The following is a 72089-nucleotide window of genomic DNA, read 5'->3' as shown; positions in this document are numbered from 1 at the left end:
TATATAGAACAAAAACTCAAGTCCTCGTCCTAAAGCTTGACATTCAGAAGCCTTCGACACCATAAACTAGAGGTACTACTCAAGATGTTGCAAGCGCTCTGGCTTGACTTCACTAGTGTGCATGGATTTCAACCTTGTTTCGAATGGCAATGTCAAGGGCACTCCTAAATGGAAGGCTAGGTGATAGCTCCTCACACCTCTCTCTCTCACATAATGGCAAAATTAAGGACTTCCCTATATGCTAATGATGTGGAGATCTTCATTAACCCAAGCCAATGGGCCCAATAATGAACAATTGATATCCTTGAGCTATTTGGCAACGTCACTTGTCACAAACATAGAGAAAATCTCCATCCATCTGATTAGGCGTTACAACATTTCATTGACATGAGAAATGCAGTCTTAGGGGTGTTGGGGGGGGATGTAGCCTTTTGAATACCCCTTTCCCCTACGCCGCTCATAGGAACAAGCCAGGAGTATCCTTTCACTCAGGCAAAAGGATAGATGACAAACAAAGGCGAATTGAATGCGCTAGGAAGGCGAGCGATGAATGGACCGCATCTCAATGTCAAGTGCTGTGCATCCTTTCAATTATTATAACCCTCTTGTCAATAGGTGCATCAAACTTGGTTGCGGATAAGCTCCAGGATTTTGTCAAGGTGAAAGGCGAATGGTTGGAGGGTAACCAGAAGGCAAAAGCGATGCCAGATGAGGAGCAAAGGAGGATTCGGCCAAGACTAGTCCCCTCCTCGTTTTGAACCTGAGAGGGGAATGGGGGGACTAGTCGCATGCAAGGACGGTGGCATCTGAGGAGGGTGGTACACGCCATCGGACCAAGTCTCCCTGGTTAGATAGGAATATGCCACAAATCTACAGCAGTTGTAGGGGCATTTTAGTTTAGAAAAAGCCTACGTGCATGCATAAATAGAGCCCCAAGAGGGCATTGTAAAGGGGAGAAGAAGGAATGAAATGAACAGTTCTAGAATTCACTTCGCATATCTACTTTCGCGTTCCCTTCATTTCTTCCATCCCGTGGGTTTTCAAACAACCATAGTTCAAAGGTTAAGGCCTAGAAGAACAGGGGGTGTTTGGCAGAGCTCCTCTAAAGCGGATCCAGCTCCTCTATTTTTCAGTGAAAAATGACTCCTACAAAACATTTGGTAGGGCTCCTATGGAGGAGCAGAAGCCAACAAGGAAATAGGCACTTACTTTTCCTAGGAGCCTCCAAGTCCTTCTCGTGCTGTTACTTAGGCCCCAACTACATACACATTTTCTACATAAAGTACACATGCAACCACTAATTGAAAAGATTGGTTCGCGCCTATTAAGATCGAAAGGCAGGCTTTTAAAGCATGCCAGAAGGGCTCAACATAGTCACATTGGTACTTTCCTCCATTCATGACATATCATCTCACAAACATCCCATTGGCTCCTTGGGCGAGGAAACAAATTGGCAAGACCTGTTGCTGCTTCTTTTTGGAAAGGTGAGGAAAACTCAAAGGGCGAGGACTATTTGATAAATTGGCCGGTGATATGCAAAGCAAAAGAATTGGGTTACCTTGGCATTCTTGACTTAGACTAATTTGGGAGAGCCCTCTGAGTTCATTTGCTATTGCAAGAATATAAAAGAAAAAAAGAAAACCAGCCTTGGATTGGCCTGGAAATGCTTTGTGTAGGGGATAAAAACATATCAGATTGTAGCGGATAATGCTCTCTCTCATATCTTATTTTGGTTTTCTTTGTTGGATTCAGAGTGGAGTGGATAATACACAGATGGAGATGCATAGATTTTTTCGGATGTCGAAAATGGTGAGGAGATAGAGTGGAATAATTAGATCAGAGACAGATTTAAATAGTCGAGTAATATGTGCATATGTAAAGAATTTTATGCTTCACAAGCATTAATTTAGTAAAGAGGCAATAGCAAGCAGTAGACAATAATGTTGCATTTGAGTCCATGTTGTGGCTATCACATTGACACAATTAACACTTAATAGGATACCCACTCTCAAATGATAAATTATTAGAAAATAAGTAATAACCACTAACAAGTTCACAATTTAAACATTCAGAACATACAACAATCACATCACCAACTAAGAGTTATGATCTAACAAGTTTTTTTAAATCCTGAATTCCTCCTCTAGTTTTTAGTCTAGCGTGAGAAACCATTAATATCCTATTTTAAATATTGAATAATTCACATAGAATTTAGGATTTACGGATAATCCGTATCTAGCAGATTTTGCCGATTCCATATCCTATCATGCATCCACACACAATCAGATTTGGATTAGCCTAGATTGTGATAATAGGTTCGCTTGCTATTCTATGTGTCTACCAGTATATCCATTGGTAATGGCATGGAGACAAAATTTTAGTGGCTCCAAACATATTTGACTCCTTACACTTTTGGTTCAAAAAATCCACCACCATCGAACTTTAGAACCGGCGATGCATTGTCGATAGTGATAGACATGGGCTTCCACTGCTGGAACTAGAACTAGCAGTGATGGGCCTTTAAAAAGCAAAAAATAGAGAAAAAGATGAGTGCCCACTAGGCCGCTGCTCTAGCTCCAGATCTAAGGTTGTTGCCTGCTGTCGCACCCACGCTGGATTTTAGGGGTGAGAGTGCAAAAGAGGAGATGAAGCATTGAATCCACCACTTGTGACCCCACGTCAAGGTCCGTGGTCGGTTGAAAGCTCTAGTTTGGTTTTGGTAAATTGATGAAACCCTAAGTGCTAACCTAGTTTATCAAAATGATTATGAGATAGGTAGCACTACTCCAAGTGGTGAAGCAAATGAAGATCACGACATGATGATGGTGTTGCCATGGTGATGATCAAGTGCTTGGACTTGGAAAAGAAGTAAAAGAAAAACAAAAGGCTCAAGGCAAAGGTATAAGTGGTAGGAGCCTTTTTGTTTCAGCGATCAAGACACTTAGTGAGTGTGATCACATTTAGGTTCGATAGCCGTACTATTAAGAGGAGTGAAACTCGTATCGAAATGCGGTTATCAAAGTGCACTAGATGCTCTAACTCATTGCATTTGCATTTAGGATCTAGTGGAGTGCTAACACCCTTGAAAATGTTTGTGAAAATATGCTAACACATGTGCACAAGGTGATACACTTGGTGGTTGGCACATTTGAGAAAGGATGAAGAAGATAGAGTTGAAAAGGAGTTAGTCGCGCTGATCACAGAGTGACCGGACGCGTCCGATATGGTGACTGGATGTGTCTAGAATTAATGACCAAACTCTGGCTCAGTGGAGTGACCAGACGCTGAGAAGTTACTATTCAGCGTCCGGTCAATGTGAGTTAGCTCGATTCAGGTTTGTAGAGAAGCGACTAGTCACGTCCGATCGCCACACCAGACACGTCCGATGTGAACTAGCAACTCTTAGGTTTTAGTGCTATAATTGATCAGACTCTGGGAGCGTCCAGTCCCATGTGACTAGACACATCTGGTCAGCCCAGAGCGGCTCTGGGAGCTCTCTGGACTCGACCAGACACTGCCCATCCTATGTCTGGTCGTCCACACCGGACGCGTCCGGTTGCAATTGAGTGTTGTACTCATGGTAGCAATGGCTACTTTGTTTGAATGGGACACGTGGCGAACTGGCAGCGACTGGACGCAGGCGACCAAACACGTCCAGTGCACATGACCGGTGCGTCCGGTCATCCCGTAGCCAGCCTAATAATTGAGCCAATGGCTCTATTCGTGGGGGCTCTCTATTTAACCACCATGGCCGGTTCAAGCTCTCTCTCTTAGCCATTTGCATTGACATAGCAACCTTGTGAGCTTAGCCAAAGCCCTCCCACTCATCTCCATCATTATTTCATCATCTTGTGAGATTGGGAGTGAATCCAAGTGCATTGCTTAAGTGTTTGCATCTAGAGGAACTTGGTGTTCGTGTTTCGTTGTGGGATTCTCTTGTTACTCTTGGTGGTTGCCACCACCTAGATGGCTTTGAGTAGCGAGGATCGTTGAGCGGAGGTTGGTGATTGTCTCCAGCTCCGATCATGGTGATTGTGTGGGGTTCTTGACCTTTCCCTGGCAGAGAGCCAAAAGGTACTCTAGTAAATTGCTCGTGGCTTGTGTGATCCTCATCTTGTGTTGGTTGTGCGGCACCCTATTGAGGGTTTGGCTTGTGATGCCAATTACCGCGTGAACCACCAAGTGAGTGAATCGCCACAACAAGGACTAGCTTGTCGACAAGCAAGTGAACCTCGATAAAAGTCATTGTGTCATCATTTGATTCCGAGGTGATTGGTCTTCATTGGTATTCAATCTTGTGATTGATTGGTTCATTCCTCGACTCGGTGGTATAACTATCTTGCTCTCTCTCTTTACATTACCGCAAACTAGTTGTCAAGCTCTTTAGTGTAGCTAGTCGTGAGAGCTTGTTAGTTTGGTTAGTGTGGCTCTTTAGTTAGCCTTTGAGAGCACACTAACTTAGTGTAGTGACATAGCCATTGTGTGGATAGAGACTATATAAACTAGAATTGTGGTAGGTGCTTGCATTTTTAGTAGGCTTGCGCAACACTTGCTTTGCCTCATATTTGTCTAACTGGTTTGTTAGGTATTGTTGTAGAAAGTTTTAATAGGCTATTCACCCCCCTCTAGCCATTAGGACCTTTCAAGTGATATCAGAGCCAAGGTCACCGTGATTTGAGGCTTAACAACCTTCGGTGTAAAAATAGCTCAAATCAACAACACCTAGAAGCCACCCCAATTTGATGGCTCAAACTATCCCTATTGGAAGGCTAAGATGACAACTTATATCAAGTCAATCAATAGGAAGGTTTGGAAGGTGGTGGAGACCAAGATTGAGATTGATGATGAAGAGTCTCCCACCGCTGCCAAAGAGATGCTACTCCAAAATAATGACATTGCTCTTAGTGCCATCCATGATGCTTTGGATGAGAGAACATTTGAGCAAATCAAGAACATTGAGAGAGCTCATGAGGCATGGAAGAAGTTTGAGGAATCATTTGAGGGCACTCAAGCCATGAAGGGTGCAAAGGCATACATTCTTAAGGAGAAGTTTGCAAGCTTCAAGATGAAGGAGGATGAGAGTGTGCTGAAGATGTTTCATAGGCTTCAAGTGCTTGTCAATGATCTCAAAGCACTCGGAGAAGAGGTGAAGGACAAGGACTTCTCCCACAAGTTCTTAAGATGCTTACCTTCGAGATTTGGCACATTGGTCACTATTCTAGTAAGGAGCGGTTTGGACACTATGACACCAAACCAAGTGTTGGGAGATATAATGACCGATGACACATATAGAGATGATATTGAGAAGGAAGAAAAGAAGGAGAAGAAAGATGAGAAGAAGGATGACAAGGAGAAGAGTGTGGCATTCAAGGCCACATCATCGAAGGGCAAGGCAAAGCAAGATACATCAAGTGAAGATGATGGTTCTTGGGATGATAATGATGATGAGAAGATGGCTCTCTTTATCAAGAGATTTGGCAAGTTTATGATGAAGAAGGGCTACCATGCTAGAAGAAAGAAATCTTCATCCAAGAACAAGGAAGAGTCAAGAAGGTGCTTTAATTGTGGAAGCAATGATCATCTTGTTGCTCAATGCCCATATAATAGCGATAATAGTGATGACAATAAGAAGAACAAGAAGAAGGACAAGAAGGAAAAGAAAAAGGACAAAATGACTTTCAAGAAGAAGGGTGGTTCATATATGGTCACTTGGGATTGTGATGCTTCCTCAAGTGATGATGATAGTGATGATGACAAGACCACCAAGAAGAAGGCACTTAAACGTTTTGCTATCAATGAGAAGCCTTCTCTCTTCAACACTCCATCATGCTTTATGGCTAAGGCCACTAAGGTACAAACTTATGATGATGGAAGTGATGAGGAACATGATAATGAAAATGATAGTGAAAGTAATGATGATGAACCCACTAAAGATGAATTATTTGACATGCTAGAAGATGCTAAAGAACACTTTGACATTAAGAGAAGGGAATGCAAGAGCTTGAATAAGGAAGTAAAAGCCCTTAAGCAAGCCCTTGATGAGCTCAAAGCAACTCATGAGAGGCTAGAGGAAGCCCATGAGAAGCTTGGCAAGGCTCACAAGAAGTTTGAAAAAGCTCATTCTTCTTTGCTAAATGGACAAAATAAGAATAAGCATGTTGAGACTTGTAATGTCGGCTTAACTTGTGACCTAATTGATGAATCATTATCTATGCCTATCATTGTTGCTCCCGCTAACCTTTCTTGTAGCACTTCTACTTCCACCTCATCTAGTAGTGATGGTTTCACTTGTGAAGCCTCACTAATGGTTGAGAATCAGACCCTCAAGAAGGAGGTCAATAAGCTCACTCACACCTTGGCTAAGGCCTATGATGGTGAGGACCACTTGCTTATGTGCTTGGGTAGCTAAAGAGCTTCTCTCTACTAGCTAAAGAGGTTCTCTCTACAAAGAGGGATTGGGCTATATCCCCAAGAAAGGCAAGGCGGCATTTGCTCCTCACAAGACTAGTTTTGTGAAGAACAATAGTTGGTTTTGCACTAGTTGCAAGCAAGTTTGTCATAAAGAGCATGAGTGCAACAACAAGAGCAAAAATGCTAATGTATCCTCCATTAAGCTTGATTCTTTCTGTATGCTTACCAAGGGTGCAAATGGTGTAAAGGCTAAGTTCATTGGTAAACCATGGATGGGCACTAAGAAGAAAGCCATTTGGGTGCCAAAGGGCTTGGTCACTAACCTTCAAGGATCCAAGCAAGTTTGGGTACCTAAAAAGAATTGATCTTCTTTTGTAGGTCAATTACAAAGCTAGAGGAAGGCATTGGGTCTTGATAGTGGGTGCACTCAACACATGACTAGTGATGCAAGAATGGTCAACTCAATCAACACCAATGGCAATGATGATTATAAAAGTATCACATTTGGTGACAATGGCAAAGGCAAGGTCAAAGGGCTTGGTAAGATTGCAATATCCATTGACATGAGCATATCCAATGTGTTGCTAGTAGAGAGCTTGAACTTTAATTTGCTATTCGTGGCTCAATTGTGTGATCTTGGATTCAAATGCATATTTAGGGTAGATGATGTAGAGATCATCAGTGTAGATGGCTCTAACTTGATCTTCAAGGGCTTTAGATATGAGAATCTATACTTGGTTGATTTCAATGCTAGTGAAGCTCAACTATCTACATGTATGTTCACTAAGTCTAGCATGGGTTGGTTATGGCATAGAAGGCTTGGTCATGTTGGAATGAAACAATTGAATAGATTAGTTAAGCATGATTTGGTTAAAGGCTTGAAAGATATTGTGTTTGAGAAGTATAAGCTTTGTAGCTCTTGTCAAGCCGGAAAACAAGTTGGAAACACCCATCCTAAGAAAAGCATGATGAGCACTAGTAAAGCATTTGAGTTATTGCATATGGATTTGTTTGGGCCAACACAATACACTAGCATGGGTGGCAACAAATATGGCTTTGTGATAGTGGATGATTGCACTAGATACACTTGGGTATTCTTTTTTGTGGACAAAAGTGATGTGTTTGCAACATTCAAATCATTTGTCAAGGGCATTCACAATGAGTTTGAAACAACCATCAAGAGAGTTAGAAGTGACAATGGTAGTGAGTTCAAGAACACTAGAATTGATAAGTTGTGTGATGAATTTGGAATTAGACATCAATTCTCGGCCAAGTACACTCCATAATCAAATGGCCTTGTTAAGAGAAAGAATAGAACACTCATTGATATGGCAAGGTCTATGCTTTGTGAATACAATGTGTGTCAATCTTTTGGGGCCGAAGCTATCAACACGGCTTGCTATTGTAGCAACCACCTCTGTTGTCACCCATTGAAAGAGAAGACACCGTATGAGCTCTTGAATGGTAGAAAGCCCAATATTGCATATTTTCGGGTCTTTGGTTGCAAATGCTATATCTTGAAGAAAGGCACTAGATTGAGCAAGTTTGACAAGAAATGTGATAAAGGATTTCTACTTAGATACTCAACTACTAGCAAAGCATATAGAGTTTGGAATTTGGATAGTGATACTCTTGAGTAAGTTCATGATATTGAATTTTATGAAACCAAGGGTTCTCAAGTAGAGAATGAGAACTTGGAAGATGTTAGAGGCATTTAACTTTCAAATGCCATGAAGAACATGGATGTTGGTGAATTAAGGCCTAGGCAAGTGAATGATGATGAAGATGATCAAGTGCAAGTGCTCTCTAACTCAAATGTGCAAGATGATACAAATTAAGCTAATACAAGTGACTCTCATGATAATGAACAAAATCAAGTGGCTAGTACATTATCTCAACCCAATGATCAAGCAAGTGCAAGTAATCAAGTTCCAATCCTCCAACCAACAAATATTGCAAGGGATCATCCATTAGACACTCATTGGTGATATTTCAAGAGGTGTGCAAACTAGATCAAGATTGGCTTCATTTTGTGAGCATTTCTCATTTGTGTCATCCATTGAATCAAAGAAGATAGATGAAGCATTGAAGGATGTTGATTGGGTGAATGCTATGCATGAAGAATTGAATAACTTCATAAGAAATCAAGTATGGGAATTAGTAGAGAGACTAAAGGGACACAATGTGATTGGAACCAAATGAGTTTTTAGAAACAAGCAAGATCAAGATGGGATATTAGTAAGGAACAAAGCAAGACTGGTAGCACAAGGATATACACAAGTTGAAGGTCTTGATTTTGGAGAAACATATGCCCTGGTTGCTAGATTGGAAGCAATTAGAATCTTACTAGCTTATGCTTGTGCCCATAACATCAAGCTCTATCAAATGGATGTTAAGAGTGCATTTCTCAATGGTTACATCAATGAAGAAGTATATGTTGAGCAACCTCCCAGTTTTGAAGATGACAAGAAGCCCAACCATGTGTACAAGTTGAAGAAGGCATTGTATGGCTTGAAGCATGCATCTAGAGCACGGTATGAGAGATTGAGGGACTTCCTACTCTCTAAAGGATTCATGATGGGCAAGGTTGACACCACTCTTTTCATCAAGAAGATTGGAAAAGATTTATTTGTGTTGCAAATCTATATTGATGACATCATATTTGGATCAACCAATGAAGATTTTTGTGAAGAGTTTGGAAAGATGATGGCTAATGAGTTTGAGATGTCCATGATTGGAGAGTTAAGTTACTTCCTTGGTCTTCAAATTAAGCAATTGAAGAATGGTACATTTGTGAGTCAAGGCAAGTATATCAAGGACATGATCAAGAAGTTTGGCATGAGTGATAGCAAAGCCATTAGTACACCAATGGGAACAAATGGCAACTTGGATAGTGATGCAAGTGGCAATATGGTGGATCAAAAATTATATCGGTCTATGATTGGAAGCATACTCTATGTGACTGCATCAAGGCTGGATGTCATGTTTAGTATATGCATGTGTGCAAGATTTCAAGCCTCACCTAGAGAAAGTCATTTGAAGGCCACAAAGAGAATATTGAGGTACTTGAAGCATACAGAAAATATTGGTTTGTGGTATCCCAAAGGAGCAAAATTTGAGCTAGTTGGTTACTTCAACTCGGATTATGCGAGATGCAAGGTTGAAAGGAAGAGCACCTTAGGCACATGTCAATTGTTGGGAAGATCACTTGTTTCATAGTCATCAAAGAAGCAAAATAGTGTTGCATTATCAACCGTCGAAGCCAAATACATATCCGCCTATAGTTGTTGTGCACAAATACTTTGGATGAAGGCCACCTTGAATGACTTTGGAATCAAGTTTAAGAAAGTGCCACTGCTATGTGACAATGAGAGTGCAATCAAGTTGACCAACAATCTGGTTCAACATGCAAGAACAAAGAACATTGATGTCCGCCACCATTTCAGAAGAGATCACCAACAAAAAGGGAACATTTGCATTGAGAGTGTAGGCACCGAAGATCAACTTGCCGATATATTCACCAAGCCATTGGATGAGAAAAGGTTTTGCAAGCTAAGAAATGAATTGAACATATTGGATTTCTCAAATATGTGTTGATGCACCCCCACTCATATGACATGCCTCTCCTTCGTGCAATCCAAGGTAAAAGTTGATTGGCATGGCATACATCCTTGCTAAGGACATGTTTAGTGCATCTAGTCATCCCTCACAATAAATAGGTTCATTCATGAAAATCAAATTATTTTGATGGTTGTATGGTACCACTATTGCTTCTATACTTGATTTGGTCTAGTGGTAGCATATGACATGTTTGTGGGCTTGTAAACCTGTGTTTGATCTAGAAAATGAGCTCTAAGTGTTTAACTCAATATGGTATAAGATAACCCTTATTTGGAGGAGTGAAGAAGCTTGTCCTTGGATCAAACCGAGTTAAATATCTTTGTCAAATGATCTAGATTGGATCAAATTTGGGAGAATGATCCTCACCCCATTGATTGACATTGATAATCTCAACCTATCTACATTTTTAACCTTTGTGGTCATTGATGACAAAGGGGGAGAAAAACAAAGATATAAGTGTTAAGGGGATAAATAGTGTACTAAGATAGTGAAAAGACAACAAGGGGCAAAATTTGACATAGGGGGAGAGATATTGGCAAAGGAAAGGGATCAATTAAAAATTCGAGCACACAAGTAGGGGGAACAAGCTCATGAACTTGTATGGTGCATTTGAATGTGCATTTCATATGTTTGCTTGCATGGCACAAGTTTTTAAATATGCATGCTTGTGTGGTGTATGCTAGTTGCAGGTTTAAATGATGAAATGAAAAAGTAGCATGCATAGGTTAAGTAACTAGACTCGTGCTCACATTATGAAAACTAGACCCTTACTTCTAATGTTGATCTCATGGGGTATTCTAGTTTTTGTGTATGTCTATTTACTAATGGTGCTAAGGATGGTATATTGGTGCACTCCGATTGGTATCATGCTTCAAAGGTCCATCTTTTATACCTTAGCATCATTTGGTAGACATTGTCTCCTATATTTCCTATCTAAGCATATTTGCAAGCTACAATCCAAACTCTTAGCACATATGTAGGGGGAGCAATTGTTACCATACGGGGTTCATGAAATTTGTCCATATCCTTTTACACATGGTAAATATGCTTGGGCAAGCAACATGGATTCAATTAAATTTCAATTCATATCTTTATGTAAGGGTTGTCATCAATTACCAAAAAGGGGGAGATTGAAAGCTCTAGTTTGGTTTTGGTGAATTGATGAAACCCTAAGTGCTAACCTAGTTTATCAAAGTGATAATAAGATAGGTAGCACTACTCCAAGTGGTGAAGCAAATGAAGATCATGACATGATGATGGTGTTGCCATGGTGATGATCAAGTGCTTGGACTTGGAAAATAAGTAAAAGAAAAACAAAAGGCTCAAGGCAAAGGTATAAGTGGTAGGAGCCTTTTTGTTTCGGTGATCAAGACACTTAGCGAGTGTGATCACATTTAGGTTCGATAGCCATACTATTAAGAAGGGTGAAACTCATATCGAAATATGGTTATCAAAGTGCCACTAGATGCTCTAACTCATTGCATTTGCATTTAGGATCTAGTGGAGTGCTAACACCCTTGATTGTTTGTGAAAATATGCTAACACATGTGCACAAGGTGATACACTTGGTGGTTGGCATATTTGAGCAAGGGTGAAGAAGCTAGAGTTGAAAAGGAGTTAGTCACGCTGATCACAGAGTGACCGAACATGTTCGGTATGATGACCGGACGCGTTCGAAATTAATGACTGAACTCTGGCTCAGTGGAGCGACTGAACGCTAAGAAGTTATTATTCAGCATCTGATCAATGTGAGTTAGCTCGGTTCAGGTTTGTAGAGAAGCGACCGGATGCATCCGGTCGCCACACCAGACGCATCCGGTGTGAACCAGCAACACTCGGGTTTCAGTGCTATAATTGATCGGACTCTGGGAGCGTCCAGTCCCATGTGACCGGACATGTCCGGTTGGCCCAGAGCGGCTCTGGGAGCTCTCTAGACTCAACCAGACACTAAGTCTCCTATGTCTAGTTCGGTGTGACCGGACGCATCTGGTCGGCCCAGAGCAGCTCGGGGAGCTCTCTGGACTCAACCGGACGCTGCCCGTCCTGCGTCCGGTCGTTCACACCAGACGCGTCCGGTCGTAGTTGAGTGTTGTACTCATGGCAGCAACGACTACTTCATTTGAATGGGACACGTGGCGAACTAGCAGCGACCGAACATAGGCGATCGAACGCGTCCGGTGCACATGACCGGTGCGTCTAAGCATCCCGCAGTCAGCCCAATAATTGAGCCAATGGCTATATTTATGGGGGCTCTCTATTTAAGCCCCATGGCTAGTTCAAGCTCACTCTCTTGGCCATTTGCATTGACATAGCAACCTTGTACGTTTAGCCAAAGCCCTCCCACTCATCTCCATCATTGTTTCATCATCTTGTGAGATTGGGGGTGAATCCAACTGCATTGCTTGAGTGTTTGTATCTAGAGGCACTTGGTGTTCGTGTTTTGCTGCGGGATTCTCTTATTACTCTTAGTGGTTGCCGCCATCTAGATGGCTTGGAGAAGTGAGGATCATCGAGCGGAGGTTGGTGATTGTCTCCGGCTCTGATTGTGGTGATTGTGAGGGGTTCTTGACCTTTCCACGGCAGAGAGCCAAAAGGTACTCTAGTAAATTGCTTGTGGCTTGTGTGATCCTTATCTTGTGTTGGTTGTGCGGTACCCTATTGAGGATTTGGCTTGTGATGCCAAGTAGCGCGTGAACCGCCAAGTGAGTGAATCGCCACAATGAGGACTAGCTTGCCGGCAAGCAAGTGAGCCTCGATAAAAATCATTGTGTCATCATTTGATTTCGAGGTGATTGGTCTTCATTGGTATTCCATCTTGTGATTGATTGGTTCATTCATCGACTCGGCGGTATAACTATCTTGCTCTATCTCTTTACATTACCGCAAACCAGTTGTCAAGCTCTTTAGTGTAGCTAGTCGTGAGAGCTTGTTAGTTTGGTTAGTGTGGCTCTTTAGTTAGCCTTTGAGAGCACACTAACTTAGTGTATTGACATAGCCATTGTGTGGATAGAGACTATATAAACCAGAATTGTATTAGGTGGCTTGCATTTTTAGTAGGCTATCGTAACACTCGCTTTGCCTCATATTTATCTAACCAGTTTGTTAAGTGTTGTTATAGAAAGTTTTAATTGGCTATTCACCCCCTCTAGCCATTAGGACCTTTTACCGGTGCCACTGTCCGCGCTAGTGCCAAGGCCAGATTTGCCACCTCAACCTGCGCCCTGTGCTGACAAGCATCCCCACCTCTAGGGCTAGGGCTTGATCCACACCCATGCGACACCATGCTTGTTGCTGCCACCCGCGCGAGTGCTGGATCCACCCGCACCGAGGAATGCCTGTGCGGAGGCTGGGGCCAAGGCCAGGGAGCACCGCTTGCGCTGGATGAAGGGTGGGGAGTAGAGCAGAGGCAGGAGGGTGAGAAGTTAAGTCCAGGAGGGAGGGTGAGTGGGAAGGATAAGGCTAGGCGCTAGATAGTTAACCATATTTTATAAAATTTCTAGGTCCTGTAAACAATGAGTACGGTAATGATACCTATTATTGCCGGGTTGCACTGCCAACCGGAAGTAGTATTATTTTTTCCTTACGAACCGACAACGATACCCTTATTATTGTCGGTTTAAAAGTTATGAGAATGATGAACTTGCAAGGATTATGAGTTCTGTAGCAGTGTTTATCTCCAGAATCTAGTAAAAAGAAAAAATAAAACATAGAATGCTCCAATATGAAATCACGATGACAACCCCTATCGAGGAATTCGTATCACTCTGGTTCCAGCTTCAATGGCCGGAGATGAAGACACAATGGCTTTGAAATGGATGGCAAAGATTGAATACTCTGCCCGGTCAGTATATCGCCCCCAATTCTGGAGATCCTTCAAACGCTACAGTATCAATTCGTGGAGAAGTGAGTGACTAAATTTATCCCTAAAAACTAACCACAAGACTTTATTTACTCTATCTATTTGTTTCAAATTGTATGTCGTTTTGATTTTTAAGTACATAGTTTTGTTACGCTCCTAGATCGATATACGTTATGTTTATATATATATAGGCAATTTTTGCTGTGGGATATCGCGAAAACAACAAATTGGCTGCAACACACCGCCAACACTTGTTTTTGCTGAGTACCATTATGAAATCGTGAATGTTTGCCAGTGGACACCGCCTCCATTAAAATAAAGAAAAACAGCAATCGGGAGAGAGAAAGCATAGTAAAGAGACATTTTTACCCCTGTCGGCCTGAGTCCTATCATTTAGGTGGTCCGGTTGGACCAGCTTGGCTCATCCCCGATCGTCATCTTCCTTCCCCCGTTCTCGTTCTTGTCAGTCTCTCTCCCCATCCTCATTCCCATCTCGACGAACCCTAGCTTCGAGCCATGGCATCGAGCTCGCATTCCACACCATTCAGCGCGCCACACCCAGCTTCGCCGTCGCTTGACCCCTACAGAGACCAAGCTGGATTCTTGCCCTTGGTTCCTTGCCACAAGTGCGGAACCGTTTTCATCGGGCGCGTGTCATAGAAGCCTGGCAGCAAGGGGAAGAGGTTTTACAAGTGTCCACTGCTTGAGCATGTAAGTGGTCGTTGACTTCTAACTTGGTTTTGAGGAGATGAGCATTTTTTTGATTTTTCATCTCTTGTTTGCCAGACCGACTTTGCGTGTGGAGTGTACTACTTTGAGGAATAGTATATCAATTACTTGGTCGCCAAAGGCATTCTTCCTCGTGCTTGTAGTCAGGTTCGAGTTCAGGGTGCCATGGGACTCGAGGTGATGAGGGAAGGCAATGACAAGGAGAAGGCCTGCCAAGGATTTGATGGCTGCCAAGATCTATTGGAGACTGTAGTGATTCATCTCCAAGGTTCAGAGGCACTACTGAAGTCAGTACTTGAGAGCAACAAGAAATTGTTGACCAACATGAATAAAATTGGAGAGCGGCTGCTTGTAGTTGGTGGTGTAATGGTTTTCATTTTGGTGTTAGTTCTATTAGTGTTGTTGGTCAAGTGAAGCAGAACAATAGGTTGTCATGTATCCTGGTTATCATGTATCCAGTTAGTGTTGTTGGTCATGGTCATGAACATGTATCCAGTTAGTGTTGTTGGTCATGAACATGTATCCAGCTTATCTGTACCTTGTTTGAAATCAATGATGCATCTTAACTATGTTGCAAGAAAATGGTCTGCCAAATTGTATCTGAGTTCATGAATGATGGGGCAAGAAAATGGTGTGCCAAATTGTTGCAAAAACATGCATCCAGGTTTAATTTGATCACTTCACACAACAAAGTCTGCCAACTGAGTTCATGATTGAGATTGCATAACTGAGTAGCCTTGGTGGTCCACTACATAACAGGTTCACCACAAAATAGATCCATTACATAAGACATGCATCACAGGTCTAGGATGAGCTTCTTGTTGCATCACATCCTCTTGCCGGCCTTGCTTGCCTCCTTTTCCCCAGCCTGCATTTCTTCTCTAGTAGCCTTGGTGGTCACCACCTTTTTCTTCTTCTTCTTTTGATGCTGCACTTCTACTATTGGGGAGGAAGTTTCACCACCTAGCTCCAATGCCCTCTTGCGGCTGTAGTCATACCCAACATTAGAAAGATAAATAACAGTATGTTGTCATAGATAACAGGCATCAAGTCTTTACACTTACCTCCTAGTGTTTGCTGCAGGGCTGTTTGTTAGAGGTGGTGGTGCAATGTTTGGTGGGCTGTTTGTTAGAGCAGGACAGACAGTTGTTTCTTGAGCTCCTTCAATCTATGATTGCTAGGTAGAGACAGTTGTTGTGGTAGTGCTTTTCTTTTTCTTTGCTCTCTTGGGCTTTGGTGGTGCTGGTGGTGGTGCATCAGAGTCATAAACAGTTTCATTACAGGTCTTCATCATGTGACCAAACCCTCCACACCTCTTGCACTGGCGCTAGCTTTTTTGCTTGCCACCTTCTTTAGAACCTTTTATCCTTCTTGATCTGGGCCGACCTGCAGCTCTCTTCAACCTTAGAGGCCAAAGTTTGAAACCCAAGTCCACATTAGGCCACTGGTTCCTATCTGTCATGGGACTTATCACATGTTCATATGCTTTCTTGAACTTATCAACCGAATAATAGTCATCTATGTAGTCTTCCACACTTCTGTTGCGCATGGAGTGGATGAAGTAGAGAGCATGAGTACATGGCAATCTAGTAATCTGCCACCTTTGACAGTTGCATGATCTATTATCAAGGTCGACAGTATGCCTCTAGGTTTTCAGTTCCTTTGTAGTGCGTTGAATCTCAGTAGCGTTGTTGGGCCCCCTATGTATGGCATACTGTAAATTCCTACTCATGGCATGCAGCTCTTTGGTGACATGAGGCAAGATCTTGTCTCTCAGCTTAAGTGACAGTGACCTCCTAAGGTCTTATTTCTCCATGATCATTTGCCTGATCCTATCCAACAGAGGAATTAAAGCCAAGGACTTCTCATTCCTAATCCAACTGTTGAAGGTCTCTGCTATGTTGTTAGTAACATAGTCACATTTGCTTGCATGAGAGAACTTCCATCTACTCCATATGTGCTTGTGGTTGTCCTCTATCCAGTTCATTGCCCTTGGTGAAGCTTGCTTCATGATGTTGTAATGGTGATCAAAGTGCCTCTGGTTGTAAGCTCTGCTTGCTGGCCATAAATGTTTCTTGAACACTACTCCTCTATATCTCTTGTTAAAATTCTTCACTAGATGTCTCATGCACTCTCTATGCTCTACTCCATTTGGGAAAACATATGTAACTGCCTTATCTATTCCTTTGCCTGCATCTGTGCATATGACCAGGCCTGGAGGAGTCCCAATTGCCACTTTAAGTTTCTCAAAAAACCATTTCCAATTTTTAGCAGTTTTAGACTCAAAGACACCATATGCCACTAAAAAAAGCCAGTTGTGTCCATCCACAGCTGAAGCAGAAGCTAACTGCCCTCTCCACCTCCTAGTCAAAACTGTTGAGTCAACACCTAAGAAGGGTCTGCATCCATTCAAAAAACCATCAACACAGCTCTTAAATGCAACAAACATCCTTGTGAACCTCCTCTTATTACTAGCTAGTGTCCACTCAATGTCCATAATGCTACCAGGATTTGTCCTGTCCACCTCAGCCTTGAATCTAAAAACATCTTCAAAGCTGTCATCCCATTTTCCTTGAATTTGCTCTAGAGCCATTTGTAGTCCATCCCAGACAACATAGTATGAAAGTTGGATGTTGTACTTGTTCTGCAAATCCTTCCTCAGTTTACCAGCTTGAATTGTTGGTTCATCCTTCAGGATGGTAATGGCCCTGTCCCTCACCCAGGCATTGGTAGCCATGCAGTTCTTCTCCAATTGGGATGTGATGGCACAAGTATGTTTTCCCAACTTCTTTATCTGACAAATAAAAGGAAGGCCAAGCATCAAACACATGTTGGGAAAAATAAGAACCAAAATGTAAGGAAATTTGAAAAAGAAATAAACTGACCTACCAAGTCTTGCCATCTTGCAATTGAGAAGCATGTATCCTCCACTTGCACCTCTTCTTCTTGCTCTTGAATCCTTTGCAGTGCCCTCTATACCTTTTGGATTCACTGTAAGGAGCTGCAATTTCAAACTCTTTTAGCACAGCATATTATCTAATAGCCCTCTTAAAGGTGTCCCCATCCTCAAATGTGACACCACATTCTATAGTTGGGTTTTCTAAGTTAGTAACATGCTCATTGATCTCACAACCAGCATCATCATCAACATACAAATCATCATGAACAAGAGAGTCAGAGTCAGTATCCCCCTCTGATGCTTGTTGATCTTGTTGTTTTGGCATATAATGGCCCTCATCATTGACCCCAACATACTCCTCAACATCTTCTTCCCATGAAACATCATCATCAACATGCTTCTTCTTGCTTCTTCCTTGAGCAGGTGTGGATTTCTCAGCTGAGTCATCAGAGTTAGAAGAGTGAACACTGTCATCATCAATTTCTCCCCCACTAAGTGACTCCACATTGGCCTCACCTCCACCAGGCCCAACAGTTTCAACAATCTGATTGTTCTGCCTATCATCATGACCAAGCAGAGGGGGCAGCAATGGGAGAGCAATAGATGCACTGGCCTCATTATCCAAAGACACACTCTGACTATATGCAATAGGAATCATGTCATAAAAATTCACAAACAAAGGTAGCCGCCTTAGGTGCCAATAATTGTTAGTAGCATCCATCAAAGCTGCATTTGAGGTCAGATTGGTATAGCATTGGGTGTTCTTGTCGAAATATGTCAAATTGAAGCCCTGATTCTTCCCAATAGACACTTTGGCAGCTACATCCTTACTTAAATCAATCAGATTCAGAGTGTCCCTATCAACAATGAGCTAAAAATCTGCTGCATTGTGAGCCACATTTCTACCGTCGTCGCAAGCCTCATAGTAACATGGGACACGCACTGCTATGCATAATGCAGAACTACTATCCATCCTAAAACATGGACAAGAACAAGAAATCATGAAAACCCTAGCTTTGGATGCGCAAATTGACCCCCAAGTTCCACTGCAACCCTATTAACCAACCCCAGATCGAAAAGTGGAAGAGGATAAGAGTGCATACCCCTTAGGAACCCATGACAGATTCACTCCCTTGGACGGTGAATCTATGCTCGGGCGGAGCCGCTTCGATTTCGCCGGCGAAGCCATCTTCATGCATCCATGGCACGCCGACTGTGGGGAAGAGACGGCGGTGTGGGCGGCAAGAGACGGCGGCGTGGTTGGCTGGAGACGGCGGCGCTGCAGGAGACTGGAGACGGCGACGTGGGTGGCTGGAGACGGCGGCGCTGCAGGAGTCTGGAGATGCCGGCGCTGCGGGAGACTGGAGACGCCGCCGGCTAGGGTTGGATAGAGCACAGGGTCTGGTTCGATGTGGTTCGGCTCGACCAACAGGGTCTGGTTCGACCAAGGGCCAACGCTGGTCATTTTGGAATGTTTCTCTCTCCCGATCGCTGTTTTTCTTATTTTAATGGAGGCGGTGTCCACTGGCAAACATTCGCGATTTCATAATGGTACTCAGCAAAAGCAAGTATTGGCGGTGTGTTGCAGCCAATTTGTTGTTTTCGCGATGTCCCACAGCAAAAATTGCCATATATATACTAAAAGCTATGTATCTAGAAAAACTAAAACGTCTTATAATTTAAAATAGAGGGAGTACATCATTTTATAAAGATCATGTGGAATTTGGGAAAGAGTGAAACATTAATTCTTTTTAGAACGAGCACCAAATCTTGCGGCAGTAGCGGAAAAGATTAATACGGAGTGCTTAGTGCAATATAGACGGGCTTTCCAATGACAAGTTTAAATTTTGGAACGTTTTGCAAAAATTTGTGGCGGGTTTTGTGCTTTGGCACAAGAGTGTGGATGGCGCTATTTGAGACAGCAGTGTTGTTGGTGTTTATCCTGCCTTTTTGTTCAAAAAAATGGGTACAATTACATGCGTGAACCTTTAGTTCATGCAGCCCAGCTAACAATGAGAAACTAACAACTAACACACACCTTTGCTATTAAAAATACGAGCGGGTTTGGAATCACGAAAGCAGAATAGCGTAACATGGTATAACACTGGTTGTACAATGGTCTTACACCGTGACGCAGTATAGACTTCAATTGTGTGAATACATGGACTGATGCAGTGGCAACTAATAAATGATGATCCTTTCTTTATCCGTATGTTCATTGTCATCATTGGTGGCCATATTAGTTGGGTGTGCATGTCGTGGGGGCTACAATGACTTTATCACTTGAACATACATATTTGCTCAAAATTTATTGCAATGATAGACAACAAACTGAATAATAATGTAAATTAATAAATTTTGTCTCAGGATGAAAAACAAATTTGTACACATGCATATACGTACCATAAGTGCAAAACAACGGGAAAGTTGCCCCACGTACATTCCAGCCCACATGATTTTTGTTGCTTAGACGCGCATTTAATTGTTCTCACCATCGTCGTCGCATGAGCTGTCACTTAGCACCAATATCACAAGAACGCAGTTTCACAAGTGTTGTTTTTTTTTGGTCATGCCACAAGTACTAGCTATAACGTCGAAAGTGATCTGTCTCGTGTGTCTTCATTTTGTGGTGTGAAACCAAACACCTCACTTGCAACAGTGGCAGCTGCGTCTGCAGTCCGACCAGGCAGTACGTGTCAGCTGACCGCTGGCTCTTGCGATGCAGGTTGTTCTTTTTCTTTCAGAGAAAACGATGGTTCTGGCCACTTTGTGCATTCAAATATGCATTGACAAGTTTCTGGCAACTGTTTTATGATACAAACATCTGAGCTTTCGGCAATGTCACACGTCTCCTCAACCGCTCAACGATGAATTAAATCCTTCTCTCAAGTCGAATGAGATGGATAAGTTTCGTGCAAAATTTGGTCCTTGATTATGGACCCATCGACTAAAACTAATTATAGCTGCTGGCCTCAAGCGAAGTAGGTTATGAAAAATGATTCGATTGGTTGGCTGAGTGAACAATTGCTTAGTCTTGGATATGCGATTACATATTACTCCTAGTACAAAAGTGACATTATAAAGACCGAAATGGTTGTTTAAAACACAACTTTGACAAACAATGATTTCTAATAAATTGTATCTATAAAGTCTGACAGGATTATGTTATTGATTGTGATTCTGTATACACTACTATACATAAACAATTAAGAATTATATAACAGTTGAGACTACCCACTACCGGACTCCTTGAGTTTGCCGAATGCCCGAAACACTCGGCAAAAGACATAAAACACTCGGCAAATGGTTCGCCGAGTGTAACACTCGGCGAACAGCACTCGCCAAAAACAATGACGGCAAAGCCAACTTTGCCGAGTGTCTTTTATCGGGCACTCGGCAAAGGCTTTGCCGAGTGCCCGACACTCAGCAAAGTTGAAACCGAAAAAAACCCGAAAAAAATGGGAATTTTTACCCAAAAAAATAGATTTTTTTTTATCGATGGAGGCCCCCACCGGCCAGCGCCCATCCATCTCCGATATTTCTCGCGTGAATTTCATGGCTACGTGGTCGACGAGATTCAAACCCGAGACCTCTCGCTGTGCACGTACCTCCTTTACCACTACACCACACTCTCACTTGTGTCTAGATCCTGTTTTAGTTCCCAATATATTATACTAAACCGAGTGTAAATTGCATGTTTGAGGCCCTAAACGAATTCAAATAAAAAAGTTATAAACTACAAAGTTTCATAACTTTTCGAGATCTACACTTTTAGTTTAGGAAGTTTTTCCATCCGAGGTCGTTTACAAAATTTGAATTTTAAAATTTTGAAATTCAAACACAGTTTTGCATGACAAGATGTTTTCAAATAAAAAAGTTGTCAACTACAATGTTTCATAACTTTTCGAGATCTACAGAGTTTATTTTGGTTGTTTTTTCATCCGAGGTCGTTTGAAAAGTTCGAATTTTAAAATTTTGAAATTCAAATACAGTTTTGCATGACAAGATGTTTTCAAATCAAAAAGTTGTCAACTACAATGTTTCATAACCTTTCGAGATCTACAGAGTTTATTTTGGTTGTTTTTTCATCCGAGGTCGTTTGAAAAGTTCGAATTTTAAAATTTTGAAATTCAAACGCAGTTTTGCATGACAAGATGTTTTCAAATCAAAAAATTGCCAATTACAAAGTTTCATAACTTTTCGAGATCTACAGAGTTTATTTTGGTTGTTTGGTCATCTGTTCATCCAACATGGTCGTTCTAACATTGTTCACAAATCTTATATATCTCTCTTGTAGTTTCATAAACTACAAGAGAGATATGTTAGATTTGTGAACAAATTTATTTTCACTTTGTCGTATGAAGAAAAGACCAAAACAAATATTGTACATCTTGATGAGTTATACAACTTTGTAGTTGAAAACTTTTTTATTTGAATTAATTTACTGCTTCAAAATGTGCTTTGAAATTTTCTTTGCCGAGTGTAAAAAAAAAACTCGTCTTTGCCGAGTGCCCGAAAAACAACATTCGGCAAACCACCTGGCACTCGGCAAAGAGCCGGTCTCCGGTAGTGACCTATACAATACTAAAATGATCAGTCACAATGTACAAAATAATCGTAATTATTCGTTGAAACTCATGTTTATATCTTTCATTTCAGTAGAGGGAGTGCAACACGCTTGAGCAAATCATCACAGCAGTTATTTGTGATATATTTGGTCCAATTTTAAAAATGTGAAGTTTTACAATGCGTGGAACTAATATGAGCCCTCCGTGTCGTTAGATCTGATGGTTTAAAAATAGGAGGAACCAAGTGAAAAGAACTTAAGATGTGGACCGGAACTAAAAGTACCTGGACTCCAAACTGGTTTCTAATTAATTTTGAAGGGTATAACAGTATTTTTACATCTTTATTAGGAGCTGCTTCTCATCTCAGGAGCTTCTCATTTGTTATCCGTGTGTTCTCACTCAGATAGAGAGCAGCAGAGTTCTCGGCCCCTTCACACCCAGCCACCGTCCCCACCTCCACTCTTTCTTCCTCGGAGCCGGCGGACTGCGCCTAGCTGCCCTTGCCGTGCAGACCTTGCTCCGGCAGGTAGCCACTGCCGACGCTCCTCTGCCCTTGGAAAGCCTCAGTGAGCGTTCCCCGCACCCCTACGACCTCCCCATCTCCCAGAAATCCGGCCATACGCTGCAATTCGCACCGCTGCCGCCAACTCCGGCGAACATGAGGTCCCGGGCATGGCCGTGCCAAGCGCGAAGCGCGTCCTCCCGCATGAACGTGCACTGTTTTGCTCAGTCCATGGTAATGTCACCGTGTCGTCATGTGTACGCAATATACGTCTGTTTTCCATTAAAAAATATAGATCGAAATACAACATAAATACACATGTACCCTGAAGAAGCGTCAAGCTTCTCAGTTCTCAGCAAAGGACACGGGAACTTGCAGGAGCACGAAGCACCCCTCCCGCCTCCAAGCGTCGCGACAAGGAGAAGGGGCACCACAGCTGGCGCAGCAGCAGCCTGGGACGCGCCGGCGCGGCCGCACATAGCCGCGCGGAGCCAGAGCGACGGGCTCACGGGCAGACAGCAGGACGAGGCGAGTGGGGCGGAGGCCGAGAGTGCGACGACAGAGCCACAGAGGCCGCATGGGATGCTGGATGTGGGCTTCGACTGTGCCGTCGGGAGTCGGATCTCTCACGTTTGAAGCCGCCGCTCGCATCGGGTTCACGGCGGGGCGAGGTAGGACGCGGGGAGGGGCTGTTGGAGTTATTATGTGTGGTAGAAATACTAAGCTACCCTTAATTACTTTTTAGGCTCCAGATAATTTTCAAGGGACAAGCACCATAACAAAGCTCTTTAAAAATAACAAACAAGTCATGCATGTTAACGTTTTGCATGTGTGGAGGTACTTGAGGTACCGAATATTCATTTTTCTCATTATTGACCGATTTGGTACTATGTTGCCCTTTCTCCTCAAAACTAGTTATTAGGACAACACACACGCTCTCTGTCTATATATAATGAGAAATTTGTTTCAGTAACCCCAAGATCTTATATTTATTATGTTTCTTTCTAGGTTTTTGTTGAATACTAAAAACTAACTCTTGCAATGGAAGAGAACTGTTCAGAAACTACACCAAGATTCATTTGAATTTTCTTCTTCTTTTGTAAAATGTTCAAGATAGAATTTAAAAATTACTATTTATATTTATAATACTAGAATACTCATACACTTTGTTTAAAGCTAGATTACAATGATCTAACTGGCACAATGCAATAAGAGTAGTGATCAAATTAAGACGATGTAAACTGCTAAAGAAGAGACAGAATAGAGGTTCCTCTAATATGCTAAACGGTAAATTTCTATAGATTACTTTGATTAGCTTTGCAGTGAAAATGTACATGGGGAGATCCAATTAATATGTGTACGGAGCTAGAAAATCTAAGCTAATTCCCATTATGGAGATTTCTTTTTCAAGTGGCACACAAAACAACAACTATATTTTTTGGATAAAAGAGGAAGTTATTAACTTTCAAGAACATTACATCGAGATGATACAAAGCCCTCAAAAATGCCTTCGGGTCTATGCTTGAATAAAGCACACAACCATAATAAAAAACAGAATACCACGCACACTATTGTGACCATCAATACAAATAGTAGATTGACACCCATGTGTTCGGGGAAAAATAACACCATTAATTACCACCATGTTCGCTTGATCGTATTAGCCATGCTTATCAGCCATGATACAGTGTTTTTCTCTCACAACAAAACAACATCAGTCGGTTTATAAACCACAGAAACGATTAAGCGAACAGGGTGTAGGAAGCCACCACAACCAAGAATATGCAGCTTCTGTAGAATACTCCATGTATTGAACCAATATATAACCATGTAGCTAACTTGCAAAGGAGAATAATTATTTTCTTTTCCAAAAACAATATCGTTTTTGGAAGCTTAATTGACCAGCAAATGGCAGCTCCTCCTAGTAGAAGTGGCTTCAAGTTTTTATTTCCACCTAGTTGCCAAACATGTAATACACTTACAAGTTTAGGAAGACCAGAAAACATTTGAGTAATGGACCAAACTGTGCAAGCGAATCGACAATGAAAGAACAAGCGTTGCATTGTATGTCTCATCTCTGTGACAAAAGCAACAAGTTTTGCTACCTTGCCAGCTCCACTATGCTAAAATAATACTCCCTTCATTCCAGATTGTAAGATGTTTTGAATTTTCTAGATGTATTGATTTTACTATGTATCTAGCTAGACATAAGTGTATATATCTAGATATGTAGTAAAACCTATGTATTTAAAAATGTCAAAGCGTCTTATAATTTGGAATGGCGGGAGTACTGATTTTTAAGAATACTGATTTTTAAGCAACCCATGATCATGGACAGGTTAGAAATAATAAGAAGGGTTGCAACTCATTAGGTGAAAACGCCTTTAACAGTTGGAGTTTTCAGAAATTGCTAAGAGGAGTGCCTTAGCTCTTCATCTTCTGAGTTGATCTACCCAGTATTCATTCAAATACAAGTAAAAGGATACATATATAATCGAGTTTATCACCTCATATCCCTATCCATGAAATTAAGCCTGCAGTGCGCGGCCAAAAGGGACAGCCGTGGTCACAATGTAATGTAAGACCACCATCAGGACTGATATATTCAGATCCCAAGTGCTTGCATTAACTCACCAGCGCGTATCGCAGCCATTTGCCACCTCCACGGTTCGAACATGGACGCGATGACCCTGCCCCTCACACCTCCTTCATCCATTGTCGAGTCGGATCCAACAGTGATGTCGTCGGTGCACTTGAGAAGCTGATCAATGTAGGCCTGCAGGTCGTGCACGCAAGCTATGTCACCAGCCTCGAAGAAGTCGAGGGCAACCTCGACGCCGACGTGCACATAACAGGTCTTGCTCCATGGCAATTCATACCGTCCACTACGGAAACAGGGCATTTGCCGAGTACAACTTTCTTTACCGAGTGCTAAAAGTCGGGCACTCGGAAAAGAGCTATTTTGTTGAGTGTCGCACTCGGCAACGATATACACTCGGCAAAAAAGACTTTGCTTAGTGTCAGGCACTCGGCAAAGCCAGACACTCGGCAAAGGCTCTTTTTGCCGAGTGTCAGGCACTCGGCAAACTCTGGCGCTCGGCAAAAAACGGCGTCAGGTAACGGCCACCGCCTGCCGTCCAGGTTTGCCGAGTGCCAGAGGGTAGGCACTCAGCAAAAAAACTTCTTTGCTGAGTGCCAGACCCTGACACTCGGCAAAGGACTAGGGCTGCCGGTTTGCCGAGTGCCAGATCGGGGCACTCGGCAAAGGTGTTTTTTTAAGATCGGGCACTCGGCAAAGGTGTTTTTTTTTAAATCTAAACCCTAAACCGCACTGCATCTTTTTTTTAAATAAAAAATACCACTTTGCTGAGTGCTGGGCAGAGAGGCACTCGACAAACATTTTAAAAAAAATTGGCACGCTCTTTGCCGAGTGTCTCGGCAAAGGGAACTCTTTGCCGAGTGCCTGACAGCTGGCACTCGGCAAAGAGCATGTTTGCCGAGTGTCAAAAGATGACACTCGGCAAACCAATTTTTTTTGTATTTTGACCTCCAAACTTTTTCTGTAGTCCTCTTACAGTACTTGGTACTCCATTTCAAAATTTGGTACATTTCCCGAACTGTTTTCTATATTTAGTTAATTTATTTCATTTAATTGAATTTTTTCAGAAAATGCAAATTTGAACTGCACGTGCATCGAATAATAGAATTTAATGATTCAAAAAATGATATTCATGGTATTGAGTGTAGTGTGAGGCTGTATCCAGCAACGGACCCGAAATTTCGAATATCTTGTTCACGAAACATGACCACGAACTTGCGAACGAATTGTTTTTAAATTCTATAAAATGCAAACGAAGTCCGAAAATCATGAAACTTGTCGAGATGTCATGATATCATATGTGGAGGATGTGATAAAAATTTGAGAAGGTTTGGTGCACGTTATCATATACGATGCTTACAAACCAGGACATCTCCATATGCGATATCACTCTAACAACAACCTTCAATTTTAGATTTTGGTGAAGGTTTCCCCTTTTCTATGGTTCCCAGAAACTACAGATGAATTCTCAATCTTTGTTAGTGTTAATGGTTAGAGTAGAACACCCATGACATATGACATGGTGATGCCGTGGTTTGGATTTCTTTTCCATCGGTCTTTTGGTTTGTTTGATGAGGCTTGAAGCAGCTCTGCTTCAGTTGCATACTGTGCCATTTCTGAAAACGTCTTCTCTAGAAGATGAAATAGTTTGCCTGCTCTTGCTTTCATTGCTCGCCATGCTATTTTCATATGATCTTAGTTCCCTACAGATGTGCTCCATCCTAGCAGCAGCCACTCCAACATTCCAAGGAGCAGGACACGGACAGCTCATCTCAGTTGTATAGTGCTGCTGCATATAGTTGTCTAGGTGATTTATTTACATTTTTTCTCATGGAAACACTTTTGTGGAGGGGGATTTAGAATTCAGTAGAGGAGAAAGAGGATTAAAAACATTGTAATTTCAGGTCGCCAGAGGAGATGAGCTGCTGCACTTCGACAATTAAGTAAGCTGGTAGCAGTGCATCGGTAGCTTATCTGCTCATGGAGTTGCATCTTTGATTTGCTCACACAGGCAAGGGCAAAGTGCTAGCATTTTTTCATTCATGTTACAGAATACTCCAAGCAGCAGTTTAGTATGCTTTTGTGAAATGTCCTATTATGATGCAGTGGATCCATCTTTTAATAATTTCTGCTTTCATGCTTTTAGTAATTATTTATTCAATACTTGCTAGCTTCTTAGGTTAGCTTTTTGTGCATGGTTGAAATGGGATAAAACAAAGGGCAGACTTTTCACATTTTATTTATGACCTCTGTTTTAGTTCTACTCAGTCTGTGTATACGACTTAGTGCTTGATTGTTTCATTAGTGTCATGGTATGTCAGCCCATTTATTTAATTCAAGCTAACTGGACACTATTATATATAAAGTTAATTTTCAATCAAGCAAAACAATAACAGTGATTTTTCCTCCTAAATGTTAGGAAAAATAAATTATCATACATGTTAATTTTATATCTTATTTAATGTAAAGAACATTTTGGACTATTTTTGTTCGTATATATGTGTCATGCTCTAGACCATCCTATCTGAACCATAGCACTTTACTTGTTCTCAAGCTCCAAGTTCAAATAACATTACAAATATGCACTTTAGTCAAATTGTTACTATTCATTTATACTTGATTCTTATTTGTGAATTATCCTATGCTTTATTTTTATTTTGCTATTGGTGCTATATTTTATTTAGATTGTGCTATCATGGCAGTGGATAATTGGACCATAAATCTGGAATACGATGGGAAAGCTGAAGGACATAAACATGTGCAAAGGGAAAATGGATAGAGATGAGATATGCTTTTTCGACTTGATTGATCTGATCGAGGGTTCTGGGTACACATCAGTCGACTATCTATACTACAAGAGAAAAGATAGGTTGGTTGTAATACAACAAGATTCTAATGTGATGGAAATGCTCAACGAGTGTGAGAGCGAAAAGATGGTTAATTTGTTTGTGATGAGGTAGAGACTGGCCACTTTAGCGCCTACCAAGTCCAACAAAGAGCCATCCAAATCTAAACCAAAAAAATAAAGGTATTAGAATGAACATATAATTCACTTTTCTATGTATATTTGATTATTCAAGGACAACTATTCCAAGTCATGTTAGTTATCAATGATTTATTTTCATCCAAGATTAGCATATCCAACCCCACCGTGGTATGTGACTTAATAAATACAATCTTGATAGTCTAATACAAATATCTAGTTGTTTAATAAAAAGATTACATATTGTTTATTATATTTACTATAAACACGTGTTCATGTCCCCAACATTTGTTTAGCAGGAAGAGGATGTACAAAGAAAAAGAAAGGATTAAATGTAATGCATACTGAAGCACTATATGCTAACGAGGTTGAGCAGCATGATGATGAGAACCAGAACACATCAGGTACAAATGTAGTTAGATCAATCTCATTCATATAGATTGCATCTTAACCAATTACTATCACTATCATTCTGTTTTTAATAGGTGATGGCGATGAAGTATCTAGTAAACGAAAGGGGACTATTTTAACACATGTTTGGGATCTACTTGGAGGAGATCAGATAGTAGTAAGATGTAATATGCTTGGACAACCCATTGGAAAAGAAGGTGGCCTTTTAGGACAATTTTTGAGAACCATAGCAAGAAATGGTGGTTATTGTCCTGTTGGTGCCAAAGATTGGAGAGAAGTTAAGAAAAACAATGCAGAAACCATAATTCAATTCATCCAGGTTAGCTAAATTTTACACGACATAATGTTTTTATAAGATTAAGTATATTATGCTTGTTATCATGTCATGAAGTCAAATTCATTCCTTAGTGACTTTCTTATTTTAGACAAAGTTCTTATATCCTCATTCATGTGAGAAATGGATATTGAAATCAATTGGAAGAGATTGGAGAAAATACAAGGCAACATTAAAAAAGTCACTATTTAATCCAAAGAAGAAAAAGTCTGTTTTGAACAAGCGTTGTGCAGATGATATCGATGAAGATCAATGGAAGGCCCTAGTAAAATATTGGAAGTCCAGCGAAGGACAAGTAAGGCACCATTATTGACGCTATTTGGCTTTTTTACTATCACTATCTATACCATTATTGATTTTTATATGTATAATGATTCATTATCTATTAATTTACTTTTCTTGTAGATCCTAAGTGAGAAGAACAAAATAAGTTGTCAAATGAAGAAGACAACACACATAGCTGGTACAAATAGTTATGCTCGTTGGTCTGAGGACATGGTGAGTCATCTTCTATTTAAAATATATATATATGATTCTTCTTACTTTTCCTTTACTGCTATTTTTTAGAGGCAAACTAATCCTGAAAAAAAACAGCCACATAGAGCAAAGGTTTACCTCGCAACTCACAGGAAAAGGGGAAAAGGGATAAATGAAACAGTGGTATGCTACATGCACATGAGAATTTTTGCAAATATAAAATTATTTCTGTTTTCTAATGTGCGGATTTCTTGCTTGTAGGTTGAACTAGAAAATCTTCTAGACACACAACCAGAGTTAGCACAAAATAGTGAGGGAGGAGTTGCATGGGATGGTGATGCATTACATCGGATGTTGGGAGAAGAGAAAGCTGGACAAGTGCACGGCATGGGATTGCTTCTAGTTCCTAAACAAGTTTATGGTCGAAGAACACACCATTTTAAGGACATTAATATAGTTTTACTAGATGGCTCATCATCTGATGTAGAGACTCACATGTTGGAAGAAATAAGGCAACTCAAAGAGCATTCTAGAATGCAAGACAAAGTTATTAAAGAACTAAAAAACAATCAAAGGCACCATGAGAACCAAGAAGCAACAATGGTAACAATGTACATTTTAATTTGTAACTTCGTATTGAAATGTGTTACTCAAACTTTATTTATTTTCTAGGGAAATTGTGCTAGGAGTGATCATAACAATTCTCAGAATCAAGCGGTGCTTTCTAAAAGAAAGGTATTTGCTATATTTTCTATGTTTTCACCTAATTTAGTCTTTTGGCTTTAATATTGTTTCAAATTTTTAGAGAGTTCACTGTGTTGCACCCAACCAGAATGATGGATTCCTTGAACACAGGGATGAATTGGTAAAGTCACTTTCTTGTGAATTTAATACTATTTTATTCACAAAGGATTTTTTTTATATTAACTCATGCTACTGTCTTTTTTCTCTTTACTAGAATAAAGAAACATGTGGGCCTGAATATAGTGATGATGACAGTCTACTTTTATCCACCACAAGTAAAACGACAAAGAAACAAAAGGTATCTATGAACCACACTTTGCAATATTTATAGAGGAATTTTTGTCTTAATATTTCATACTTCATTTTATATGTGTAAGGGTCATCATGGAGGGCCTAGAGAGACTACGACCATTGCACACCAGGAGGTGGCTCATGACAAGGTTAGATGCAACAAGCTTCAAGCACCTAAACAACTTCCTGTAATGAAGGTAGATGAACATAATACACTTGTTCTAATTGCATGATCTTGATGTACAACTAAGGGTTGTTGGTCACTAAGAGATTATGTCAAATTAATGTAGGTTGGGTCCATAGTGCTACTAATGACTTCAAAATATCCTAATAAGGCTAATGTGGCCTATGCAACTCTCTTGAGCATTGATCCAAAAGTCATTGTTGGTGGAGTTAAGATAGGAAGTCAATTCTACAAAGTGCGTATCGATCATGCTATAGCAAAAGATGAGCCATTAGTGAGGCCCAACCCTAGGTGCAACAATATTGGTGATGCTCAAGCCAAAGGAGTCTCAATTGCTTGGCCTTCAATGTTTGTATGTTCAAACTAGCTTTCTTAGCTTACATCATTGTACATATGTGGCCTAATTTATAATCTTACAACTTACATTTTCTTTGCAGGTTCAAATGATTAATGGTTGAATTCCTACATCGATGTGTACAAAGAATAATGGAAGAATAAGAAATGGACTTTATGAATCCTAGCTAGTTCTTGAATTTTTCTTTCTAGTATAGACTATGTGTGTTTGCTCTCTAGAGTCATATCGTTATGTACAAATACTATGATTTAATCTGAACAAGCACTATGATTGAAATCATCCTACTATATGTGGATCTTGTTATGATTATTGAAATTTGTGGTTTATGTGATTTTGCAATGTGTCATATTTGTGTGATTCTATAATAATCCGTGTGCCACATATATAGGCGAAACAAATATTTGTTTCCTAATCTGAATATGTTACAATAGATATAAACAAGTGTTACAAACCATGTGTTCCTTTGTTCCATACTGTGCTCTACGATAATGTAGAAGTGTTACTAGAACTAAAAAAAAATGTTACAACAGATAATTACTATAACACTAGGTAAATATTCCCATAGATAAATAAATGTGTTACAAACTATGTATTACACCATAATGTGAAGTGTTACTAGAGAAAAAAAAAGTGTTACAACAAAAATTATTGTAACACTAGACAAATGTTCCTATAGACAAGTAGATGTGTTACAATAAATCAGTCTATAGTAACATGGCCAATTAGAACACAAAAAAATATGTTACTAAGAGAGCTAGTAACACTTTTTTCAACCTACACTAACACAAGTTGGTGTTACTATATCCTTGTGCTGTTGTAGTGGGCCGAGATGAGTGCACGTTGTATTTTTTTATTTGTTGTTCACTTAGTGATGGACTTGTGATATACTTATGATGCACTTGTGGACTTTGATGGACTTGTGGATTTATTTGGATGGACTTGAGCACTTATTATTATATATGTGATATATATTGTGATGGATGTGATATGTGTAGATGGATGTGTGGATGGATGAGATATATATGTGATGAATGAGATATATATGTGATATATGTTTGTATGAATTTATTTGTCAATGTAAAAAAATAAAAAATTGCCGTTTTGGGTCACTTTGCCGAGTGTTGCACTCGGTAAAGGACCCCGTTGCCGAGTACCATAGTCACAACACTCGGCAAAGCTGGAAAAATGGACGCTCGGAAAACCGTTTTTCCACCTTTGCTGAGTGCCAAGACCATGGCACTGGGCAAAGATTTTTTTAAAAAAAAATCAAAATTTGCCGAGTGCCAGACAGAGGGCACTCGACAAAGAAATTAAAAAAAAAATTCAAACTTTGCCGAGTGCCAGCCATAGAGCACTTGGCAAAGAATTTTTTTAAAAAAAATTCAAACTTTGCCGAGTGCCAGCCAGAGGGCACTCGGCAAAGAAATTTAAAAAAAAAATCCAGCCAGAGGGCACTCGGCTTTGCCGAGCGCCGGCCAGGGGGCACTCGGCAAAGAAATTTTTTTTGAAAAAAATAAAAAATCTTTGCCGAGTGCATGCAGGGTTGGCACTCGACAAAGAGACCGTCAACGGGGCCGGCGCCGTGACGGTCGCTTTTCTTTGCCTTGTGCCCCCGGGGCTCTCGGCAAAGAGGACTTTGCCAATCAATTTTTCGCCGTGTGTTCTTTGCCGAGTGTAATTTAGCCTTTGCCGAGTGCCTCAGGCACTCGACAAAAAACCTGAATCCAGTAGTGGTCCTTCTAGAACCCTGGCGCCCTCCTTGAAGAGGACCCCGGGCATCTTGGTCACTGGGTCGTTCACGTTCACGACCCGTAGCACCTTCACTCCCAGCTGGTCGCATCGGTCCTTGAACTCTAGGTTGCCAACACGCGGACCGGCGAAGGAGTAGACTGTGATGGGGATGGAGCCACCGCCGTTACCGTTATTAGGGTAAGAATTCAGGCCGAGCTCGGCGAGGTCATAACCGCGAGGAGGAGGGCGAGGGAGCTTCCCATGCTGTGTCCGGCGAGGGTGATACTTATCTCCTTGTCCTTGTGCTTGCCAACAAGGTGGGAGATCTCGGAAAGGAGCTGGTTGCGGCAGCTGCCGGTGGTGAACTTGTTGGAGACATCGTCGGAGGTGTAGAGGGAGAGGAACCCCGACTCGACTCGCACGTCCAGGAAGGGGTCACCAGGGTCGAAGCGTGCAGGCGCGAGCGTGCTCATGAAGTTAGCAAGCCACTCCGATCCCGTGACCGTTCCATGAAAGGAGACAAGGATGTCACGGTGGCCGAGATGAACTGCTTCCCCATCCGACGCGACGGAGACGTAGCCGATCCACCGGCTCTTGCTGCAGGATCGGCCCAAGCCCATGTGCAGCGCCGCCACGTCGGGTGCCACGTAGATGTACTTGGTGACGGCGTACCCGGCGCCGTGCATTCCCACCGCCTGCAGCATCTGCTTCTTGCCGTGCTTGTAGTTGAGATACCGCTTGGACCGTGGGTCCAGATCGAACACCCGGTAGCACGCCGCCACGAGCTGCGCGTAGCGGACGATCTCAGCACGGAGCAGCGGATGGAGCGGCTCCACCAGGCCTCGCCAGTCGCCAGCGCCTTGTACCTCCTGCCACATGCACGCCAGCGGCGGCGTAACCATGGCTTTGGCGCGGACACCTGCCGGCGCCACCACTTCCGTCGACGCTGCAGCCTCTTGCTTGTGTTGTAGGCTGCTGAGGCTGACGGTGGTCGGCGTGGCGGAGGACACCGCTAGGGTCGTGGAGACTCGGTGACGCATTGTCGTGGTCGGTGTGCCCGGCGCCACGGCGAGCTTCGTAGCGGCAGCCATCAAGCTTTGGAGGGAGGGAGAGATGGGGATTGGGGGTATGATGCTAGGAGCACAGTGGCGGTCGCTGGATATATAGCGCGTGTTTAGTTTGGGGAAAAGTTGAAATTTGGCTACTGTAGCACTTTCATTTTTATTTGGTAATTAGTGTTCAATCATGGACTAATTAGGCTCAAAACGTTCGTCTCGTGATTTCCCACCAAACTGTGCAATTAGTTTTTTTTCGTCTACATTTAATGCTCTATACGCGTATCGTAAGATTCGATACGATGGATACTGTAATACTTTTTGGGAAGTTTTTTTTTGAACTAAACACGAGCATAGTCATAGACGTGCGGTTGGTCTCTGGTGGAACACAGCGAGGGCGGCGACGGTTCTGCATGTGTAAGGGCGCAGCATTTGACCGGCACGAAGAAATTTAATTATTATTGACTTAAAGTGGTCGGTATCGGGCTCAACCGGGTAGGACCCGAAACCCAAAAGGAGTTGTATGACGCAAGATTTGCTTAGCACCCACTTTTGTTTTTCAATTTTTCTCAACCCTTCTCTACTTTCCCCTTCCACATCTCGAGCCCTCTGCTACAACAAGTGCACGGACAACGCGTCAAGTGGGCCACAATCGTAGAAACTACTACCATAATGACTTATATAGGTGGCTAATCACTACCGGAATCCTCAAATTTACCGAGTGTTTTTATGTTTGCCGAGTGTATTCTCTCGGACACTCGGCGACTAAGTTCTTTGTCGAGTGCTGCTCTAAAAATACTCGGCAAAAAAAGCACTCGGCAAAAGAGGGGGTTTGCCGAGTGTAAAAAAAACACTCGGCAAAGAGCGGGTTTGCCGAGTGTAAAAAAAAAACACTCGGCAAAAAAATAAAATATTTTTTCTGGAAAGGAAGGAGAAGAAAAAAATAAAAAAAAACTTTGCCGAGTGCTCAGATCTAGAGACTCGGCAAAAAATAAAATCTTTTTTCTAGAAAAGGAGGAGAAGAACAAAAATAAAAAAAAAAACTTTGTCTAGACTTGGCAAAGAATTTTTTTTTCTGGAAATAAAACCCGGCCTCCCTCCTCCTTTCCCGCACTGCCTCGCACACCGCCCTCTCCCTCCCCCCGCACACCACGCGCCCCTCCCTCCCTCCCCTCTCAGCTCCCACTCCCTGCCCTCCTCGCCGGCGGCCGGCCCTCGCCGGTGCACCTCCTCCCTCCCCTCCCCTCCCCTCGCCTCGCCTCGCCGGCGCCCCCTCCCCTCAAATTCCGGCCGGCGCCCCTCCCCTCCTCTCCCGGCGTCCCCTCCCCTCGCCGGCATCCCTCCCCTCCTCTCTCGGCGTCCCCTCCCCTCGCCGGCGCCCCCTCCCCTCGCCGGCGCCCCCTCCCTCGCTCCCGGCACCCCCTCCCCTCCTCTCCCAGATCTGGCGCCCCCTCCCTCTCTCCTAGCGGCGCTGCCCCCTCCCCCCCTCTCCCAGCCCGCCGCCCCTGGATCCGTCCCTCCCTCTCCCGGCTCTGGCCCCTCCCTTCTGCTCGCCTCGCACGGACTCGTGGAAAGGGATGGAGTCCACTGCCGTGCTCACGAGGACGGCGCCACCGCTCGCCAGGTCCACTCGTCGTCCCTCCTGCGCGCTGTGGCCGGCGGCGTCCCTCTCCTTCGCCACTGCTAGGGCTGAGCACGGCGTCGGCGGGGAGCGGGAGGGCGGCCTGGGCTCGCGCTGTCCCACGGCGTAAAATCATCGCCTCCTCGGTTGGTGCCCCTACATACTTGGTCTGATTGGGTACTTGCATTAACTTGAGGCGTGGATGGTGGTGGCGGTGGCGGTGCTGGTGGTGCGGGCGTGGTGTCGGCGTGCCTTTTTTTTGAAAAAAAAAAGTTTGCCGAGTGTTTTTTGGGCACTCGGCGACGTCTTTGCCGAGTGCCCAACAAAAAACACTCAGCAAACTAGCATTTGCCGTTAAAGGGTTTGCCGAATGTCGTTTGCCGAGTGTTTTTAGGGCTTCGCCGAGTGCCCCTGGCACTCGGCAAAGCTCCTTTATCCGGTAGTGAATGGAGGCAGACGCCTTTACTTGCCTGTCTCCACGTTGCCCTACAATACTCTATGTGGTGCGGGCACATGTGCATGCTATTGTGTAGTCGCATACGTAGGCTCAGAAAGTGGATATGTGTCGCAGCATGTAGATGGGCAAGAGGGCCGCTTCCACTATCATGCATGTAGCCTCGGCAAGTCAGACACGAGGATTGGAGAGCTAGCCATGGGGGACAAATGAAGAAAAAATTGATCACTTACATGTGGGCCCCATATGTATAAAGAAGATAATGCAATGTATTTTTTTCTCCATCTACTGGAGCTACCATTCTTTAAAACTAGAAATCATGTTTTCTTATTCCTTTATAGCTAAATTTAAGAGAAAGGGAAAAAGAGATCTCGTGACAATACCCTTATAGCTTCTCGATCCAATTGATAATATAAGTGATCCTCTTTCACTATAACCAGTAAAATTTAAGCTCTAGCAGATCCCATTTCTAATCTCCTTTTCATATTTTTTCTAGTTCAGAAAACCATCCCCTCAACCCCTTGAAAGAACACATGAGTGGAAGAACAAGAGATTTCTTTCTCAACCCCAATTCTATCTTACCCTCTCACTAATCTCTAGGGCTTCATGCCAGAAGGGTTGCTGCCGCACCATGCCCCGAGCTCGAAAGAGCATTCCCGCCTACACTTCGCACCACCCATGCTAGGATGGTTGTGCCATGCCCTCTGTCTACTGCTGCTTCACGTGTGTTCGCCATGATGTTGTCAAGATGGGAGAAACGAGAGAAGAGAGAACAGAGGAAGAGATACTTATTTAATTAGCACTGAATGTGGGTTCCCATGTATAATAAAGTGGATGATGTTTACTCAACTTAATAGGGCACTATCCCATATAAACTATAATTCATTTTTCTCAATCTCCTATCATAGATTTTGTGGTAAAAGGGAAAGGAGATCTGGTGGAGATGCTTCCCATCATTATTATCTACTAGTACTAGCTCTATTTCATGTTTCGTGTATGTAAAAAATGGTATTGATGGATTTGTATTCCACCTTATGCATATCACAACTTTAATAATTTCTTGCTTACTGTGATAGTTTAAACTACCTATCTTTGTTTACGCATAATTAAGTCTAGCTAGGTTCTACTATTTGTATATATAGTGTTATCACTACAAATTACCCACACGTAATATTTCAGAAACCATATGACACATGAAAAATAAGTTTGATTGATTTCAGTCATCAAGCTGTAAGAAAAATGGACCCTAGGCCCATTTGTATTGAAGTTTGGTGTTTGATGACGAACACAACCAAATTAGACTAATGAATTTGCAAGTAATTATTTTGTAGTTCAATAGGGTGCAAGACATGACTTGGACGAAGGCGACATGATGATCCAACGATCAACACCATAAGCAAGAGCCTAGAAGCACAAGAGAAGACCCAAGATATCAAACAAAGTCCAAGCATGAAGATGGGAACCAAGCTGGACACAAGGATCGCGAAGAAAGGAATGAAGAAGGCGCTCGACAGAGATGATCGGACGCTGCCACAAAGGCACAGGACGTATCCGATCATTGCCCATACAACCGCAGTGACCGATGCGATGACCGGACACTGAGGAAAGTAGTGACTGGACACACAAGTGACACTATTCATCATCACAGCAACATTCTAAGCGTGATCGGACGCGACGGCAGGACGACCGGATGCACCAAGAAATAGCGTCCGATCATGTCCAGAAAGATTCCAGAGTGGTGCCAGCGCGACCGGACGTGTCTAATCGATGATGAGTCCGATCTCTACGTGCGGGCTCAACGGTCGGGAGGTCCGGACGCGTCCGATCTGGGTGTGACCCGTGTCCAGTCGCTAGCTGAAAATTGGGGTTTTGCCCCCAACGGCTAGTTTCGACTTGGGGCTTATAAATAGACCTCCCAACCAGCCTTTGGAGAAGTGGAGAGCTGAGGAAACAAACCAAGGGTGTTGATACACCATTTTAGTGATCTCCATTTGCATAGTGCTTATTGATTAATTAGGTGATTAGCTTAGGTGCTTTGCGAAGTGCTTAGGTTGATTAGACCACCGCTTATGCGGTTGCTTTAGGTTTAGGCCTAGTGTTTAGTGAGGTTTGCACACCTTTTATCACTCGGTGCTTGTGCGCACTATTATTGTACATCGGAGGGGCTTGTAGTCTTGCAAGATCACGCCAACCACGTTTGTGGTGTGGCCTCCACCGTATACCAAAGGGAACAGGTCCTGCAGCGGTTCGTCTGAAACCTTGATAGTGAACACGACGGGGTGCGGTCCGAGAGAGGCTTGTCGAAAGGCACACCGGAGACCCACTTGCACGTGGTGAAGGCCCGGGGCTATCCACAGAGTTACCCGATCGAGAGCTTGGCCCTTCTGAGGGATTCCTTATGAGGGGCTCCAATGAGAACTAGGGAGAAGCCTCAGCTCTTCTTGATATCTCGATAAAAATACCAGTCATCGACGGGGGTTTGCATCTCTACCTCATCTTTACCTTCTGCATTTACATTGTGACCTAGGTTGTGTGCTTTACTTTCCAAGCTGAGTTGATAGGCTAGTTGATAGGGTTGGAACCGAGGTTGTAGCACTCTTTTGCGGTAGAGATAGCAACACATTAGCAAAACCATAGTTGCACAATTAGATAGATTTCTTTCTTGCATAGGTTTTGCTAAGGCGGAATTAGAGGCCATAGTTGGAAGTAGAATTTTAAGTTGCCTAATTCACCCTGATCTTAGGCGTGACGGTCCCTTACTAGTGATATCAAAGCCAATTGGCTCAATTTGGACCTTTGGCTTCACCGCCATTGAGCCGACGCTATTTAGAGTGGTTGGGATTGATACCTCTAGGTCTCCTCACTTTGATGGCACTAACTTCTCCTAGTATAAAGCTAGAATGGCTTATCACCTTGAGGCAGTAGATTTAGGTATTTGGATAGTCACTCATGATGGGATGAAACCCATTGAGAATCCCAATAAACCCACAAAGAGTGAAGAAAAAGAAATTCGTTTCAATGCTAGAGCTAAAAATTGCTTGTTTGAATCTTTTAGCGTGGATGTGTTTAACCAAGTGTTCACTTTAAATATGGCACATGAGATTTGGTTAAAATTACAAGAGCTCCATGATGGCACAAGTAATGTTCGTGAGCAAAAACATTGCCTAGCTCAACAAAGTTATGATTCTTTTGAAATGAATAATGATAAGCTTGTTCGTGATATGTATTCTCGTTTGAATCTAATTATCAATGAGCTCAATTCTATAGGATGAACAAAGCTAGGTGATGTGGATATCGTGAGGAAGATCATCTCTGTGCTACCACAAAAGAAATATACAAGCATCATCACCATCCTTCACAACACGGAGGACTTAAGCACCATGACCCCGGCCATAGTTATTGGCAAGATAGTGGCATTTGAGATGTCACGTAAGATGGGTCACAAAGAAGCCTCTTTATCAAGCAAAGGCAAAACTCTCGCTTGTAGTGAGCACAAGAAGATGAAGGGCAAGCAAGTTGAGATAAGCTCAAGCTCAAGCTCCTCAAGTGAAGATGAAGAAGAAGATGATGATGATGATGAATCAAGTGATGATGATAAATCTTCCTCTTCCATCTCCGATCTTGATGAAGAATCAATCAAACTTATCAACATGGTGGAGAACATGATCCAAAGGCTCAATGTCAAGGGTGTGCCCATCCAAATTCACGATTTCATTTTCACCAATCAAAAAATGAGCAAAGGAAGAAAGGATGCTATAGATGCGGAGAATTGGGGCACTTTGTGGAAGTTTGTCCAAACAAGCCCACCCCCGAGACAAAGAAGAAGGCATGCAAGGACAAAGCCCTCACATCACTAAGGTCATGGGATAATTCTTCAAGTGAAGAAGAAGACCATCACAAGAGACGAGGGTACAAGCACTCATCATCAAGCACTTCACGAGTGTGTCTTATGGCATGAGGTAACAAAAAGTCTATCCCTAGTGATAGTGACAATAATAGTGATAGTGATGATGAGCCACCTTCTTATGAGCACCTTGTGCAAGAAAATCTTAAATATGCTAAATGTTGCACTAGTCAATAAAAGAAGCTTAAAATGTTGCAAGAAAAGCTAGATAGTTCACAAGAAGCATATAAAACCTTGCTTGAACAATATGAGATATTTGCTAATCTCAATATTGAACTATCTACTAAAATTGAGCAACTTAAAGCTAGTGCAACAACATATGCATGCATAATCAATGATGAGCAACTTATAAGGAAAAATAAAAAAATAAAAGAAAAGTTAGCTAGCTCACAAGATGCCTATAAAAGTTTGCTTTCTAAAATAGAAACCATGTGCAAACATTATGATGAGCTAACTAATAAAGTTACTAATGTTGAAGTCGTCGGTACTACCCCCACCAAGGCACCTAAAAAGAAAAGTTCAATCTTTGACATGCCTAAAAAGGATGCCTCTACTTCTTGCAATGATTTATGTTTAGACTCACCCTTGTGCAACCAAGTTTGTATTGAGAAAGTTGTTGTAGATACATACACACAAGAGGTCGCAATGTAGAATGAGCAACTCAAGCAAGAACTGCCTTACCAAGGACTTGACTCAAGTAAATGGCAAAACGGAGCAAGCCCAACTTCATCAAGATAACACCGTTAAGGGAGTGAAGAAGCTTGATGAAGGACAAACCATGGTTTGCTATGTATGCCATAAGGAAGGCCACAAGTCCTATGAGTGCAAGGTGAAGAATTTGGCAGGAGGTAAGAAGAAAGAGAAAAAAAGAAAACAAGCAAACTCTCCAACACCTACACCAACAAGGTGAATAAAAAGGCCTCCACACCTTATCTCTTGAAGAAGAAGAAAAATGACAAGGTGGTGGCCATCAAGGTGAACAAGCAAGCCAACATTGGGGCCAAATGCATTTGGGTGCCAAAGGAGATTATTTCCAACATGAAGAGCACTAAGAAGGTTTGGATCCCGAAGGGTAAGTGAGAAGTCCAATGGACTTCGGGAAATTTGGAGACTTGGCATAATTTAGGTGTATTTCATGGGGTGCATCATGATGGTCAAGGTAATTGCCAAGTGGGTTACTGAATACTACGGACCCAAATTCTCCACCCCATGTAAGGTAACACTACTACAGAAATGAACTTGCGCAGCGTTGCATAATTGGCCTCCGTGGCGGGCACTATTTTTGCCCGCCACGGTAATTCGGTGGCCGGCCGGCTAGTGAGACGCCCGCTGCGGTAAATGATTTACCGCAGCGGGCAACCTTATTTGCCTGCTGCGGTAAATCCCCATTTACCGCAGCGGACATCTTAACGCGTCTGCCACGGTAAATCGATTTATCGTGGCGGGCACACTAAAAGGCCCGCCACGGAAAAAGGCAAGGCCCAAATGGCCCAGCGCCGGCCCGATAGTTGTCTTCATATATAAGCCAGCACTTAGGGTTCCCTTTCACTCCTCTCACCCCCTCGCCCTCCCTCTCACTCTTCTCAGACGCGGTCACACTCCCTTCCCATGCGTTGCATCCTGAGAGACGAGCCCCTCTCCCTCGATCCCCACCCCTACACTCCCCATCCTCTATCTCTCCCGGCGGCGGCGGCACTCTTCTCGGCCGTGGTGACGCGGTGGCGCTGCTCACACGGGCAACGAGCGGTGCCGTGGTGTGGCTCGCGCGGAGGGAGGGCGGCGCGGTGGTGCTGCTCGCGCGAGTGGAGGGCAGCGCCGTGGTGTGGCTCGCGCGGAGGGAGGACGGCGCGTTGAGGCGGCTCGCGCGGGCGGAGGTTGTCGTGGCGGCCCGTCCTCCACCAGGCTACAGCGGCACGGCGTCATCTCGATCCGCCTCCAACGACGGCCACAGCTACGGATCTACCCCGGCGAGGGCGTATCTGGCCCCGACGAGGGTGGATCCGGACCCGGCGGCTCCACGGCGTCAATCCGGCCACCAGCGGCTCCACGGCGTCGATCCGACCACCGGTGGCTCCATGGCGTGAATCCACATCTGGCGCCCCTCTCCCGGCGGCTGGTGGGCCTGTCGACGGCGGATCCGGCAAGGTGGAGCTCAAGGCGAGCTCGCATCGGATCCTGGCGGCGCTAGGGTTTCGGTAGGGTTTCGGACTATTGGGTTGGAAACGGGCTCACCAGTGGGCTGAGAATGGGCTCGCTGGCGGGCTCCTGGGTTTTATTTTGTTTTTTAAAAACATTAACCACGGCGGGCAAAGCCGCCTGCCGTGGTTAAGCCACGATTTACCGTGGCCTCTAGGCTGCGGCGGATGGCTTTGCCCGCCGCGGGAAACCGAAAACGCCCGCCTCCAGTAAAGTTTGTGTAGTAGTGTAACTAGATTTAATTTCTTGCAATCTCAATTAGCATCTAATTACTTTTTGTGCCTAGGTTTGCATTTGCATGTTTAATCTTTTGTCATGAATACACTAGATATATCTTATGGTAGGTTTGCTCGGTATCACTCTTACCCTTGGAGCAAACATACATGGTTTAAATTGCTTAGGAGCATGGTGCATAGCTTGTTTTACAATTGTTTATCTAATATGTGCTAAAGTCCAAATTGTAGATAATTTCCCTCGAATATCACTTTTGAAAATGGTTATCACATTCATGCGATGACATCTTTCAAATGGTTTTTTTTCTAAAATTAATATGCATGTCTCCTACAAGTATTCCATGCTTGTATGCATAAATTTAGGGGGAGATTACTCTACAAGTTGGATGCTTTGAGACTAACACCATTTCAAGCTTATCATGTGTGTAGTAGTCTTATTGCAAGGAAAATGGAGTCCGCGGAGATAAGCATCAAGCTCTAAAATCCACCACCATTTACAAGTAATATCATTACAAGTGATGATGATCCAAGTGATCTCTACATGTGGTATTTCTAAACCGATATCATTATGATGATTTCTCTTTTGTATTTATATGCTTTCTCCATGCATTATATAGATTAAACTCCCTTGTGCATTATTTTGCCAATTATGCATATGCTTCACCCTCCACCATATGTATGCATATATTTAGGGGGAGCTTAATCTATGTAATGTGAGACTCAAGTTTTGTGATCTATTCCACTCCACATATAAAGGATCGCAAAATTTGACCCTCCCTTGTGCTACTAATGTCTTCCTTTTCGGTATTTGATTCCAAAGGGGAGAAATTATAGGACCAAAAACAAGCCCAATCATAATAATTTACAAGTGGTAATGGTCCGAGAAATGGAGGATAGTGGATTATAGAGTTAGGGGAGGCTTGAATCCGTAATGCCACATGGGGACATTTGCAAGGACAAGATAAGTTTCCAAAGATGTTTACATGTGGTATCTTTGAGCATCAGATAACCTTGCCCTTTGCATTGCATCTAAGCAAGTACATAGTTTTTAAATTCCAAAATTTTATTATTATTTGCTTGCTTTGGTCGTGTTGTCATCAATCACCAAAAAGGGGGAGATTGTAAGAAAAATGGACCCTAGGCCCATTTACTTTGAATTTTGGTGTTTGATAACCAACACAACCAAATTGGACTAATGAATTTACAAGTAATTGTTTTATAGTTAAATAGGATGCAAGACGTGACTTGGATGAAGGCGACATGATGATCCAACGATCAACACTATAAGCAAGACCCTAGAAGCACAACAGAAGACCCAAGATATCAAGCAAAGTCCAAGCATGAAAATAGGAACCAAGCTGGATGCAAGGATCGCGAAGAAACAAATGAAGAAGGGGCTCGACGGAGACAACCGCATGCTGCCACAAAGGGACCGAACGCGTCCGATCATTGCCCGTGCAACTGTAGTGACCAACGTGATGATCGGACGCTAAGCGAACCAGTGACCAGATGCATAGGTGACGCTGATCATCGTCTCGACAACATTCTCAGCGTGACTGGATGCGACGGCAGGACGATCGGATGCACCAAGAAGTAGCGTATGATCATGTCCAGATCGATGATGACCAGACTCGGCAATGAGTCCGATCTCTACGCATGCGCTCAACGATCAGGAGGACCAAACGCGTCCGATCATGGCGTGACCCATGTTCGGTCGCTAGCTGAAAGAAGGTTTTTGCCCCCAATAGCTAGTTTCGACTTGGAGCTTATAAATAGACCTCCTAACTAGCCATTGGAGAAGTGGAGAGCTGAGGAAACATACCAAGGGTGTTGATACACCATTTTAGTAATCTCCACTTGCATAGTGCTTAGTGATTCATTAGGTGATTAGCGTAGGTACTTTGCAAAGTGCTTAGGTTGATTAGACTACCGTTTATGCGTTTGTTTTAGGTTTAAGCCTTGTGTTTAGTGAGGTTTGCACACCTCTAATCACTCGTGCACTATTGTTGTACATCGGAGGGGCTTGTAGTCTTGCGAGATCACGCCCACCACGTTTATGGTGTGGCCGCCACCATGTACCGAAGGGAACAAGACCCGCGGTGGTTTAGCCGAAAGCTTGATAGTGAAGACGGCAGGGTGCGGTCCGAGAGAGGCTTGCCGGAAGGTACACAGGAGACCCACTTGCACGTGGGGAAGGCCCGGGGCTATCCACGGAGTTACCCGACCAGGAGTTTGGCCTTTGCGAGGGATTCCTTGCGGGGGGCTCCAACGAGGACTAGAGGGAAGCTTGAGCTCTTCGATCTCGATACCTCGATAAAAATACCGAAGTCGTCGATGGAAGTTTGCATTTCTACCTCATCTTTACCTTCTGAATTTACATTGTTACCTAGGTTGTGTGCTTTACTTTCCTAGCTTAGTTGATAGGGTTGGAACCTAGGTTGTAAGACTCTTTTGCGGTAGAGATTACAATACATTAGCAAAACCATAGTTGCACATTTAGATAGATTACTTTCTTGTATAGGTTTTGCTAAGGTAGAATTAGAGACCATAGTTAGAAATAGAATTTTAAGTTGCCTAATTAACCCCCTCTTAGACGTCATGGTCCCTTACACAAACAATTGACTAAAACCTAACTGGATGAAAAAAATATAGTGTACTTATTGTTTTTTTAGAAAATAAAAATTGTTGCGGCCTCTAAATTTCATCCAAGTTCACATATGATTTTCGGCTCATTTGCTGAAAAAAGTGAAGTCTATTATTGCTTCTACCTCAGCTCTCGGAAAAAATGTCCTAAGCAGTTATGCCTTGCTCGCTAACCAGAAAACTCATGCATCTTAATGCTGCAGCTATGACGAAAACTGCAACTAATATGGTCGCTTAAAAATTAGCCTGCGTAAAGAGGTATATTGTTCTTTTTCTCAAAAACAACATCATTATGCATGCACTAAATGCCTTGAAAAAGAACTGCCAACTGAAGGTAATTTCGTCCTAGATTTATATAGTGAAAACTGTCAACAAAATATTTCTGTTGAAAGGAAATAAGTAAAGTAGTAGTGATTTTTGTACAAATAATATGGTTCCACTTGTATATGTCATGTATTTGCTTATAGGTATAGAATGAAGAAAAACCAAGACAGTGGGCCCACTTAGGGGGATCCGCCGACACACCCATAGTGGCCCCACTACCTCTCAACCCATCCACAAGCCTTGATGATCCATCAAACACACCCCCAGCAATATCAACTCTTGGATTGGAACTGTGCTTTCTCTAGACAGCTCAGAATCAAGGCACATAGATTAAAGCTAAAGGGCCTATATCTCCATCATCCAAAGGATTCAAGTGGCCTCACCAGAGAATAGCCACAATAGAAGAGAAGGAGAAGCACCCCAGCTATCAGGGGGGGTTGGCCAACCCTCCAGAGGTGGTTGGGCAACCACCCCTTTTGCTCCAACGCCTTCCACCTCTTATCCATGCAAGGAAATTAACACAATTTGGAATGATCTCCATCCTTGATTTAAAGATGATTTGATCCAATGAAGGTGAATGGAGAGCACATGGATCCATGGGCCCACCAAAATTAATATTCTCTAGAATCAAGAAAGCATCTCTACTCTCTTAAGGCACCCCTAGACAATAAATTCCCCATACCCCCTCACTTTATTCATGACTGCAAAGGAGGAGCTACACATTCCACTCATGGGCGAAGAGCTGCTCTAGTAGTAGTATACAAAATAGGGAGAGAGTAAGGGGAGTGTGGAGAAAGACCCGGATTAGTCGGTGTCTTCTCCAAGCTGTACCTTGGCGGATGCAATCTTCTTGTGAATAAACATCCAAGATTCTATATGGTAATTGATCTCTAATTCTAATAAATTGATATATAACATGTTCTCATCACTACATCTCTTTACTTTGGTAGAGTGCTCTAGCTTCACTAAAGGAACTTAATGTATTAGAGTAGTGAGTTATAGTGTAGACATGGTGTCTAGACTATATCTTGCCTGTGTATGCTGCTTGTCACACGGATTGCTCATGGTAGCCAGTAAGTGGAGACAACCCTATCTGGTCTTTGTAATCCACAACGTGTTATAAGGCAAGTTATTAAAATAGTAGAACCACCCGATGAGATGCCTCGAGCAAGGGTTTTGTCCTCTCGTTATTTCGTCTTTCATCCCGTGAGCAAGGGTGAGGTTATCACCTTTATATCTATCTTACCTTACCCGATTCATTACCATAGAAATTCTCTCTACCCAACATTTCATAAACTCTCCTTTGTGTCATAGTAGGACGAACCTGATTCTTTGTTAGTTCACTTCGCATTCTCCATGGAAATTGATACATGGAATACTCCTGGTCAAAGCTACCTTGACTACCGGATGCTTGCGGTTTACCCGTTTGCCACCTTTGGCGTCAACACTCTCCTTATCACTAGAATGATCCCTCGGTTACTATGTTAGCAGTTTCTACAAACAGGGAGGGCTGGTCACCCCTCTTTAGAAAGAGGTCTCTGTTACTGAAAAAGAGAGGTGAGTGAGCATATCCGCCTCTAAAAATCATAAAAAAGAAACAAAAAATGGAACCCCATTCACTCCCCGGCCCGCTCCTAGGCCTGCTGCCGAGCCCATTCCTAAGCTTGTCGGGCCGTGTTGGCTTTTTTGCCCTCACTCGAGCCACATAACTGGATTGTTTACCCTTGGCCACGCCATGCCTCCACACCTTGTCCTTGGCCACGTCGCGTCATCACCGTACCATGCCCTCGCCCTCAAATCCACTAGTAGAAGGTGATTGGGCCTTCCTCCCACAAGCTACCGACGGAAGTAGAGCCCCCACATGCACCACCAAGAGTTGAGCCCTCGTGCAACTGTGGAGATGAAGAAGTCATAGTCGAAGGAACCGGCACAGGTGGAGGAAGCAGCATGGGTTGAGGTGGACGAAGCAGTGTAGGTGCAAGTGGAGAGCATCGGTGGAGACAATAATGAAGTGGTCGGATGATGTAGGATGGAGAGGTCCACATACCGCAGCTAGTGCATGGTGGACCTACTCCACCGGCGGATGCATTGTGCCCTTGCTCCATGTGGTTGCAGGCGGTGGAGCACATTGAGGATTTTCCTTGATTAGTTGCCGGTGGATCTACCCCGTCACACGTAAACAAATTTGCTGATATGTCACTGTATTAAATGAGAATGAAACTCTTCTAAAACCTCCATTGAGACTAGCCTTATGTGAGTTAGTGGTCCTCGAGAAAACATCACATTGAATCCCCCACATTCTACCTCTTGCATGAGAATAAGCAAAATTCGGCCCATCAATAACTAAAGGACTAACAATCCCTCGTGATGTGCAGGCTTAGATTTTTAAGAAGTCAAACTCATGGTTATAGAATTTAAATTAGTCAAACTCCAATTTTAAAATTTCAAGTCAGCTAGTCTACACACTAGAATTGCATTAGACGATCCGTGTGGTGGGGCCGGGGTAGGTTAACCCTACTCGGTTTCATGTCAACTATCCTGCATCTTCCCAAGATGAAACCATGTGACATGTGAGTGTGGCACATCTCATCCTTTTAACAAATAATGTAATGTATGTAGCAGTTGGTTATTAATACCGACAAACGAGTGGTGTACCCAAGAGGGACAATAAGATCCCAGCTCAATTAATCAATTCCGGGCCGGGTTTGCGTTGTGAAACACGAATAGGCAGGGTTGCACGACATCCATTTTCAATTTGCAGAAGAATATACAAAGATAGACTATCAGGTATCCCCGTCTTTATGGATGCAAGCGTATTCTTAATTTTGTGGATTACTGTATAACCCATAAAATTAGATCTATTATAGGTTCGTGGATAAATCGGTTTGCATTTCTATCCTTCTTGACTCTGTTCATGCAAAGACAGGTCATACACCACAACTGCTAGATCACACGGGTCGCAAATGGACCGAGGTAGCGTGGTTCAGCCAACACCAACCTAGCCGATTTGGGGAATTGGCCTAGCCGACTTTCTCGAGTTGAGAACCGAGAGAAGCCCTGGGTAGCGAGAGGAAATCACAGTTACATGGTAAAGAATGGAGAAGTTTACAAGCAAACCACCAAAGGATAACCAATCGCACTTACATGACGAAGAATGGCTAGTTTTCTGACAAACTAGCAAAAGAACCATCGAAGCTCTCGCTTGGGAGGGACCCCATCGGGACAAGGACGTCGCCACTAGTACATAAATGATTTTTACAGACACCTCCCTTTTCTAATAGAGGCGGTCCACTTAGGATACCATCCCTAACCATAGCGATAGGCACTGTAGCTATGCAAACGTTGATGGAAATCAATTTTTAGGGATGGTTCCATTAAGAAAAACGCCCGTAGAAACGTATCCATTTTTAGGGGGCATTTAGTTAAGAGAACCACACCAAAAATATGATTTTGGGGACAGTCGTCTTTACAAAACCGTCTCTAAAAGATAGATTTTCAAAGACAATTCTCTTAAGAGAACCACGTCCCAAGTCCAATAACAGGGGTGGTGCTCTTAGTCGACCGCCCCTAAAAATAACCCCCTACAAATAAGTTTCTTTCTCCTCGCGACAGTGCTGTTGAGCATCATTGTTGAGCTTAGAGTTTTGGGTTTAGGGTTTAGGGGAGGCGAGAAGTAGCAAAAATAGAGAGGGGAGATTTTGAACCTTTGAAGGAGTTGGGTTTGAGAGGTATGTTTGTGCCATCCCTAAACTCTTTTCAAACTTTACCTATACATTTCTTTCACTATTTTTTATTCTCATGTAGATCTAGAGAGACATGCATGTTGTTTGATATTTTTTTATTTTTTCTAGCAATTTAGATTGATTTTTTGCCTAACTTACTTGGCTCACATGAACTCTAGTTAATTTATGTATTTACTTTGTCATTTTTTGTTCAAAGCTTTTTAATATATTTTTTAAGCTCTTGGTCTAGAATAATATATTATTTATACAAAAAATTAGACAATTCGTTCAACATTTATATGTGAATAATATCTTGATGCAAATATACCTTTACTTTTCAAAGACCACATATGGACAGGTCATGGATGTACCCGAAACGAAGACATGAAGCTTCCTACATACAAGATGTGAATGGTTTTATTGAAGCCGCTAAAAGACACACTTTCATTAAGCAGACAAATGATATATATTGTCCCTATTGTGACTGTCGGAACCATATAGTATGCTAGGATCCAAATACGATAAGATCACACATAGTAAGAAGTGGTTTCACGGAGAACTACACGATTTGGGATCATCATTGTGAGAGACGTATATGAGCAAGCAACCAGGAAGTGATTGCACCAAAAGTAAGGGAAGATGACGATGTCCATCTTGTCATGATGCATGATGGTATGGGAGATGACATTGTAGAAGGTGGTGGTGGCGAAGGCTGTGGTGGGGAGGATGATGGTGAAAACAACGAAGAAGAGGGAGAAAAAGTCTTCTCGGAGGACCTGTTGCGCTACGTAGAACAGAAATTACTATTGAAAGTTGCGAAAGGGCTAAATAACTTGGAGATGTTAAGGAAGGCAAGGAAAGAAAGTTTGTATGAGGTAAAGGGTTGTGAGAAAAGATGGTGGTTGCTACGTTTTGTGCTAGATATACTGATCTTGAAGACTAAATATGGCTGGTCCGATAGGAGTTTCAACAACCTATTGACTCTCTTGGTTGTTGTGCTTCCTAAACCAAACTCTGTGCCCGCCAACACATATCAAGCAAAGAAGCTTATCAGTCATTAACGATGAGTGTGGAAAGAATACATGCGTGTCCAAACCATTGTGTCTTTTATTATGGGGTGTTTAAAGACCTATCCAAATGTCCGACCTATGGTGCTAGTTGATACATACCGAGGAAGACTGGGGTATTAGAACTGAGAACAATAGAAAGATGGCTGGAAAGAAAGATGTCGCTTCTCAGAACCTGACGAGGAAAACACTACCGTCCCTTAGCCGTACATGGTATTGACAAAGAAGAATCCTCGGATTAAGCGCTACCAAAGATGGCCTATATGTGCCTTCTTTTTTTTAAAATGTGGTGAACATCATCACATCACGATTCTGGCCATACTTGATCCAACAAAATCGCATCAAATTCCTTTCGCGTAACTGTCAGTTCCTGTTTCTAACTAGTGATATGAAAGTGACTAATCCAACTAGACTTCAAGGAAATATTTGACAAACAAATAAACAAAGCTACATAGTACAGTAGAATTGACTAGGACTGGCCGGAGAAATTGCTCCAATCACTTTACGGTGGTTTATGAGAGCGAGCAAAGCTACAGACCGGCGTCATCCGCCGTTATTCATACGGACATCTCCTTGTTTCCACGAACGCAAACCAAAATTACATTTCAAACCTGAGCATTTGCTTGTAATGCACAGTACTGTATATGCTAATATTGTCCATTTCAGTAGCTTAGCATCTAAGTGTCCGTTGTCAACAAATATTAGTCCGTGAAAGTGATTGAATTGGTTTCAAAAGTGAGACTTGAAATGGATATACACCGGACTTATATGTTGGTGGTTTTAAGTTAGTGTGGTCAAAATCGACTCCACATGCATTATTATAGTTATTATTGTTGTTATTGTTATAATAATAATAATAATAATAATAATAATAATAATAATAATAATAATAATAATAATAATAATAATAATAATAATAATAATAATAATAATAATAATAATAATAATAATAATAATAATAATAATAATCATCATCATCATCATCATCTATACCTAATACTCAAAAGACAAAATTTCTGGCTTATTTTTTCGTCCAACCCCAAATCCAGCTTGGTGGTCAGCCTATGCCGATCTATTTGTCTTAACCAACCAAGATTAGGAGCGGAAAAGAGAATAGAAAGAAATTCAGGGTTCCAGATGTAAAGATGCCTGAGAGAAAGAAAACGTGGGAGAACATTGATAGTTTTTAAAATATATTGGGGTTACTGATGCAAAATGTATAGAACTGAGTGGGCCTCTCCTAGTGGGCTTTTTTTTTTGACTTAGATTGAATCCTTCATGTTGAGCCGACTTCGTTGTAGGCTGGACCAAGCTCATATAAGCTTTTTTTCCTTTTCTTTTGTTTTCTATTTTTTCTATAAAAACAAAGATTTTGCAAAATTTGAAAAAATTATAGAAAAATCAGAAAATATCAAACCAGCTTTGTTAGCTTCATAAAAATGTGATTTATCCATAGATGTTATGAATCTTGTTAGGTTGTGCTTTGTCTATAAGTGCGTTAAATCATCTCTTCATATGTTCCATGCATATAGGTTTGGTGATGACCGAGAACGTGCTAGAAGCAAACTGGAATACGCGGAGGTGGCTGAGGAGGATGAGGAGGATGTCCTCGTCGTCGGTGTTTCCGAAACCTTCACTAACTTTTCGCTATCCTATTCCTGCCTAAGGCAAGTCCCGATGCATAACCCCTACTTTTTAGCATACTATTTTTTTGTGCATTAAGTTTTGAGGAGATAGATTTACACCATGATATAGTTTTGAGTAGAAATAAAACTTATTTTTATTAAATATGGATTAGTCAATGGTACAACTAATTATTTCATGAATTGTAATCTTGGATAGATTATTGTCTAATGAAATCTAAACAAATGTATTTATGTAATTCCTAACGAGGGCTGCCGTGTGAAAAATCAAGAGAGGTCTCTCGTCATAATCATTGGCGGACTGACCAATTCTAAAAGTTACGGAGGTTGATATGATGCGTCAACAAAGCCACAAAAGTCACTATTGAGTCAGAGAAACACATGAGTAGTATGAAAAAAAGTAAAGTTATGGTATATTTATATCTAAATAATTATGGGCTTTACAATGAAAGAAAAAATATGCCAAGGTGTATTTTAATTTGATACATGTTTAATAATAGGATATTGTTATTTATTATAAGCATTAACTTATATTATGGATGAGACTCTCGTCATAAAATAAATTATAAAAGCATAAAATAGATATGTATCATTCACGTTATCGTTTTGCATGAATGTTTAATATTTTTTTTCTCCCGTTACCACGCACGGGCATGTTTGAGGTAAAATTTCTGCCACGTTTTGTTTTTCGTCCAACCTAATTACGTGTTTCGCTTGTATTGTTCTGTTTCCTTATCGCGCTCGCACGCACCACAATGACCGAGTCCACGTCGTCCGCCAAGGTCCATCCACCACGGAACCTCTGCGATTCATTGTTTTTTACCCGTATTTGTTTCTTTTCAGTTTTTTCATGGGTTCACGGATTCCTTTTTCTGTCCGTTTTTTTGTGTTTTTAAACGTGTGATTGCATCCGCATAGGCCTTTTTTTTGTTTTTTTCATTTTCAAAGTATCTTCAATTTCTTCTTCTTACCTTTTTTTCTGTCCTTTTTTTGGTTTCTGTTTTTTCACGTGCGTTGCATCCGCATAGGCCTTTTTTTGTTTCTTTCTTTTTCAAAGTATCTCCTATTTCTTCTTATATATAAATAAGATAAAGATAAAAATAAATACAATCTTATGGATTTTAAACCTTTGATTTTTCTCAATCTCTAATAAACAAAACCTCCACCACTAAATTATTAATATAATTCTGATTAGGATTAAAATTTATTTTAATTTGAATCTAGATTCCGCAGATGGTGCAAAACTTGATGTAAAATCTTAACAAGTTATCCAGTCTAATCTAAATACATGTATCTCTAAGTTGTACGCATATATTAGTTCAATCCTTAAAGCTGCCATGTGAAAATTGAGAGAGGTCTCTGTTATAATCATCAGCGGACAAATTAATCCTTGACACGACCACAACTACTTGCTGTCTTGCCAAACTTAAATAGAGATTATAATAACGGAACTCGATATTTAACTCATCAACACATGGATTATATGAGAATTAAAGTTATGATATATTTACAAGCTTAGATTTCTATGCCTTACATTAGAATAAAAAACTACCAGGGTTATATTTTTATTTAATGCAAACTTAATAGGATATTTTTCATATTATTACCAATATTAACTTATATTATGGATGTTGACAAAATAAATTATAGCTTTACAATTTTATAAAAAGGGTAAACCATAGATAGATATGTAACACTGATGTCTATTTGATTAATGTAGTTTTTTATCCCGTTGCAATGCAAAGACATGTTTGCTAGTAATAATAATATATTGAAATTTTCATTAGATTCTCCTGCAATCACCAAAACACTTATTTAATTCGTTAATCTGAGGAAGGACATCAGGATATTTGCTACTCCCAATTTATTTAGACTAGACTAGTACATAATCATCTTCTAGTCATGGCACTTTTTCGGTTTCCACTGGCGGTTTTTAGAACCACGTGTGAAAGAAGTGAAAATATTGCATTGTATTGGCGTCAGCTTGAGAACGTATAAATAAATTTGCACTTGTTGTTGGTTTAATCCTACCACCATTGTAAATCGACTTACGCTGAAAGCATGTGTATATTTGGGAAAGTCATTGAACATATATTTTTTTGTGTAAACTATAGTATAGACAAAGATACTCATACATATACATACACTCACCCCTAAAAATATATGCACACACACCCTACTTCTATAAGCACTTCTAACATACGGAGATGAAGCCAACAGATCCTGAGGTCGATTAAGTCACCATAGGCGCTTCATCCTTTGACCATTAATTTCTCCACAAAATCTGTGTAATCGATTACTACTACTATTTGTCATTGGTAGAGAGAAAAATGCATTCTAAGGGCATCTAAACTACTATTTCTCCTCTAAAAATAGTTGTCTCAGAAAATACATTGGTAGACAGATTTCATGTGAGTTAAAGGTTGTGGATTCAAATCCTAAAAGACAATCATTTTTAATTTTTTGCTTACTCTGCCCACCTCTGTCATATAAAATGCCCACCACGCTAAACATGGTCCATGTACTAGTGCTCTCCTATCTTCTTTCTGTCTTCTATCCGAGCTAACACCTCAAGGGCGGCAGTGGCCTGGGACTAGGGGTGGTGGGATTGGTGCGCCACAGCGGTTAGTTGGCGCTGGCAGCGATGATTGGTGAAGCGGAGAACGAGCCAGGGCTTGGCACAGGTCGGGCAGCATTTCAAGGCATGACTAGGGTCATTGGGTAGCGCGGTCATGGCATCTGTGGAGATGTCTTCACCGGAGTACCACGAGGAGATAGGTAAGGCTAAGGAAATGGTGATGAGCTACACGGCGAGCACCAGGAGGCTATCTATGTCATGCTACACTATTACTTCGTCGTCTAGATATCCAGGGCCGGTGTGGCTCCTTCACATATGATCACATTGAGCTCCTCAAAGCCTGGCCCAAGGGCGCTTGTGGTGCCTTGGGGGCCATGCGCAACAAGGGTGACACTTGGGTAGATGCTTACCTGGCCAGGGGTGGAGCACCCCACTATGTAAAAAAAGCACATCACAGACGCGCGTTTAGGGTCATTACTGATGCGTTTTAATAAGGTCAGCGCATCTGTAATAAGCTTCTACTATAGACGCGTGTCACCAACACACGTCTGCGTTATACAAACACGCGTCTGTGATTAGGTTATAGGACAGACTGGTACAGTAAAGACGCGTCTATACTAACCCTATCACGACGCGTATAGTCAAAATGCGCCTATGACTTCCCCTTATCACAGAGGCGCATAACCAATACGCGTTTGTGATACCGAATTTAAAAACAAAAAAAATATAAATCCTCAATGCCAGGCTCTGGAATGGCTGTTATTACATACTAGAATACAAACATGACATCCAAATAGTAGCCATTGATAAACTTAGTACGACTGTACTATCTAGTGTAGCAAACACTATCATACTTAACCTAGAACATTTTAGTACAATAGATATGCATGAAGTTAGTAGGAATCCAACATATACAGAAAATGCATACTCAAACAAATTAACAGATCAAACATAGTCTATCCATGATCACTTGAGTTAGTGTATCAATTTGTACTTAACCAATAGATGACATGGTTTGTTATTTGCTGCCACTATCCTGCAATGTAGAGTAATAAAATTGAGTGAAGCATGTAAATGCACCATAATTAGAGTACTATTCATCTATTTATAACTATAATGCAAACACAAAGATTACTATGCATGCATTCTCAACCAGACTTAGAAATAACCATTCTACACTAATGTCCAGTACCTAGGTTCATCTAGTTACTGCTGTACTTAGCATCTATAAGACACAATAAGAAGGCTCAAGCTTTCTGAATTATTAGTACTGCAGTGATATGATCAAGAAGCATAGTTCATTGTAGTGGTAAACTTTAGAAGGCGCAAGTATTAGCTTCCATGTTGAAAAACATGACAAGAGTAAATAATTTATCAAAAAATATTGTGACAGTTCTATCATTCTCTCAGAAATATAGAATTTTATCTCAGATTTTCTACAATCCTTCAGGAAGCTGTTGATATCAGTGCAACCACAAACTTCAATCTTAACTCATGCTAATTTAGTGCAAAACGAGAAATGACAGATGAAGCACACTGGAGCTATCACTAGACCAAGATACTCACAGGAGTGAAGAACTTGGATGCACTTAGAGGTATACAGCCAGGTAGTCCACCAATCTGAAAGAATATAGAAAAAAAAAATGAAAGAATCAGCTAATGCACTTAGATGACACTACCATAAATTACATGTGCTATAAAATCAATTTTCTCAGGAATCAGGTGTAAAGCTTCCATGTTGCACAAACTCTGAACCCAACAAAAACAGTACCACACCACATATATAGAAGCTAGGTCTTATCTACTTTATTGGCCTACTTTCAATAGGATTACTTATTTATTTATTAGTTCAGGTTATTCCAAAATGAGTGTTTAGTATGTTAGCAACAACAAATATTTTAGAAAGTTCTAAGGAGGTTGCTGCCCAAAAAAATTCAGTATTAATCTCCAAGTAACAGAAAGCTGATGTTATTTGCAGCTAATTATTCCCATGGCACCATCATCAACCCAAATAGCACTGTCCTAAGGCATCGCAGTTCAATTTTTGAAGATTTTGCAAGTTACTACTGCTACAAATACTATCAAACTTTGGATATAAGTTACTACTAAGGCATCGCAGTTAAACTTTGAAGATTCCGTAGCAGCAGTAACATACTAAGGCATTGCAGTTCAATTTTTTGTGCTCTTTCCATGTGGAAAAATCATTCTCTTAGTTACCTTAGTGTAAGAATCCACTAAGGCAAGGTCTTCCTTTCTTCTAAAGCATCATCAAATCTTGATTTGGCTTCCAAGTTCTTCAGATGAGACCTAAATAGCATAGTAAAAGTAGGCAGCTATGTAGAGGCTATGGTCCACATAAAGGATAACTGAAAATATGAACCAGGAACAAAGATGCATAACTGAACTTGCAGGTATTTTACAGATCTTGTATGGAGAGGCTGCAATTAAGCCTTAGCCAGTTTCTTTCACAACCAGAAGACACTAATTAGTAAGCAGCCAAGTCAGCAAGTTGGAGCAGCCCACACTACAAGCAGAGCTCCAAACTAGTCCTTTTGCTCTTCCTAAAATGCTCTAGAAGAGCAGAGCTCCAAACTAGTAAGCAACGTGGATGATAGCAGCCATTTTATTTTCCTTTCCTAGGTAGGGAAAAAAGAATCTCTACAGCCTGTACTATGCAGAGATGACATGTTATATTCGACAAATTAAGAAGAACCTAGATATACAACATGCCTAGGAGTATTATGTCAGGATACACAAGTGCTTGACATGTTATATTCGACAAATGATAAGCAGAAGGCAAGGCCATCCAAGCTGTGAAAAGCGTACCTTTTCAGTAGTTGACATGTTCAGTATGATGATCAATTTTTATGTCAAAGGTATCATGCAGCAAATCATTGTCCTGCACAGACAAAGAGAAACTTGAACTCTATTATTATTCTCAAGAAAAGTGCCTTGTTAAATGAATGTAGGTTGTGGACAATCGAAAGAAAAAGCACCAGAGAGACGAGATCACTTTCAGTATACTATAAGAAACAAATAGAACTATTGAAAGTTCTCCACTCCTTCCTACTTTTGATGCATTTACTCTAGGGAACATTGATGTCATGGTCAATGGATATTGGTTCATCAATCTTAAATAAATATGGCAAGGACTCCATCAAGTTCAACATCTGTGAGCATGTATCTGACTGAGAATGTGACACAAGCAACTATAGCCTACAGGTTTACATTACACTGAACCCATAAAATCTGTAAATTCTACTTGAATTCACAAGCTTACTTAAATTCATAGAATTGAACATAACTACAATGCCAATATTTTTTATAAGGTGTCAACATACCAACTAACTACTGACTAGCTTGTTTCTGAACCACAATTTTGAGTTTTCTCTGGCACATATAACTATAGATTGAATTCATGCAAAAGACCAAATCAAAAAATGGAACATATAACTATGAAGATAGGATGCAGCGGCTCTGACAAAAAAGTGAGTAATTAATCCATGTCAAGCACGCACCAGCATAATACTCTAGTCCTTGAAGAGTCAAATGCACCAAATCCCTTACTACAGTCCCTAGTACCTAACCCCAGTCCCACCAATCCCTTAATCCACTGAAGGGAGTAGATCTAAGAGGGTAAAAGAGAGAGCGCACCTCCCGATGGCAGTAGCATGACTGCACGAGTGCATGAGAGACCTTGCAGCGGTGGCAGCGTAGGCGTCCAGAAGCCCTTGGGGGTTGGGGCGGTGGCATCAGGGAGGACCATGGGGCGGTGGCGTGGGTGTCGAGGAGGTCCATGGGGACGCCAGCACGGATGTCAGGGAGGCAGCGGATCTACCGCGCCGCCACCACTGACGCCGAAGTTGTCCTCCTTGGGATCCCTGGCGGTCTAGGGCGACAACATCTAGATTTGACAGAGAGGAAAGGAGAGGGGGTGGAGGCAGACCAAGAGAGGAATGGTCGGTGGCCGCACCGACAGAGGAGAGTCCAGTGGCCGCGCCGACGAGGAACCCTAATCCCATGGAAGACAGAGAGAGAGGAAGACAGAGAGTGAGAGGAGGCTTAAAGCAGACACGAGGAGGGGGGCGGACGCGAAGTTTAGATGTGAGGGGGTGGATGCGATGCGAGGTGGGTGCTCAAGTCCGCCGGATTAAATGTTTTTTCGGGTCCATGAACCACGCCCTCGTCTCACGACGCGTTTTTAGCCCACCGACTTTAGTACAGACCCATGTTCCCAACGTGCATTTGTAAACTTGTACTACAGACACACATTTGTGCTGGCGTCTGTAGGTGACATGGTGTATATGTGGCTTTTTTACATAGTGCCGTGAGGGGTTGGGCAGGGTAAGAAGGGGCACAGGCAGTCATGTGGGACTAGGGTGGTACGGTCAGGGGCTTGGGTAGCCATGAGGGAATGGGGCGGCATGGGCAAGGGCTAAGGCAGGCATGAGGGACTGGGGTAGCTCAATTGCCACCGCCACTGTCTCGGGGAAGAGAGAGGAGAGAGAGGGGAGCTAAGTGGAAGAGAGGAGAGAAATAGAGCAGACATGTAGGTCCCATATGTAAGCATGCCACATTGGTATATGGGTATATGTCTAGGCCCATTTTGACTAGCTCAACGATTAGAGATTGAGGACCGAAATAGGTAATTTGAGAGTTTGGAGACCAAGTAACACAAACGTTACAAGTTTTAGGACTGGCTATGTATTTTATTCAGTAAGAATCTATTGATACATCTTTTGTGCAGTGAATATATATATATATATATATATATATATATATATATATATATATATATATATATATATATATATATTTGTAACAAAGGGCAGCAAGTTATTGGCCAGCATATTTTGGGCACAACCACGAACACTAAAATAAATTTATTTTTATATAATGTAAAATTCACAAGTAGTGAGACCACAGCCCGAGTGCCTAGCCTGCTGAATCGCCGTGGGCCTAAATTTGATTTACTAGTGAGATTTTTGGGTCTAGACCTGGGCAACATCATTTTCGGCCTGAAAACAAATTACGCCTTTTGTTTGGACAAGGCTGGCTCTGTTTTTAGCATCTCTTTGGTTCATGATTCTTGCAATGTTATAGTTTTTATAGTTTTTTTAGATAGTTATATGGTTCACTACTACAACTATGGTACGCCATCGCCCCAGGTACCACATAACCCTGGGATGCTACCACACAACGCTACAAAGTTGCCAAATTATTAAATTCGGCAAATACATAAAAAGTGAGCAGAAGAATAAACATATAAATAAGTAGATATACGTGGGACAACAAGTAAACTATAAAGGAAAAGAGGTACACGTGATTATTATCTCTAAATACAAAAGGATAACATCTATTATTTATCTTTTTACTACATGATTCTACAATTATGTGATGATACAAGAGTGCATGACGTGTTGCTATTCTCATCCCCTTCATGCCAGCATTCATCATTACTAACCTAGAAGAGAATAAAGGGGTGAGATAAACTCAGCAAGCAACGGCAATGAATGACACATCTCACATGTTTTAAGTTATTAAATTTGAAAGACAAATGAACATTCATGATGATAAGAAATGTAAACAAACAAATAAATCATGCAGCTTCATAATGTAGCGACTTCCAAACATTATCATAGGGATAGAGTATCACAATTATCCATGTATTGATATTCTCCCAAAACAACGAGTAATGATGTATGCATGCTATGATGCAACTCCATTGAGTGTTTTACGTTGGGCGGTGCCAACCTCTCATGCAACTCCATGTACCGGTACTAGTCAATGCGCGATGGCGGTGACAGGTCATTAACTTCATATGAAATGCATATATATGCATATGAATGATCATGTATGCGTAACTCCATAGTGTGACAATTATAATGTAATAATCTGCAACCATCATCTCATAGCAACAAGCGACTTTGACAGGATACACAAATCCATACACAATGTATAAGTAATCAAGGGTGAAAGTAAGCCATATTATTAGTCTTGCTACTTTTTATTCAAAAAGAATGGAAGACATGAATATAAGCATAGCATTCGCCACACCCCTACATTACTTGCCTGAAAATGATGATGTAAACACACTAGGAACACTTTGGAGCATTACCACCTATTTAGAAAAAAGATCTCAGTTCAAACATTCACACAAGCAATATATGAACAACAAGTAAAGCACCACTACACTCCAGTCCATCATGCAAAACGAAACAACAAGCACTAAGTGTGCCTAAAAGCAACAATGCTTCTTGATTTTTATGTATCTTTAAATAAACAAAAGCAATGATAGTAAATAGATACATATTCAGAAACTACAAAACAAGAGCTATAACTTTCATGAAGACACATTACTTTTATTCCGCACTTAAGCATGCTTAAACTTCAGTTGAATTCAGACAAGGGAATCTGCCATGAATTATGATAGTCATTTGTAAAGTATTGATATCTACGTACTAAACCACTTTTCAAACTATTATGAAACTTTACCGGAACATGTAAAAATATGTTATGCACAACTTTTGTTTTGTAGACACTTTAACTAAAAATCATCATGATGTCCTAATCAAGGTAGTATTCTCAAGCACAGACTTTGATAGAAGAAACTAACAACTGACTTCAAAAGCACATTTCTGAAGTTACATTTCAGATATGACAATGTGTTATATGCTGTTGGAGATATACTTAAAAACTCTAAAACTTTGGTACTCATTGCATAAACTAATTTTGCCTTTAACATTATCAAAAACTGAATCAATCTATTACTGTCCAGAGCATCGTCAAAATAGCAACAGTCACACTTATAAAAACCATAACTCCTAAAATACACAGTCTAAAATCATGAAATTTCACAAGAGGAAGATCAATGAAAAATCTATAACTTTTGTATTCAAGCATTTGACTAATTCAACCCATAACATTGAGGAAACCCACGGTCTAACAGAACTACTCAATCTGAAATTTTAGAATTGTGTGCAGCGATCGATCCGACCTAATGGCGACTTAGATCTTCAATTATCTAGATTTAAACTTGACAAAACCCATGGATCAGTAGAGGAAAAGGTTGGGGGATACTCACCTAGGGTTTCCCCGTGCACAAAACAGCGTGGAAAACTAATGAGAAAAGCCGGTCTATCACCCATTGTTGATCCTCTCCACGTGCCTGTTTCGTTTTCCATCTCCTTTTGTTGATTCTTCATTCAAGCAATTGAGGACTAAGACTGTCTCCAACAACCGTGACCCAAAATACAAGACCCATTCGTCCTTTGGGTAGCGCTACAGGTAAATGGTTCAATACCTATTTTTGGTCTTCTCCAACAATAAGACACAAAAGACAACCATTTCTGCAAATGGGTCTCCAGGAGAGAGGATACTCAGATTTGGATTATGCCTCTCCTAGCACCCAAAATAAGTCTTCCATATAGGTATTCTGTTGGAGGTTATAGGTATTATATTGAAAATCCATTTTGGGTTTGGGTTCCGCAATGGGTCTTCTGTTGGAGACAACTAAGGGAGGTTGACCTTGGGGGTGGGGGCGGGAAAGGTGGAGGGAAAAGAACACGCTACAGTAGCCGCACGCTACAGTAACGTTATTACTGTTCACAGGCTTTTACTTTTTATGTCCCTTCCCACTTCCAAGACCCATAGCTTATTGATCTTAACTCCGAATACAGCATATGAGTAGTCAAGCGGAATACATTCAATGAGATCTATACATCTATGGTCTCCGATCATCCATCCGAGCAATGGAGCAAAAGGTAATTTTTTTGCCACTCATTAAAACTTCTAGTCAACTATTTAACCATTTACATTCCCAACAAGAAAAACGTATTTGCTACAAAATTCATTCTATTAAACCAAATGAAGAATCAATTTAAAATATGAAACCACATCTTTTCTAGATAACACAAAAGACTGTGGTCCCATTTTAAGGGTATTACAGTCATACTTTTTAGCATCCTATCGCACATATCATAAATTCGTTTTCTTACCTAACTTTGTTATAAATGTGGCTCCAATTTTTCTCGACACAAGTTCTATAGCAGCCACAGTTTGGCTAAGGTTACAACTATATCATACTTGCTTGTGCATGTACGATTTGCAAAATGGATAAACAATTATTCCTGAAATCTTAATCTTAGGATAAATCTTAAGCGTTTGCGTATCAATTCCCTTATCCAAACACAAGAGTTCATCTATATGTGATTTATCATTTTCAAAAAAGACCAAAGTGCCAAAGGTAGCAGTTAAAGCAAGTGAAATGGATTGGAGAAGTTCAATTAAATATAAAAGGAATGTGAATAAGTACCAATTGTTGGTATTTTTTTAACGTACATAGAAAAATCTGCAAGCGCGCGGATACCGCTTGACGAGATCTTAACATATGGGTATGTTAAGCCTCGGGATCTATGGTTCCTGACTGAAGAAACCCCCGGTCGATCCCTCCAGGATCGCCAGGGGGCTCGGGGGCTATACCCATCGGGTACGCTCACGCACACCCTTAGACTAAGGAACTTGCCCGAGCCCGAGCACACCAAGGCCTCTGCTCAGGGCTCGGGGGCTAGCCTGAGCCTCAGGCTCCTAATCAATGGGAAGCCTAAGCCCGGCCCTCGGCTCCTGCCTAGCCTACGACGTCAGCCAAGGCCCAGGCACAAGAAGACACGCTCTGAGCCATCGAGGCTCGAGGGCTCCTAGATGTAGCACCTTGGGCGCGGCCTTGCTAGTTGCTCCCCTGATAGAGTCATGCACGAGGCGTGACACAAGAAGACAAGTCCCCCCTCAGCCTCTAGGGGCTCGAGGGTTCCTGGGCCCGCTTGTTAGCCCCTAGACCTGAACTCGTTTATCACCAAGAAGACTCCAAAAGGTCCACCTGAGGGAGGCCGGTCCAAGCCGGCACAGCCTGACAAGCAGAGTGTTAGAACAGAGCAACCAGATGATGCCCAAGACTTCTTCAGCTCCATGACATCGCCACGGTCCACAGAGCGCCACTGCAAGACCCTCTAGGCCTCTAGCGCATGTAGACCTTAGGCTAAACCCCCCAAACCGCCATGTACCCGACATATCTCGATATATAAGGGGTAAGGTTGGATCCTAGAGGGGGGAAGACGATCCTAGATAGATCATTGCATTCCTCATCCATCCGCTCTTGCTCGGCACCGAGAGCAGAGCAACCGAGAGAGGGGCACTAAGATCTCCTCCACCACACCCGTTGTCGCATCTCGATACCTGCCCTATTAGGGATCGATGCCAAAGCTGATAGGGGATGTCAAATTAACAACTTCGAGGCCCCTAGGAGAACACTAGCAACTCCTCTTCAGGATTAGGTTGAGTGGCACATGGTATTCTAGTTATTAACCCATACCAGGACCAGTAGACGGAACTCAGCTAATACAATTATATTCAAATAAATCAGTCTCCCTTACACAAGTTTTACATCCTGGCCCACCCAATGGACACAGTCACTCCACCCAACTAATGTTCATACTCATAGTTGCTCCTCCAACAAATCTAGAGTTAACTTGTAACACGCTTGGAGTCACGCCCATTCCAAGTGCTACTATGCAGCGGTGGTCAAGCGATTGCTCGATGCTGTCTACTACGTACCTGCAAAACAACTTAATGGCTGCACCATGAGTACATTACATACTCGCATGACTTAATTCCAACATATAGTATTTGGTGGATGCATAGGGTAATTATCAGGCATTTGTATAAGTGTAGAAAGCAATGATGTTCTTTAAGAATATGACGTGCTATGCTCAACATTAGAATTATAGTACTTATCATTATAACAAAGTGCTCATAATCCATCATTCATGCTACCATGGGTATAGAAAGAAAGAATAGCTGAATAGTTCTGTCCTGAAGGACTCTAGGCTTTCAAGACTCCACAAAGGTGTACAACTATACCCAGACAGAAATCAGGACTAACCACCATACCCGTGCCTAGGTAAGGGTTGCCTCACGCTTTCCAACCTTTCCCTAATCTGGCCCGAGTGTCACATGAAAGGTTCGACTAGGTTCCCGATCAATGTCCTAGACATTTCCGACCGATGCCACCCTCCTTGCCAGTTTCACAGATAAATTGGTCACAATTAGTTACTTGGCTTATCGACCCCATCTCCGACATGTGGCCTGTATGGGTGGTTACTCAGACTTATGTATCCCAATACATGGTCCTTACTGCTCCATGAGCTATGTCATCTAAGATCCCACACTCACGTTGACCTACCCCTCGCATGAGTAAGATATCCAAGTTATCATCAAGATTATCATATTAGGGACATGATATTATTGCTTAGCCAGATTAATTAGGTAAGTCAAGTTGTACCCTCATTAGGTTTAGTAGTTAATTATCCAGGTGTAGCATCCTACACACGCGACTATGAGTTCCCTTCTCATGCTCGACTTCTAATGTTTCCCTAGTAACTAAGCAATAAGCATTAAGCATTCCCATTCCCATTGTTTAGATGAGAGGCTTCTAGTAGATTAAAGAGTAACTCTAAGTGTTATGTGGAAGAGTTCATTATCCAACTCTACATGCAATGCATAACTCATAATGCGACTTGATAAGTATCCAAAGTAGAGTTCATAATAGTGGGGTGCCTGCCTGTTAGTGTTGCCGATCCTAACAATTCCAAGCTAGTGTTGATGACTCGCACAAGATCCTCAAGAAATGAGATATCCGAACCTGAAAGGAGAGGATCCGAGGATTGGAGATGATCACATGATAGATAAGGAAACTAGGATCTCTACTTGGGACTTAGGAAGAGACATCTACTATCGAACTATTGCTATAGGATAGGATCTAGTATTGGTGACCCATTGAGTGCACTTGCTGACCAACCTCACATTCACTGTGACTGTCGAACACTCCGTCCTGCTGATGGATAGTCCACTGTGCCAGGTGCCGAGGTGAGTTGCCTCTATTGGCTCTAGCGGATGCTTCGTGGGAATCGTAGAGACTCCGGTAGGAACTAGGTGCTCTTGGGTTCTCAGGTTATGGTTTGGTATAATTCATCGGATGCTCCGTTGTGGTGACGGATGCTCTGATATTATCACTCAGCAAGAGACTTGGGCTGTTGGTGACTAGGCTTCAGGTTTGGCGGACACTTTGTCCGATTGACGGACACTCCGTCAATCGAGCAACAGAACCTATGCTCTTGGGTTCTTGGGTGAAGACTTGGGGATTCATGCCTATATCTTGGGTAACTGTGACAGAACTACCTAATTTATACAAGATCAAGTACGGCTGTCCCCACTAACACATTGACACACGCGCATACTTTCACTTATATAAACCCAATAGTCCACCGAGTGTCACGAAGGACCTCGGTAAATCAACATCACAACCAAGATCGCGTGATTAAGCAAATACACATCACATACATAGAGTTGCAGCGAAAATAATATTATAAATATGTTCGCAAATAATAGTACAAGTTTGGGTTTCAAAACCAATTAAGGGAAAACAACATAGCTTTCTGTGATTACATTAATATAAGTTCCAAATACAGTGATAGCATAAGTGACATCCTTGATAAAAGCATATAGATGAGAAATAAAGATAGAGTCACCGAGCTCACCGGTGGTTAGCCACCATCTTCAGTAGGCCAAAACTTCACCTGCAACATGGTGGGATAAACCCAGAGTACTCGAATGTACTTAGCTAGACTTACCCGTCATAAACCAAAAAAAGTGACACCAAGGATTATGCAAGGCTTTATAAGTGGAGCTAGCTTGACAACATTTTACATAAAAAGCAACAAATTTAGTTGTACAATTATACTTTGGTCATCAAGTTAATTATAGCTATTCATCTCAAGATTAGCAACTAACCTGTGCCAAACATGTGGTATATCATTTGATAGCATACAATAGTAACCATAGCCGTTGTAGTAATTCCATGTTTATCCGAACCATCACATTCCATAATACAATTACTATGATGTTGGCGCTAGCCAAGTTTCTTACTATCTGGGAGAGACAGCGATTCGAATCGATTTCAAATAGCTGGGAATTTATTCCAAACACAAACACAGACATACATGCGCCAAGGTAGTCTTAGGTCACCTTTGGTACAGCTCAGGTACACATTTGTGATTTCACCTAGTGCCACACAATTAGGGACGACCAACTGGCAGGACAATCAGGACTACCCTACCCTTGGGCTCACGTTTGGCTCCCCGCACATCCTTACAACCATCTAGAGTGCGCACTTTGATAGAGCGGGGCCCAGCCTGAGTTGAGCTACTTGGCTTCGCGGTCGGAATGAGTTATCCGGCCAGCTAAGTGATAGGCATGCGTTCAATCTTGTCAAAAGTTCCAACAACGGTATGGTCCTTAACCGACACAAATAGGGATAGATCCGCACCCAATACCTCCATGTCTTGTTGCTTCTCTATCGACATCCCGCCCGGTCTCCATTCATTATTAACACATGGTTATTTCCATGATAGCAAATATAGCCAACCCTGCTTTGGTATCCACCTATATCTCGCAGGTGATAGGAAATCACATGACTTCTACCGGTCTAAGCATAGCTAAGCATATATTCGATCTTGGACCTACATAGGGTTCAAGGTATATTTCTGGACAAGGTAGTTCTATGCACCAAGTGGTTCCAATCAACTCTTATAACCTAATGCATCAAACATAAAGAACACAAGTGATATTTGTAAAAACATAGGAGGCTTGGAATGCTCTGGGGCTTGCCTAGGATCCAACATAGGTTAGTGTTTGTTAGACGACACTTGCCTGGCAAGCATCTCCCATCCTAGTACTTGTCCAGTCCTACCATCTTTGAGATAGGTCCACCATACACCGTCTTCGGGTTCGGCTCCAACATCCCATCCTTCACGTGGTTCATCTAGCATACCTAGTTGAGATGCAAGATGCTAGTGAACTTAAGTTCAGATGTTCCACCCATGCATTGAGCAAGAACTAACCAACATGTTTAGTCACAACAAGAGCAAGCTAAAACAATCACCAAGCACATGTATAGAAATCTGGACAGCAGCACAACAGTCATTTGTTTTAACCATAACTAGAGACATAAGCATCCAACAAGGGTGACCATAGACTTTTTGGAAAGCTAATGAAATTGCCTACAACATTGTTATTATCACCAAAAGCTTATTCCAAAGCTAACTAGATCAAACATGCTAATGTTTTAGATCTGTACAGAACTAGGATAGAAAAGTAGTAGTAATTTCAACAATGCATAATTGGAGTTATGGACATCAAACAAGCATAAACCTTAACTTTATAGAAAGCTTATTAAATTATCTAAAACATGTTTATTATCATCACTAGGTGATTCCACAATCAACAAGGTCAATCAAGCACAATTGAGCACCTCTGTCTAGACTTGGACAGATTCTACCATGCAACTTTACAAACTTATAACTGGAGATTTAATTCACCAAAAGGAGTGATATTTAACAATTTAGAAAGCTCATGAAAATAACTATACTTCTTATATTATCTCTAAGACATGATTCAAAGCTTAGTTAGGTAAAACAACATAATTATTCAGATCTGTATAGAGAGCATGCAAAACGTGACAGGGAAATTATAAAATCTATAGCTCCTGAATTATCAGGCCTATGATAATGAAAATTTAACACAAGCTAGATTATGAAATTAGCTACAACTTTGGTATCCACTACAACCACAGAAAACATTATTTATACCACAAAAATCATTGTACAAGCAAAACCGCACATGCAGCCCAAACAACAGTGGTACAGAAAACTGATAGGAATTTTAGAGAAGCATAACTGGAGTTCTAGACCTCCAGGAATCATGAATCATAACTTTTTTGCAAGCTTATGAAGTTACCTACAACTTTCTTTTTATCATCCTAAGATGATTCCACAGCTAACAAGGTCAATTAATCCAATGAATACATCTCTGTCCAAAACATAAATAGAATCTAACATGCCATTTTAAACAGCTATAACTAGAGTTCTACATGTCCAATAAATGTGGTTCTAGACTTTTTATAAATCTTAGTAAATTCTAAACAACTTTGTTATAAACACCTAGAGCTAATTCTACTATTAAAAAGGCCCCATAGTACCAACAAGGAAACCCTATCTAGGTTTGGGCAGAAACAAACACAGAAATTTAAGCAACAATAACTACTTAACCAAAAATTATGCTATTTAGCTTTTTGAAAATCTTAAGAAAATTACTACAACTCCTCTATTGTCATCAATGCTTGATTCATAACTTAACTAAGCCAATTAATTCAAAATGCAGGCCTATTCAGAATAGGAGCAAGGCAACATAGGGCATTTGTTATTATTATAACTCTTAAACCATCAAAACTAAACTTCTCAAATTTTTACCAGACATCAACCATAACGTTAGTAGAACTCCATAAAAATTTCACATTTATTTGAGCAAAACAACTGTTGTTATGAAAAAGACAAGACACAACTAGTATTAAAAACCTAACTGCATAAATTGATTTTTACAGGAAAAACTTCAAACTAAGGCATGCCATATTATACATCTACTGCATATATAATTTCACAACGATTCCAAAAAGTCCTCATTTACTATTTTATGATTTTTCTACTAATTACTACGAATTTTGAAAGTTGATCATTCAAATCTACATAAATCAAAGAAAAAGGGATGTAGATCTTGCATCGGGGACCCTACAGTTTTCGTAAATTAAACTCTAACAAAAAGGTCCTTTCTATCACTATTCAACTAAGTCACGCATTCGCACTTAGACCCTTCTCTTTTCTTGAATTCAAGCGCGAGGTCCTTCCTCATTCTTCCACACACAGAGAGCAGGGGAGGACGGCGGGGAGGGCCGACCGGTGGCCCGACAGCGACGAGGAGTGACGACGCAGCACGTGTGGGCTTGTGCGCACCGGTGCATGGCTTCAGCATGGCCTGCGGTGGCCTGTAGTGGCCCAGCCACGCACGTGCATGGCGCAGAGGCGCAGCTCCGGCGGTGGCAGCACTACGGTGGTCGCGGTGACCGGAAAAGGGGCGCAGGAGGGGCGGTGTGAGGCGGTGGAGGCATAGCAACACTCGGTTGGGTCAGAGAAGGCTCGGAGGTGGAGGAACGATGGTGTCCAAGCTTGAGCTCACAGCGGCATCCATGGTGGCCGCGTCCCAGAGCGTGCGCGTAGCACCAGAGAGAGAGGGAGGGAGCGTGGAGAGGCGAGTGAGGGATGGGGAAGCTCGGGCTCTCAGTTGAAGGAGGAGGGGCGCGACAGGGAGGCAGGGCATGCGGCAGTGGTGGGGGCGCGCAGCTTCCATGAACGGTGGCCACGTAGGCAATCTGTCGAGCACGTGGCATGTGTCACTGTGCCCGACTTGGAGTCCATTTTTGGGCCAGCTCTGCTCCAAACTGGGGTATGGGCCTTTAAGCGAAGTTGTTCCTCTTCTAATGCTCTACAAACTTGATTAAGGGATCAAGACCATTAGAGCTATGGATGAGTAGGTAATTTAGCTCCAAAGTGATAGTGTCAACATATTGACAACGACAAACAAAAATCCAAATTGATGGTCTAAACGAAGTCAAACAAGTGCCATCTTTTTACATGCTCTTCGCCACAATGTATACTCTAACTTTTATTTTGGGACCCGATCACGTTGCTTAACAAATCATTAGAACACGAGATGCCAAAGTCGACGTTAGTTAAGTGACAAAGTAAACCGTTGCTGTATTGGGGACTATTTTTGAAGATCCAAATGAACTCCAAATGTGATGACACTTGATCTATTGTTTTCACCATGAAAAGTACTTCAACTCATCTTGAGGGATCCAATTGAGCTACCACATGAATTTGGAAGATAAAAATTCACAAACATGTCAACTTGCTATTGTCAATCGGGGACTTAGAATATTTTTCTGAGAGCCTAAGACAACAACCGATTCAATCTTTAAGCCTCTGTTTGACTTAGTTCTAAGATGATCTGGCTCTTGGAACAAAAACAAAGTTTGTTCTACTCCACTCGAAATTCAACTTTTATTTAAGGTGCAACTCCATGCAAGCAATGTAAGCAATTGGTAAACATAGGTCAAAATAGCATCATGGTAACACTTAAATTAGAGTTTTAGACCGATTGAGGCATTTTCTGGCCACTTGCTCAACATGAACCCTTCATAACTTTTGTTCATGAGTGTAAGTAGAGTTATTTGAGCTAGGTTGCAAGGTTTGGTTGATAACCTATAATTCCATTCACTTAATAAAGCAATCCAAGAAAGATTATAACTTATCATTTCATGTGACTTCTTGATTCCAAACTTCATGAAACTTTTCCATTAGTCTAGATGGATGCATGTGGATGTAATGTACATGAAATAAGAATGTTTAACATTACTCTTGCATAATCTTAACAAGGATCCACATGTAAGCAAAGGTGTGTTGTCCAAGTTTAAGTTGGAGCTCACTCTTGTAGATTTGATCTTGACACCTTCATCACCACTTAACATATCATGTTTGAGCTCAAACCCATTGCTTAACTAGTGACAAACACCTGGGGTGTTATAGTAATAGCCTTCATGCATGTGCAAGATATTTCTATGGTGACTTAGGTGATTTGCTAATCTTAGGATAGCTAGGCTTGTGTTAACTAGTGTAACTAGTGATTCCTTAATTAAGAGAAATCCTAGAGATAAAGAGAGATTGGGCATGGCAACTTAGCTTGGGTTCATGGTGAGTTCCATGTCACTAGGATTGAGGATCCGATACATGCCTCTTTCATGATCCATCCATGCAAGAGAGAATGCTTAGATTAGGGTTGAAGGATTGGTCTCAAGATAATGAGAAGAGAGGGCTCTTGGGCTAACCATGGGATGAGAGGTTGTTGAAGCTCAAGTATTTGACCTAGGGCTAATCTTATTGCCTTCTAGCACCTTGATTCTCTTCTCCATCTTCTTCTTCTTCTCTTTCTCACTCTAGTTCATTGTTTCCTTCCCTTGTTCATCCTTCTAGAGAGAGAGAGAGTGTGTGTGTGAGGGAAATGAGGAGAGGATGAGTGGAGCTGATGGTCTAGTGTTGGGAAATATCTCCCACTCATGCTGACATGTGGGCCATGTCCCATAGTGGTTGACAACTCACTTCCCATTCCATTTGTTGTCTCTGCATGTTTATCGGATGGTATGATATACGTAACGGGTCATTCGGTAGTTTCTGAATTTGCTTAACCAAGCTTAGAAACCTGATCTCGTGACTCTTGGATCCACCTTAGATCTTATAGTGACCTACTTGTCTTTCTTAATAGATAAAACATCGCTAGCTGATTCCTTACAGTGATATCCTTCTACGGTGGCCGATCAGTTGACTCTAGTTGACTAGTAGTTGACTTAAGATGTTGTCGATCAGTTTGCGGTGATGTTGATACTTTCCTTCAGTTTGGGTTGCCTGAGATTGGTTAGGGAATTCCATCTAATAGGAACTCAGGTGACCAAAATGAGGGTCTAAGGTGTATCATAACTTGGGTCATTACACCCATCGTCTTCCTCCTCTTCGACGAGGGAAAGGCTCCACCGGTAGCGAGGCAACCTTAGGATTAGCACTGAGCTAACCCCCTACCAAATCTCTCTCTTCCTCCTGTACACTGTATTGTAACCCCCCGATTTTAGGTGCTCTTGAGTATAAGGATCATCAACTACTAGACATAGGGCATCGATCGGCCCAAACCAAGATAAACCATTGCGTCCTCTCTATGAGTCTTGTGTTCTTGAGTCCACCTGAGCCACCAAAGACACGTACTCTAACACCAATATGAACAACAATGCTTGTCGTGGTTTTGACCCACGACAGCTGACACGCCAGGTAGGGGGTAGCATCAAGTGAGATTCAGGCTCTACGATGGTCGAAGCCACCCGCCTCGTCGTCGAAGCAAGCGGCCCCACCCTAGATGGCGGTGTCTGCTTCCCTGGTGCATTCTTCATCATAGCCGATGCCTTC

The 72089-nt window shown here is 41.9% G+C and overlaps 2 protein-coding genes across 2 annotated transcripts; one reads left to right on the top strand and one right to left on the bottom strand.

Annotated features, from left to right (window-relative positions):
• Positions 1–25194: 25194 nt before the first annotated feature.
• On the bottom strand, positions 25195–33789 carry LOC136480053 (phospholipase A1-Ialpha2, chloroplastic-like). The gene is given in 4 exon segments (XM_066477724.1): positions 25195–25474; positions 28160–28167; positions 32714–32929; positions 32932–33789. Coding segments are annotated over 4 exon segments (1362 nt in total).
• LOC136483868 (uncharacterized) lies at positions 28509–31070 on the top strand. Its single transcript, XM_066481015.1, has 10 exons — positions 28509–28575; positions 28657–28901; positions 29008–29211; positions 29322–29414; positions 29484–29576; positions 29655–29996; positions 30066–30128; positions 30199–30258; positions 30352–30435; positions 31050–31070. Exons 1-10 carry the CDS (start codon positions 28509–28511, stop codon positions 31068–31070), a joined length of 1272 nt encoding a protein of 423 aa, XP_066337112.1.
• Positions 33790–72089: the final 38300 nt, after the last annotated feature.

Source organism: Miscanthus floridulus, chromosome 9 (genome assembly GCF_019320115.1).
Source record: "Miscanthus floridulus cultivar M001 chromosome 9, ASM1932011v1, whole genome shotgun sequence".
Taxonomy (NCBI): Eukaryota; Viridiplantae; Streptophyta; class Magnoliopsida; order Poales; family Poaceae; genus Miscanthus; species Miscanthus floridulus.
The sequence above is the reverse complement of the archived record's forward strand: the minus strand, read 5'-3'. Positions and strand labels throughout refer to the sequence as shown.

What these genes read in the sequence shown, in the direction of transcription:
- LOC136483868 (XM_066481015.1), top strand. Translation starts at nt 28,509, where the DNA reads ATGCATACTGAAGCACTATATGCTAACGAGGTTGAGCAGCATGATGAT. An exon ending in GGAAGTCCAGCGAAGGACAA is followed by an intron (nt 29,212 to 29,321) that starts GTAAGGCACCAT and finishes CTTTTCTTGTAG; the next exon opens with ATCCTAAGTGAGAAGAACAA. An exon ending in CTCGTTGGTCTGAGGACATG is followed by an intron (nt 29,415 to 29,483) that starts GTGAGTCATCTT and finishes GCTATTTTTTAG; the next exon opens with AGGCAAACTAATCCTGAAAA.